The sequence below is a fragment of the Nycticebus coucang genome, chromosome 12 (genome assembly GCF_027406575.1).
Source record: "Nycticebus coucang isolate mNycCou1 chromosome 12, mNycCou1.pri, whole genome shotgun sequence".
Lineage (NCBI taxonomy): Eukaryota > Metazoa > Chordata > Mammalia > Primates > Lorisidae > Nycticebus > Nycticebus coucang.
The window spans coordinates 70830885-70896058 of record NC_069791.1 but is presented as its reverse complement, the minus strand read 5'-3'; the positions used below and the strand labels follow the sequence as shown (position 1 = coordinate 70896058).

The following is a 65174-nucleotide window of genomic DNA, read 5'->3' as shown; positions in this document are numbered from 1 at the left end:
CTATGAGCTGTGATGACACAGCACTCTACTGAAGGTGACAAAGTGAAACGCTGTCTCAAAAAAAAAAAAAAATCACCCCTTTATTATAGTTTTGCTGAGATCTTGGGAGGTAATAAAATTAGATGTTTGTATTCAATCCACCATTACTACCCAGAAATCCTCATCTGACCTCTGAGATGATTAGAATGGAAAATGGTGTATACTGGGGACTAGGAGGGAGCCTGAAGTGTGTCCTGTATAGTAAAGAGCCCTGGGCCAGGCATTAAGAGACTGTGACTATAGACCCAGCTTTGTAAAGATCTTTCTGAGTGGTCTTGGGCAAGTCATTCTTCCTCTCTGAGTTTTGTTTCCCTCAGCTTGTTCTGGCCTGTGGTCTTTAAAATTCTTTAGTTAACACATTTACGTCTATAATCCTAGCACTCAGGGAGGCCAAGGTGGGTGAATTGCTTGAGCTCAGGAGTTCCAGACCAGTCTAAGCAAGAGCAAGACCCCATCTCTACAAAAAATAGAAAAATTAGTAGGCATTGTGGTGCACACCTGTAGTCCCAGCTACTTAGGAGGTTGAGGTAGGAGGATTGCTCAACCCAAGAGTTGGAGGTTGCAGTGAGTTATGATGAGGCCAATGCGCTCTAGCAGGGCCAAAATAATAAGACCTTGTCTCAAAAAAAGAAAAAAGGTCTTTGCAGGTCAAGGGGCTTAACCTGTAGCCCCCAGTTCAAGTTACATGTACATATGTGCTTGTGTATGTGTATGAATGTGTGCATATGTGTGCGTGAGTATATGTGCGTCTGTGAGTGTGTGTGAGTGTATGTGAGAGTGTGCTGCATGTGTTCATGCACTCATAGGTCTGTGTCATTCCCATCCTGAATCCTCCTTTCCTTCACTTTCTCCCCAGTGGAACACACGGGCCAAGCGGGAGAAGCTGACAGAGCTGATGTTCGAGCAATACAACATTCCTGCCTTCTTCTTATGCAAGACTGCTGTGCTCACTGCGTATCCTCTAGACTGAGCTGCTCTGCCTGGGTGGAGGGCCAGGATGTGGTTTCATGTGCCATGCTGGGAGCTGGCCTTGATCTCTGGAGGTCTCTTGATCTCTGGATCAAGCATACTAAGGAGCAGATGCCTCCCACAGCCCCATTAGTGCAGGAAGCCCAGGAACCTGAGTGCCTCAGACTCTGGGGGCCAGACCAGCAACCCTTTCCCATTCTTTATATCAGGCTGAGCAGGATGAGGTAGACCAAGGAGACAGCAGGGGCTGGAGCTGCACAGAGGAGGAGGAGTATAGGACACAGAGGCAGTTCCTTTTCAAGGAGCCAATCAGCATTGACTTTTTGTAGTATTTGCCTTGCATTGAACCCTGTGCTAGGCTCTGGGGTATAGGGACCTTAATTTGGAGGAGTCCATAGGGCACAAAGCTAAGAATAAAGGGAGACTAGGGGTTGTTAGGGAAGAAGTGACTGGAATCTCAGAGTCTTTCTCCAGGAAGAATTTACAAACTGGGGATGGGCTGGACTCTGATGGAGCAGCGAGTGACCAGGCCAGACCTCCATGCCAGCCCCTCACTTGCTGTCTCCTTGACCTACCCATCCCACACCAGTTTTGCAAATGGGCGCTCCACGGGGCTTGTGCTGGACAGTGGGGCCACTCACACCACGGCCATTCCAGTGCATGATGGCTACGTCCTGCAGCAAGGTTGGGCCTTGGCAGAGTTCGGGGGGGCCTTGGGAGGACCAGTTCCTGATGGTGCCTCCCCTTCCAGGCATTGTCAAGTCACCCCTGGCAGGGGACTTCATCTCCATGCAGTGCCGGGAGCTCTTCCAGGAAATGGCCATTGACATCATCCCCCCCTACATGATCGCAGCAAAGGTAGGGCCTCTGGGGAGTCTGAACCATCCCTATAAAGCCCTGGGCACTTGCTCCATGACTGCCAGCCCCCTGACCCATGAGATATCAGAGCAGAGAGTAGCAAGGCCCCCAGAGGACCCTGGGTCTGGTTCCTCATTTTACAGTCAAGGCATCAGAGATCCAGATAGGCTGAGGGACATGGCTGAGGTCATGCAACCAGCTGGCAGCAGCATGTGTGAGGGCCAGTTAGATGGGTTCAAGAATTCAACGGACCCAGGTTCAAGTTCTTCTCTTGCCATGTAAGAGCTCCACTTTCCCTACTGTGAAGTGAAATCACAGCAGAAAAGGCTGCTGTGAGTGTTAAATGACACTGTAGGCACAGGTCTGCCCTGGGCCCTCACACAGAGCATGGCCCAGTAGGAAGTAGCTTTCCTTAGGTTCTGTCTCCCACTGTGTTCCTTGTGCCCTCAGTATTCCCTGACAGGCTCTTCCTGAATACAGAAACAGGCTTCCCCATTCTCACTCCTCTCTCAGGGAGAGTAAGAAACCCCTTTTCTGGGCGGCCCCTGTGGCTCAGTCGGTAAGGCGCCGGCCCCATATACCGAGGGTGGCGGGTTCAAACCCTGCCCCGGCTGAACTGCAACCAAAAAATAGCCAGGCGTTGTGGCGGGAGCCTGTAGTCCCAGTTACTCGGGAGGCTGAGGCAAGAGAATCGCTTAAGCCCAGGAGTTGGAGGTTGCTGTGAGCTGTGTGAGGCCACGACACACTACCGAGGGCCACAAAATGAGACTCTATCTCTACAAAAAAAAAAAAAAAAAAACCCTTTTCTGGGAAGCAGAGCCCCAGCCACTTAGCCATAGAGCCAATGAGTGCCAGGAAGGCAGATGTGGCCAGGGCAGGATGAGGAAGGGTGCTCACAGGCTGTGCACCCACAGGAACCTGTACGAGAGGGAGCCCCCCCAAACTGGAAGAAGAAAGAGAAGCTACCCCAGGTCTCCAAGTCCTGGCATAACTACATGTGCAATGTGAGGCACTGTCGAGGGTCTCCCAAAGCCTCCCTCCCCAGCTCTTAGTCCCCTGCCATGAATAGGGGGTGGGACAGAGGCCTTGCTGATGGGGTGCGGTTGGGGGTGCTCAGAAGGAAGGCAGGCCCTCACTCCTCCCTGGGTTCTCAGGAGGTGATTCAGGACTTCCAGGCCTCGGTACTGCAGGTCTCAGACTCCCCCTACGATGAGCAGTGAGTGGGGTGGGTTGGGGGAAGAGGGCAGAAGTGGGGCTGGGGGGACCTCTGGCACTACCTGCCCTCCCCTGGTCCTTCTCAAGTGCCCCAGGTAGAGTCTTGCTCTCTCCTGGGCAGGGTGGCAGCACAGATGCCCACAGTGCATTATGAGATGCCCAATGGCTACAACACAGATTATGGTGCTGAGCGGCTCCGCATCCCAGAGGGCCTGTTTGATCCCTCCAATGTCAAGGTTTGTCCAGGTGGCTGGCACTGGGGTGGGTGCTGGTGGAGGTCTGTAATCCTGATGTGTGACTGTAGATGGCCCACAGCCCCAGTCACCTCTCTCCACAGGGCCTGTCGGGGAATACCATGTTAGGCGTGGGCCACGTGGTGACTACCAGTATTGGCATGTGTGACATTGACATTCGCCCGGTGAGGCCTGAGGCTGGGCAGTGGGGCTCCGAAGTGTGGGGAGACGGTCTGGGGTGGGGTTTGGGAGGATATCCCTGCTGGCTCACTCCTCCTCACTGCTCTCAGGGACTCTATGGCAGTGTCATTGTCACTGGTGGAAATACACTGCTGCAGGGCTTCACTGACAGGCTCAATCGAGAGCTTTCACAGAAGACTCCACCGGTAGGAGCCCAGTCCACCCAGGGCCCTGGACTCTAGTCCTGTCTCAGCCCTTCAGAAGCAAGTCCCACCTCCTTCCCACGCCAAAGTGTTCTGGCCCCCAGAGCAGGTCCCCTGTCCTTGTGGCTTCCCAGCCTTCCCCTGGCCCTCTCAGGCCCTGTCCCTCCCCAGAACTCGGTGTCTGCTTCCCCCAGCCCCTTTTTACCCACAGAGCATGAGACTGAAGCTCATCGCCAGCAACAGCACCATGGAGCGCAAGTTCAGCCCCTGGATTGGGGGCTCCATCTTGGCCTCACTGGTAAGAGGGAAGGGCCTGGTCTAGCACTGAATGTGGGGCAGGGGAGCCCCAGACAGCCCCCACCACTTTGCCTGCCTCCTCATTTGCTCATTCATTTATTAACAAACATTTATTTCAGAGAAAATGTGGTCCAGGAGTGTTCCCAGAGGATGAATGCTCCATGAGGACATAAGTTGGGGGACAGAGGGACAGGAAGCTGGAGAGATTGGTTGGGATGAGGTTGTAGTGAGTGGCTGTCCATGCTCAGCTGGCAGAGGGCAGACCCTGTAGGTTTGGGGCAAGGGAGTGATATCATGATCACAGGCATAATTGGGAAGACTGTCAGGCATGAGTCTTTGGAATGGGGTGAGAGCCAGGGTCACAGGGATCTTGCAAGGAAACTCTGTTGTCCTGGAGTCATAGTGTGGGTGGCAGTGGGGATGGGCTGAAAGTGAGGGGCAACTAGAAATGGAGGCAGGCAGGTGGGTCCTGGGGTAGTCAGTGGCCAACCTCAGTCTGGACCTGCTGCTAGGGCAGAGACAAGATGTTGAGCAGGGAGCTGAAAGTGCAAACCATATCTGGAAGGTGCCAGCCACACAGAGGGGAACAGTGGGGCTGAGACAGACAAGGAGGACATTCATTAGAAGGGGAGCCCTTCAAGGAGACAGAAACAAGGGTCAGAAAGGTGGAGGCTGGTAGTCTGAACTTAGTTTGGGTCTGGTGCTGGCCAGCCACACAGTTATTGTAGGCTTGCTTCTTCTGTGCTTGAAGTAGACAGTGGACAAGCCTGACCCTGTCCCCCTCTTCATGAGCAGGGACAGTCTAAGCTGAAGCAATTAAACAGGAAGTCATTATAAATTAAGAGGGTATTCCTTTGAGAGACAGCTTGATGTAATAGGGGGTCTTGAGGGCCCTTCAAAGAGTATTTATTATTTATTTATTTATTTATTTAGAGACAGAGTCTCAGTCAGTCAGCCTGGGTAGGCATCTCAGGGCATGAGGACAGCCAGGTAAGGCCTAACAGCCAAGGGCAGATGTAGGAGGATCTGGCTTTTAGGGAGCCTCCTTGGGCTGCAAGGAGGAGAGTGGATCGAAGGGCCCAGACAGAAGGCAGGGAGAGGGCTACTGTGTGGTCTCCACTCCTGCTGGGGTGGGGCAGAGGAGTGGGTCTCAGTAGGTGGCTGGCAGAATGTGGACATTGTTTTCAAACAAGAGGTAAGAAGAGACAGAGTCAAGGATGAGGCCTGGGATGCCAGCTACAGTAGGGGCTAGTGCAGCTGTCCAACAGGAACGTTATGTGAGCCACATATGTAATTTTAAATTTTCTAGTAGCCATATTTAAAAGAGTACAAAAGGCTGAGCACAGTGGCTCACATTTGTAATCATAGCACTCTGGGAGGCCGAGGTGGTTGGATATCTTGAGCTCAGGAGTTCGAGACCAGTCTGAGCAAGAGCGAGACCCTGTCTCTAAAAAAAAAAAAAAAATAGCTGGGCGTTGTGGCAGTTGCCTATAGTCCCAGCTACTTGGGAGGCTGAGCCAAGAGAATCTCTTGAGCCCAAGAGTTTGAGGTTGCTGTGAGCTGTGATGCTACGGCACTCTACTCCAGGGTAACTGAGTGAGACACTACCTAAAAAAAAAAAAAAAGAGAGAGAAGAGAAAGAAAAGAAAAGGAAAGGAAAAAACAAGAAAAGAAAAGAGGCAAGATTGCTTGAGCCCAAGAGTTGCAGGTTGCTGTGAACTATGATGACACCATGGCACTCCAACCCAGGGCGACAGCTTGAGACTGTCTCAAAAATAAATAAATAAATTAAGTATAAAAAATAAAAGAGTACAAAGAAACAGGCAAATTAAGTTTTTGTTTGTTTTTCTGAGAGAATCTCACTCTGTCACCCTGGGGAGAGTGCCATATTGTCATAGCTCACAGCAATCTCAAACTCTTGAGCTCAAGTGATCCTCTTGCCTCTGCATCCTGAGTACCTGGGACCACAAGCACTCACCACTATGCTGGGCTAGTTTTACTCTTTTTTTTGCAGTTTTTGGCTGGTGCTAGGTTAGAACCCACCACCTCCAGTGTATGGGACTGGCGCCCTATTCCTTTGAGCCACAGCTGCTGCCCGGCTAGTTTTACTCTCTTAGTAGAGACAGGGTCTCACTCTTGCTCAGGCTGGTCCTGAACTCCTGAGCTCAGATGATCCACCTGCCTCGGCCTCTCAGAGTGCTAAGCAAATTAAGATTTTTTTTTTTTTGGCAAATTAAGTTTTAATATATATTTATGGCTGAGCAAGGTGGCTCACACCTATAATCCTAACACTTTGGGAGGTCAAGGAGGGAAGATTGCTTGAGCTGAGCAGTTGAAGACCAGCCTGAGCAACACACTGAGGTCCTGTCTCTACAAAAAGATTTTTAAAATTATAGCCTGGTATTGTGGCATGTGGCTGTAGTCCCAGCTACTTGAGAGGCTAAGGCAAGAGGAATTGGGTCAGGAGTATGAGGTTGCAGTGAGCTGTGATGACACCACTGCCCTCTAGCCTGGGCAACAGGCTAGACCCACCTCAAGAAAAAAAGAAAAAGAATATATTTTGTTTAATCTGATATATCCAAAATTTTACCACTTCACTGTGTGATCAATAGAAAAAATTATTAGCTCCATGCCAATATTGGCTCAGTGGTTAGAGTACTAGCCATCTACACCAGGGCTGGCGGGTTCAAACCTAGCCCAGGCCTGCTAATCAATGACAACTGCAACAAAAAATAGCCAGGCGTTGTGGCAGGCACCTGTGGTCCCAGCTACTTAGGAGGCTGAGGCAAGAGAATCTCTGAAGCCCAGGAGTTTGAGGTTGCTGTGAGCTGTGACACCATGGTACTCTACCAAGGGCAACATAGTGAGACTGTCTCATAAAAAAAAAAAAAAGAAAGAGAGAAAGAAAGAAAAGAAAAAAGAAAGAAAAAATTATTAGTGAGCTATTTTGCCTTCTTTTTTTTCTGTATTTAGTCATCCAGATCTGGTGTATATTTTCCACTTAAAGCACATCTCAATTTGGACCAAAGACATTTTAAGTGCTCAAGAGCCGTAGGAGGCTAGTCCTTGCATTGGACCACACAAGTGTACAGGGTGAAAAAGCAAAGCAGCAGCAGGTTTGGGCAAGACTTTGGGGAAGACAGAGAACTCAATTGTGAACATGTTGACATGAGATCCTGAGGGACATTCAAGGGGAAGTGTCCAAAAGACAGTGGGTATTTAGGTCTAGAACAAGGTGCAGGGAGGCAGGAGGATGGGATGGCCTAGAAGGCTGTTCTCTGAACAGAGGAGAGGACAGAGAGAGAAGCCAGGTACACTCAGACTCTAACTTTCAGGTAGAGGCAGAACAACCATCAAAGATAAAGGACAAGGCCAGACGCAGTGGCTCATGCCTGTAATCCTAGCACTTTGGGAGACCAAGATAGGTGGATCACCTGAGGTCACAAGTTTGAGCCCAGCCTGAGCTACCAGACCCCATCTAAAATAGCCAGGCTTTGTGGTGGGACCTGTAGTCCCAGCTACTGGAGATCCTGAGGCAAGAGAATCTCTTGAGCCCAAGAGTTAGAGGTTACTGTGAGCTATGATGCCAGGGCACTCTACTAGGGGCAACAAAGGAAGACTCCATCACAAAACAAAAACAAAACAACGATAAGGGACAATCTGAACTGTCCAGGGCAGGAACCCTTAAGGGGCAAATTTTAACAGGGATGGGTAGGAGTGGGACACGACAGTATTGAAACAATGAGGATGGAGGAAAAGATTTTTCTTAGGAATGGGGGAGATGTGATGCGTTTGTAAGCCCTGATGACAGCTGTGGGAATGAATGTGTATAGGGAGTGTTGGGTGCCCCTTGGCTGGCTGGGGGCTCTAAGTGCCACCACTCAGCTCAGGAACAGCATTGGGCCCAGGGCAGACTGGTGCTCAATAAACACTGGCTGAATGAATGAATGAATTCTTGACTGAATGATACTAAGGGAGTCTTCTTCCTCCGCGTACGAAAGAGGAGGCGGCAGGTTGAGGTGGGGCTGTGCAAGGGATGCGGGCCAGAGGGTCCGCAGAAGCCAGTGGCGGAGGCAGGGCTCCGGAGGTGGTCGCCTTGACGCCCGATGTTGCTCCCTCCACCTAGGGCACTTTCCAGCAGATGTGGATCTCCAAGCAGGAATACGAGGAAGGCGGGAAGCAGTGCGTGGAGCGGAAGTGCCCCTGAGGCCACCCCCTCCCCACACACCGAGGTGTTTTACCCGCCGGGCCTCCACAGGCACAGTTCGAAGCCCCCAACCCCCAAGTCTACATCACCCCCTCCTCTTTCTCTCTCGTCTTCTTAAGTTGTGATGTTTCTGGATTGAAAGAAGTAAAAAGGTTTTAACAAAAACAAGTTTGGCTTCGTGAGCAGTGGGCGCAGGGATCTGGAGGGAAACAAGGGGAGGGCCACGCCTATACTCAACGCAGATCCCACGACAGACGCCAGGGAACAGCCATAGGAACCACAAATTCTGCAGGTTCCAGAGGGGCCGCGAACCAGGGAGGACCAAGCAGCGGAGAGTAGGCGGAGAGCCAAGTTAGGGTGGAAAGGGCTGCAGGAGGGACTGTGCTGTCTCTGGCCGGCTCCGAACGGGTGGAACCTGGAATAGGCGGGACCGGGCTCGAGATCGGCGGGTTCCGCACCAGTATCGGGCCTGGGGTGGGCGGGGTCTGAGCACCAGCCTCTGGTCTCAGGGGAGCAGCCGCATAAACTCCCTAGGACCTGCATCTCAGGTGAGCCGGGGCTGCTCTGTGCCTTCCTTCCCGGGACTCTTGGCGGTAACAAGCATGGGTGGGACACCGGGACACGAGCGCGCCCCAGCAGCTCAGACCTTCTCTCTGGTCTTGGGTAGGAGCTGAGGTTTCTCAGGGAAGACCCTGAAGGGGAAGGGTTAGAGGAACCCTTGAGTCCTACTATTCAGAATTTGTCCTGGGGTTCTAGGCGGGGCTTAAGATCCTGCGCCCCCTGCCTGAAATTGTAGGTAAAATGTAGTGGTTTGTGACTGCGATGTGTTGCTGGGGTGAGGTTACCTGGATTTTCATTAAACTCTCAGAGGGTCCCAGCCCCCAAAGAGGAAGAAACCGCATGATCCAAGTCCTTTGGCGACCAAAGAGGTTTCGATGTTCAGGGAGGACTCCACACCTTGACTGGAACTCTGTCCACCTCCTCCAGTATTACCCTGACTCACAGATCCCTGACTGCAGGAGCCCCACTCCTGGACATTCACTGGTCCTGCCTGACCACGTGCTCCCAGTCATGCCTGTCCCTCCCCAGCAACCAGCCAGGGTCTGAGACCAGCCTTTCTACCTGATTACAAAAAGACAGACATCCACCTGCCCAGACCAACCCCCCAAATCACACCACTGTGGCACCTCCAGCTTAGGATCCCACTGGGGCAGGCATTAAGACAGGGCGGTCAGTCAATGTGTTAAATCACCTGGGCACTGGGGACTTGAAGCCAGATAAGGAGGGGGCTGATGTCCATGTTGAACCCTCCACTCAGGTGTGGAGAGCTTTGGAAGGGTCTCCAAAGACACAGAGAGAGATGGAAGCAGTAAAGGGGAGGAGGCATCTATATCTCCACCCTCCCCCACAAACAAGCTCCCCTCCCCCACCCATGACGGGAACTAGGAGGCCAAAGTCTGCCCCAAGATCAAAAAATCAATGGTTTTGCAGGGAGGGGGACAGAAGTGGGGCTGTGGAAGGATTGGCGGAGGAGGGCACAGCCCCTCTTGCTCTGATCTGGGCTGAGGGGGCCATGTCTGGAAGGTTGGACTGAAGCCAGGCCTCTGTCCCCACCCTTTGTGGGGGGAGCAGCCTGCGATCAGGCTGCCTGCCAGGGTTGATAAGGGGCCCTCCTAGGGCTCCCACAAACGGTTTATCACCTGGGGGTGGGGGGACCGCCTGCAGAGTTCAGGAAGGGGCATGACCATGGAGCGGCTTTGGGGTCTACTCCAGAGAATGGTAAGATCAACGGGCTTTGGGGGACACCTTAGGCCTTTCTCCAAGTCCCTCAGCCCTCACCTAAGCCCCCTCAGGCTGGCCCCTCCTGGCTAGTGTCCTGGCCTCACCTCTTCCCACCTCTGTTCCTCCCTCTCGCCTGCCTTTCAGACTCCTCCCCACCCCACCCTGTACACCCCAAATGGCACTGATCCCATAATCGCCCTATTCCTCCCCATCTTCCAGGCCCCTTCCCCAACCTCATCCCCATCCTGCCCCTATAGCAACAGCTGTCTCCAGGACCCTCTCAAACCATCTACAAGCGTGTGGAAGGCACTCAGCAGGGGTACCTGGAGGAAGAGGAAGACAGGGAGGAGGGGGCCGAGCCACTGGCCCACTTCTTCCCCATGGAGCTGAGGGGCCCTGAGCCCTTGGGCTCTAGACTAGGGCAGCAAAACCTCATACCCTGGGCAGCAGCAGGACGAAGGGCTGCCCCCTACCTGGTCCTGACAGCCCTACTGATCTTTACTGGGGGTGAGTCATCCACCCTGGCAGTGAAAGGCTTGGGCTGGGGGAGATTTCTGGGGGTCCAGAGGGGGGCATAAGGAGAATCCCCATCTTGCCACCTGCCAGCCTTCCTTCTGGGATATGTGGCCTTCCGAGGGTCCTGCCAGGCATGCGGGGACTCCTTATTGGTGGTCAACGAGGACATCAACTATGAGCCGGGCCTAGACTCCCAACAGGGCACCTTGTACTGGAGTGACCTCCAGGCCATGTTCCTGCGGCTCCTAAAGGAAGGGCACCTGGAGGACACCATCAGGTAGGGATGAGCCTGCCCGCCTCCAAGCCCCAAGTGTCCTTCCTTCATGCACTCAGACTGGGCTTCCTTTTCTCCTTGCTGGGGATGCTGCTGTCTGGGTCCTCCTCTTGAGTCCTTCCACTTGTCTTCCTGTTCTCCCTGTTCAGCAGTCCTGGGAGGATGGCAGGCATGTGGGGCTGAAATTCCAGGGGACTCAGATTTTCAGGTGGCATATTTGGAAGACAAGGGAAATGACTGAGAACAGAGATGTCCAGCAGCCAACATGATGCAGGACAGACCCATAAAAGTCTTGAATGCTACTGGGCTTGGTGACTCACTCTTGTAATCCTAGCACTTTGGGAAGTGGAGGCATGCAGATCACCTGAGCTCAGGAGTCCGAGACTAGCCTGAGCAAGAGTGAGACCCCTTGTCTACTAAAAACAGAAAAAATAGCTGGTTGTGGTGGTAGGTGCTTGTAGTGCCAGGTACTGGGAAGGCTGAGACAGGAAGATCTCTTGAGCCCAAGAGTTTGAGGTTGCTGTGAGCTATGACAACATAGCACTCTACTCAAGGTGGCAGACTCTGACTCAAAAAAAAAGTCTTGAATGCTGTACTCAGAGACCTAGAGTTAGACTTGTGGCAGCAGGGAGTTCTGGGGTACTCTGAGAGGGGGCATTCTAGTCATTGTAAAAAATGAGCAAGCACATGCATTTGTGGGCACAGCTGCCCCCATTTACATCATGGGGGATGCCAGACACACTCTGTGTAGGCCAAGACACAGGACACTCTGACTGCTGTCCTTCATCCTGCTGCTGTCACCTTCCCCTTCTGGAGAGAAATTGCCCTGACAGTTCCAGAAGATAGGTCCACTCATAGCTCTCTTTCAGATCAGGAGTAGTTTTTCAGTGGATTTTCCTGGGTTTTCTAAGTAATCATTTAAGTTACAGAGAGTAGGAAATGCATATTCTCTTTTCCAATGCTTATACCTTTTATGTTTTTTTGATTTCTTACTGCATTTAAGAGGACATGAATTTAAGTAACAGTGACAGTAAGATATCTTTGCCTATTTCCTGACTTTAATAGGAATTTTTTAATAATAATTTGTCATCAAGTATTAACTTTGCTGCAAACTGCAAACAGGTGTTTGTTGTTATTTGTTTATTTTTGGAGAGATGGGGTCTTGCTCTTGGCTCAGGCTGGTCTCAAACTCCTGACCTCAAGCAGTCTGGCCTCCCAGAGCACTAGGATTACAGGAGTGAGCCACCATGCCTGGCCCCAGACAGAGTTTTTTTTTGAGACAGAGTCTCAAGCTGTCACCCTGGGTAGAGTGCTATGGCATCATAGATCATAGCAACCTCCAGCTCAGGCTCAAGCGATCCTCTTGCCTCACTTTTTCTATTTTTTAGTAGAGACAGGGTCTCGCTTTTGTTCAGGCTGGTCTCTAATTCATGAGCTCAAGCATTCCACCTGCCTTGGCCTCCCAGAGTGCTAGGATTATAGGCGTGAACCACCACGCTCGGCCCCCCGGAAAGATTTTTAAAGTTGAATTAAGGGAGTTTCTTTCTATTCCTAGCTTACTGAGCCTTTTTTTTTTTTTTTTTAATAATCAGGAAAGGGCTCGGCACCTATGGCTCAAGCGGCTAAGGCACCAGCCACATACATCTGAGCTGGCGGGTTCGAATCCAGCCCAGGCCCGCCAAACAACAATGACGGCTGCAACCGAAAAATAGCCATGTGTTGTGGCGGGTGCCTGTAGTCTCAGCTACCTGGGAGGCAGAGGCAGGAGAATTCCTTGAGCCCAGGAGTTGGAGGTTGCTGTGAGCTGTGATGCCACAGCACTCTACCCAGGGCGACAGCTTGAGGCTCTGTCTCAAAATAAATAAATAAATAATCAGGAAAGGAAGAACAGGTAGAGATTTTTAGATAATATTTTTCCAGAGTGTAGTGATATGTTCTTTAATGTTTATTTAGTAATTTGTATTAATAGATTTCCTTATCTTAATGAGCTCAAAACTGAACTTGATCAATGTGTGTTATGACTCTTTTGATACACTGGTAGGTCCACCTAATAAAAGACCTGAAATCTGTGAAATCAACAAGGTTCAGGGCATTTCTTTTTTTTTAAGCCTTTCTTTTCTTTTTAATTATTTATTTATTTATTTTGCAGTTTTTTTTTTGGCCAGAGCTGGGCTTAAACCCACCACCTCCAGCACATGGGGCCAGCGCCCCACCCCTTTGAGCCACAGGCACCGCCCCGGTTCAGGGCATTTTTAATTTCTTGAGCAGCACTTGGTCTTCTAGGTATGTGCTGAACAGATGGATGGTTTGATAGGTCTAAGGGCAGGGGCAGCATTATGGGTGCCATAACAGGGCAGGAAGGCAAGAGGGGACCAGTAGGGGGAGAGAGCAATGAACTGAAGCCCAGTTCTAAGTGGGATGAGGAGGGAAGAAAAACCAGGGAGGAGCTGATGGACTTGGAGATTGGGCCAGGTGTCATTCCAGCTACTTGCTGGGCTGAGGCAGGAGGATCACTTGAACCTAGGAAATCAAGGCTGCAGTGAGTTGTGATCATGCCTGTGAATAGCCACTGCAATGCAGCCTGGGCAATATAGAGGTGCCATCTCTAAAAATAATAAGTAAATAAATACATATTTTAAAAACAAATCAAGACTTGGAGATTGGACTTCTGCAGTGCTCAGGGGGTGAAGAACAGGTACAGTGAGGGCAAGGGGGCAAATTGTAACCTCACGAGGTCTACTCAGAGAATGGGATTCTGGAACCTTAAAAATTTATCTGATAAACTGTGTCCTATTTATCCTGGAGTCTTCAGCACTTGGCACTATAGTGCCAGATAAATATTCAGGGATGCAATTCTGGGGAACCATAAGATCCAGGGAAGTGGGCAATTCCATTGGAAGTGACATTAATGAGGTCATTCATTCATTTATCCAACAATATTTTGAACACCTACTCTGTGGCAGGTACTAAGCTGAGAGCAGGTGGTGGTGATATAGCAGCAAAACAGTCTGACCTTGCTTTTGTGGAGTTTACAATCCATTGGAGGAAATGAATATGTAATAATCACATGAATGACTATATAATTACTACTGGGATTACTGCTTTGAAAGAAAAGGATGTGAAGAATGATTATAACCAGAGGACCTGATTTAGATTGAGGAACTGACAAGCTGAGACCTGACAGATGAATAGTTTGTCAGGCAAAGAGAATGTGGAAAAGCATTTCAGGCCAGAAGACATCATGCCCAGAGGGTCTAACTGGGAAAATAATGGCCTATTGGAGGAAGTGAAAGGTAGTCCCTATGGCTGGTGAGGTGGACATAGCTCAGGCCCTATAGGGCCCTACTGGCGACTTTAATTGTTTTGGATTTCATTCTAAGAGAAAAGAGAGAGTAATGATGAGTTTCGCACAAAAGAGTATGATTAGATGGTGGAGGAGATTTCTTAAAGATCATGTGCAAAGAATGCAGTTAGTCATACTTCTGACACCATAGTACAGTGTCCTCACTGGTCTGTAAATGGACCTTCCTAGTTCATTTTCCCTGCTTCATCTCTGAGTACCCCTCACCCCTCCCCTTCCCCATAAGCACTTCATCTAATGTGTTTGATGTATTCTTTTAAATACACAGGGTTTTGACATAGATGTAATGTTGTTTTATATGTATATTCAGGTGTTTTTTTAAAAAGTAATATTTCTGTAAAATGATATATGTTCATTATTTTTAAATTTAAGGAACATGGAAAAATATAGAGAAGTAAAAAACATTGCTCCAGACTCATTATTTAGCTATAGCTATTGTTAGTGTTTTTTAATGTAGACAATTTTTTAAAACTTATAGTGAGGCACTCATAGCTCAGGGTGTAGGGCACCAGCCACATACACCAAGGCTGGAGGGTTCGAACCCGGCTGGGCCAAGTAACAATGACAACTGCAACAACAAAAATGTCAGGCATTGTGGCAGGCACCACAACAGTCCCAGCTACTTGGGAGGCTGAGGCAAGAGAATTGCTTAAGCCCAAGAGTCTAAGGTTGTTGTGAGTGACGCCACAGTACTCTACCCAGGGTGACAGCTTGATATGCTGTCTCAAAAAAAAAAAAAAAGCTTAGTATAGTGTGTTAAAGGTCTATCCATAATGTGGTTTGTACATCTAATTGATTGTTCCTGCTGCTGCAACAGGACTTCACAATGGGCATCAGCATATCTTATGTGAATTTGCAATTTCAAACAAACACTTGAGCTCCTGGGAGCTCTATGAGATTGGATAAGTGACTAATTGGTTAGATAATAACAACAGTGATGAGAGAGAGGGGGTAGGAGAGCTAGGTGGCCTGAGATTCAAAGGAAGAGAGTTTTAAGAGAGAATAAATGGTCAGAAATCAGAAAAGTAGAGCCAGGAGCCTCCACTCCAAGCTGGGGGATGAAAGCATGAGCCATCCTCTGTGAAGAATCCCACAGGAGACTTGGCCTCTCCAGCAAGGTTTCTGCCAAGGCAGGTCATAGAAGGGGTCTTCTGTGACCATGAGTGGGGAGGAGAGTTTGTTTGTTATGGAAAGGGAAAAGGTGGAGCCAGGTGGCAGGGAGGTCATGCGGAAACAGCCTGTGGAAGATGTGAGGTGGAAGATCAGGGAGAATTTGGGTGACAACCCTTGGTTAGGTGGTAACTATGGAAGAGGACGGGGAGAGGTCTCCAGAGAGACAAATGATTTCATGATTTCACCTAGAAGGTAAAGTGTCTCCAAGCCATCCAGGAGGGCTGAGGGAGATGGAAAATCTGCTACTTCTGCCCAGTTGGCCCTTTGGAAGAAAAATCGTTTTCACGCCTGGGGCAAAGCAGAGTGAAGGAGAGAGACAGAGACAGAGAACGAACGTGTGTGTGAGAGAGAGAGACAGAATTTGTGTGTGTGTGTAAGTGTAAGTAGACGGATTAGTCTGAGCCCAGAAGAAACTAAGGGATGATGAGCAGGATCTCTAGCTTTGGGCGGCTAAGGCTTGAAGCTGTAGGTGGTACTGGAGACCCTTGGGCTCTGTCCTGGTGGTTATGGGAGAGACCAGTGGACAGGGAGAACTTTTCCCTAAACTTGGGACCCGCTTGCAGCCTGTTTCCTGGGGTGACCTCACGTCTCTGGCAACCTTCCCTCCTCCCGCAACTTGTCCCCTCCCGGCGTCCATGAACCCCAGCGCCTCTCCCCTCTCGGGCCCCAATCCCACCTCTCCCCGCCCAGGCAAACCAGCCTTCGGGAACGCGTGGCCGGCTCAGCCGGGATGGCCGCCCTGACTCAGGACACCCGCATGGCGTTCTCCCACCAGAAGCTGGACCACGTGTGGACAGACACGCACTATGTAGGGCTGCAGTTCCCCGACCCGTGAGTGCGTGGGCGGCAGGGGCGTGGGGGGGTCGCGGCGCGTAAGGGGTGCGCTGACCACCACCCTTCCTCAGGGCTAACCCCAATACCCTGCACTGGGTCGATGCGGCTGGGAGGACCAGGGAGCAGCTGCCGCTGGAAGACCCCGACGCCTATTGTCCCTACAGCGCTACAGGCAACGCCACGGTGAGCGCCTCCAGCCCACGCCCAGGATGGGGGTGGCGCGCATCCTTTCCCCAGCCCTGGGACACGTTTCACAATCCTCCGGTCCTCAGGGAAAGCTGGTGTACGCCCACTACGGGCTGCCCGAGGACCTGCAGGACCTTCGGGCTAGGGGCGTGGAGCCGGCGGGCTGCCTCCTGCTGGTGCGTGTGGGGGTGATCAGCTTCGCCCAGAAGGTGAGGGACTGGAGCGCGCCGGCTGGGGAACCGGAGGTTTGGACTGCCAGTGGGAAGTGTCTAGGATATTTTGAGAAGGAGAAAGGGAAAGTGGGCAGTAAGAAAATGTTGGCTGGGTCTCGGCGCCTGTAGCTCAGCGTCAGGGCTGGCGGGTTCGAATCCGGCCTGGGCTGCCAAAGAACAACTGCAACAAAAAATAGCCGGGCGTTGGGGCGGGCTCCTGTAGTCCCAGCTACTGGGGAGGCTAAGGCAAGAGAATCTTTTAAGCCCAAGAGTTTGAGATTGCTATGAGCTGTGAACGCCAAGGGGGACATAGTGAGACTCTGTCTCAGAAAAAGAAAAAAGAAAGAAAATGTTGACTGGGAACAAAATCAGGTTAGTAGCAATCAAATGGGGTAGGGAACAGGAACACGGCGCGGGGAAATTGGGGTTGCCAAGGCACTGCTTAGGGTGGCCCTCTGGCTGGCACAACTTTGTGGGACAGGCTCAGCGCCCATAGCACAGTGGTTATGGCACCAGCCACATATACCAAAGTTGGTGGGTTTGAACCCTGTCCAGGCCAGCTAACCAACCATGACAATTGCAACATTAAAAAAAAAAAAAAAATCTGGGCGTTGTGGCAGGAGCCTGTAGTCCCAGCTACTTGGGAGGCTGAGGCAAGAGAATCACCTAAGCCCAGGAGTTGGAGGTTGCTGTGAGCTGTGACGCCATAGCACTCTACTGAGGGCAACATAGTGAAACTGTCTCAAAAAAAAAAACAACAAAAAAAACCCTTTTCTAAGGGATGGGACAGTGGAAGATCAAAGGCCTTGCCACTTCACTTTTTGGGGCTTCTCCTGTCCTTACAAATCATTCTTTTCTAGAAGGAGCCCTATATTCACCTCCCTCCCCCAGGTGGCCAGTGCCCAGGACTTTGGGGCCCGGGGAGTGCTCATATATCCTGACCCAGAAGACTTCTCTCAGGGCCCACACAAGCCAGGCCTGTCCAGCCACCAAGCTGTGTATGGACATGTGAGTCTGGAGGAAGACAGCAGTGCCTTCCTGGGGGTCCAGGCCACAGCTCCTTGTTGGGAGTAGGGTGGCATATTATTCCTGGAAGCCCACAGCTTCACTGTGGGCACCTCTTTCCCTACAGGTGCACCTGGGAACTGGGGACCCCTACACACCTGGCTTTCCTTCCTTCAATCAAACCCAGTTCCCTCCAGTTGAATCCTCTGGGCTCCCCAGCATCCCAGCCCAGCCCATCAGTGCAGATATTGCTTCCCACCTGTTGAGGTGGGAGGAACATAGGGACCAAGGAAGAGGAGGTGGCAGAGGGGGAGGAGGCTACACCTAGCCCATAGGATGCTTTGGGGTAAACTAGAAAAAGGTGAGTGGGCACAGCTTCTTGCCAGGGCTCATTGTTCAGAGTTCCTGGGCACCCTGGAGCAGCACACCACCTGCACAACTATCCAAGGCAGCCCTGGCAGCAGTGCCCCTGAGGCAGGGTTCAGTAGAGATTTGATGCCAAAGGAGTGCTTTGGAACTCTCTGCCACTTTTAATCTTTTCTGCCTTACTCCTCTCCAGGAAGCTCAAAGGCCCTGTAGCCCCCCAGAAATGGCAGGGGCGCCTCCCAGACACCCCTTATCACCTGGGCCCAGGGCCAAGCCTGCAGCTAAGGGTCAACAACCATAAGGCCTCCACCCCCATCAGCAACATCTTTGGCTGCATTGAGGGCCTCTCAGAGCCAGGTATGTTTGCTGCCCAGTTTGGGAGGAGAGCCTCTGTTCACAACCATGGCCAGAGAAGGGGACAGGAGTGATGCCCAGAGGAAGGAGGCTGGGAGTTGAGGCTAAGTGGGGACTGATGGGGTGGTGTGAGGAGACCTGGACAGGCTGGAATGTGCAGTGTTGCACGGTAGTGAGTTCCTCGCTGGAGAGTAGGGCATGAAAGCACTATTATTGATTCCAATAAGCCCCCAGATCAGCACCAAGGGACAGGGAGGCTTGTGGTGGGGCTCAGGTGAGGATGCTGGTGGTAGGAATAGTGGGTGGGAGAAGGGCTGGAGAGAGATTTAAAGGGGAAAACTTGTCAGGACCTGCTAACTAATGGGAGATGACAGAATGACTCCAGATACCCTGCTGAAGGAGCAGGCTACCCTGGGAGGGACAAGGGGAGAAGGAGCACTCTCTGTAGGGATAGCAGGGATTGTAGGGCTAGAATGCTAAGATGTGAGGGGCTGATGCACTTGCCTTCCCAGGATGCAGGGGAAGATTTTGGGTGCTGCCAGTGTAAAAGGTGGGCCCAAACATCCCCTCCCCAGATCACTATGTTGTCATCGGGGCCCAAAGGGATGCATGGGGCCCAGGGGCAGCCCAGTCTGCTGTGGGGACTGCCATATTGCTGGAGCTGGTCCGGACCTTTTCCGCCATGGTGAGCAATGGTAAGGTCATGGCCTGGACCAGGCAGAGCGTGGGCTGGGGCACAAGCCAGGACTGGAGTAGAGAAGCAGTTAGGAGCACAGACTGGCGGTGGTCACTTAGACCTGGGCTTCAAATGTGGCTCCTCCGCATCTTGGCTGTTGGGCCTCAAGCAAGTTACTTCACCTCTATTTCCTCATCTAAAACGGAAAGTAAAAATAGTCCATGGCTCTGAGTGAAGATTAAGCAGTAGATTCTTTATGGTCTCCATCACTATTACAGTTGAATCAGGGCAGACCCAGGGTGAGGCGGGATGGGGGAAGGAGAGACCCCAGGAACCAAGACAGAGGAGGACAGAAAGAAAGGTAGTCTTTGGTTGGCCTCCCACCCTCCCTCCCCTTCTGCCCTCAGGCTTCCGGCCTCGAAGGAGTCTTCTCTTTATCAGCTGGGATGGAGGCGACTTTGGGAGTGTGGGCTCCACAGAGTGGCTGGAGGTGATATGGGGTCCTGGGTAGGTGGTCAAGCAAGAGGGTGAGGTAGGGGGCCTATATGCCACACTCTTCAACCACCCACAGGGCTATCTCAGTGTGCTGCACCTCAAAGCTGTGGCCTACGTGAGCCTGGACAATGCAGTGCTGGGTGAGCCAGGGAAATGCCACTCCCTGAGCCCCTCAGGTCTCCTCTCGTCTTTGGGGCTAAGCCCTGAGCCTAGCACTCCCTCTTCCCCTCTCTCCAGGGGATGACAAATTCCATGCCAAGACCAGCCCCCTTCTGATCAGCCTCATTGAGAACCTCCTGAAGCAGGCAAGAACCCCACCAGGAGTGGGGGATGGAGGGAAGCCTGCAGGGGTTAGAGCCTGACCCATTGCCCCACCTGCCCCCAGGTGGACTCTCCTAACCACAGTGGGCAGACCCTCTATGAGCAGGTGGCATTCACTAATCCCAGCTGGGAGGCTGAGGTGTAAGTTTGGGTGATGGAGGAACTGGGTGGGACATACGGGAGCGTGAGCCCACAGACCCCCCCCCCCACTTGCCCACAGGATCCAGCCCCTGCCCATGGACAGCAGTGCCTACTCCTTCACGGCCTTTGTGGGGGTCCCTGCTGTTGAGTTCTCCTTCATGGAGGTGAGACTTCCTCACCCAGTCCCAGATAGAGTGCTAGTCTCCCAGCCTGCCTGCCGCTGCCCTAGCCCCATACTGTCCCTGCAGGAGGACCAGGCATACCCGTTCCTGCACACAAAGGAGGACACGTATGAGAACTTGCACCAGATACTTCGAGGCCGCCTACCCGCTGTGGCCCAGGCTGTGGCTCAGCTCACTGGGCAACTTCTCATCCGGCTCAGCCATGATCACTTGCTGCCCCTCGACTTCAGCCGCTATGGGGACGTGGTCCTCAGGCACATTGGCAGCCTCAATGAGTACTCTGGGGACCTCAAGGTCTAAGAGGCCAACCCCGCTCCCAACCCTGGGGGTGGGAGGCGCTATATCCCTTTGGAATGCGGCCCAGGCCAGGAAGGTCCGGGTCCTCCCTGCCATCCCAGAATCTAGTTCCCTTCTGGCAACCTGGCCCTGTTCCTCTGGCCTCCAGTCTCTTAAGTCCCCGGGACGCAGCTGGTATCCTCCCCAGCCTCCCCCAATAGCACAGGTACAGGGTCTTCTCTTCCTTCATTCTGCTCCCAGCACTCTGGACCCCCTGCCAGGCCTAGGGTCCCAGCTCCGTCCCCCAGTACCCTGACCCATCCTAGGCCGGAGTTCTGGACCTTGCCGCCGGCCCCAGCTCGTACCTCCACCTCCAGGCCCGCGGGCTGACTCTGCAGTGGGTGTACTCAGCGCGCGGGGACTACTTTCGGGCGGCGGAGAAGCTGCGGCAGGAGATCTACAGCTCCCAGCAGGGTGACGAGCGACTCATGCGCATGTACAACGTGCGCATAATGAGGGTGAGGCCCCGCCCCTGCCCAGCTCTCTCCCTGGCCCCGCCCCTGTCCAGCTCTCTCCCCTCCCCCGCCTCCTTTGGCTGACCGGATCCTGTCCTCTGGGCGCTGCCAGTCCTAAGTAATCAATGCTTAAAGTTCACAGCGATCCTTGAAGTAGGCCCTGCGAAGTGATGAAGTGGACAGGGAAGGGGGCCCATTGGTCAACACCTGGGTGAACTAGGACGGTCCCCCTTGGTTCCTCTCCCACAGCTCCTCTCCCACTGCCTCCCTCAGCCCTCTGGAGAGAAAAAGTATGTCCACAGTGGTCCACAGTACAAGAGGGATAAGGTTACAGCCTGAGAGATCCAAAAAGCTAAAGAAATTCAGTATGGAGAGTTCTCTTACTTCTGGTAATGAGACTGGTAAAATCCAGAAAGGCTGCCTGGAGGAAGTGAAGTGGGAAAGTTAAACAAGATCTTTTTCCCTCGCCAATTCTTCGTGCTTAGCTTTGAATACTTTGCAACCTGTCCTCCATCTCCAGTTCCAACTCCTCCTCCCCTGTTCCTTGAGAACTCAACTCCTCAACCCTTTGATCTTGGGCAATGTGTGGGTAAAGACGATGGGTGTGGGAAAAGACCTATGGCAAAATCATAAGCAAGGCTATCCTCAGCATGGGCTGAGCAGAGAACCCACAGTGTATATACGGAGCCACATGTGAACATGCACTCAAGGTTTTCAGAGAAAACATGTCTGGCCCTTGGAGGTTCATGCTTTTTCTTGTTGCTTTTTCCTGTTTGGGTCCTTCCCTGTCTCCCTTGGTATCACATTTTCCTTCTTTCTGTTTACAAATCTATTCCTCTTGCTCTTTCTTCCTGACTACTTTTTCTGGTCTCTCTCATTCTCCTCCTCTTCTCAATCTCCTTCTCTTCTTATCTCTCCTCTTTTCATTCTCCTCTTCCCTTTGCTCTCTCTACTGAGACACATGTGACCCTTGGGTGAGACAAGAGATTGGGCATAGTTTATTTCCATTCACTTATCTTGGTTTATCCTCTGCTGTGTCAGACTATGGAACACAAACAGATAACCATCTCTCCAAAGTTTCTCCCCACCCCAGGATAAAAGGCACCTGTGTATAAGATACAGGCTCAGGCTCAGGGCTAGACAGGAAAGGACTCAGGACTTCAGAGCAACACAGGACTAGGCCAAACCCAGGGAATATTATAGCGCTAGACCAGTGCCAGCAGGCCAAATTCAGCCAGTTCTTTGTTTTGGTAAATTTGTATTGCAACACAGCCATGCTCATTGGTATCATCTATGGATGCTTTTGTGTTACAATGGCAATGTTGAGTAGTTGCAATAGAAGAAGTATGGCCTGTGGAGACTAAAATATTTACTGTCTGGTTTTTTGCAGAAAAAGTTTGCTGATCTCTGTTTTAGACTGTGTCTTGGATCTTGACGAACAGACAGAACTTGGGGTGGTGCAAAGAAAAGGGAACATTTCAGGGTGGAGAGCCCCAGTATAAGGGTGTGGCAGTGAAATAGGCTTGGTTTTACTTGGAAGCTGGGTGTGGACCAGTGGAGCCAGAATAGAGGCCCCATGAAGAGACAGAGGGAAGGGAATCCCCAAATTGTGGGTTAGGCATCAACTGTCAGGAGCCTTGAACACCAGGATAAGAATGGATTTTTAGGGCCTTGGCATCATAGAAATTAGGGAGGTTTTTGAGCAGGAAGGAGATGTGGGAGAACTTTGGCACAGAGTGGAAATGACCTGAAAAGGGAGTGAAGTTAAGGAAGACTTGAGTTCTGGGTGAGGTGACTGATGGCAGCAAACGCCCATAGGTAGGGACAGGACTGATGTGAGGCATTTAGAAAGACAAATGGACAGACTGGGTGTTGAGGGAAGAGTAGGAGAATAATAACTGGAGCTGCCATTTATAAAGGGCTACACATGCTAGGGGCTTTACGTCATTTTCTTCCATAGGACTCCTCAAATCCCTGTGAGGTTGCTAGTATTGTATGTACAAACTGAGGCTCAGGGAGGCTAAGTAATTTACCCAAGCTTACACAGTAAGTGGGAGAGTCGAAATTAGAGACCTGGCAGTCTACCCCAAAGCCTATGCTCACTCCATTCTCATATACCCTTGATATTGAGTGCCTGGTCTTCCACCTGAGGAAGGCCATGGTACTCATGAGTGCGAGCCCAAAGCACAGGTTTTAGGACAGGGCGGTGCTGATATGTGTGAGGCTATATACAGGTGCTCCCTAACCAGATGGGGAGGTCAAGAGGCTGGAGGGCAGGATCCCAGAGGATGATTGAGTGAGGAGATTCGGTAGCTGTCTCCCCAGAGGTTCTGGTTGAAGCCAGGGGCTTGGCTGAGGTCTATGAGTGGACAGATGGAGGCCTTAGAATGTATGAGTGTCTGAGACCACCCCCAGATGTACCCAGAAAAATCTTCCCTGAGTGATTCTAATATGCAGTCAGGGTTAAGAACCACTGGACTATAGGTATGAGGAAGAGCAGAGGAAAGTGGAACCTGAGATCTGCCCACAAGTCAAGCAGAAGGAACCAGTGAGGCTGGCAGAAGGGTAGGAGGAGACTTTGCCAGAAGTGAGGCCATCTCAGGAAAGAGAACAGCATCTGGGTCAGATTCTGATGAAGAATAAGGCACTTGGTTAGAACTAGGCCGTCCCCTTGACCTTTGACTCTGGGGCTGTGGACTCTGGAAGAGCTGGCAAAATGACTTGGGTGTGGAAAGGTGTGGTATTAAGAAGTAGAAGACACTCACATCTGTAGTCCTAGCGCTCTGGGAGGCCCAGGCAGGAGGATAGCTTGAGCTCAGAAGTTTGAGACCAGACTGAGCAAGAGCAAGACCCGTCTCTACTAAAAATAGAAAAATTAGCTGGGCTTTCTGGTGCCCACCTATAGTCCCAGCTTGAGACAGGAGGTTTGCTTGAACTCAAAAGAGTTTGAGGTTGCTGTGAGCTAGGCTGATGACTTGGCTCTCTAGCTTGGATGACAGAGAATCTGTTTCAAAGAAAAGGAACAGAAGGATGATAGATTTTCCTTTGAGGCTTTGGACACAGAAGTGAATGGGCAAGGAAGAAAGACTGGGTAGACCTAGATGCCGACTTGGGGGGCTCTAGAGATAGAAGAGGCTAGAATCCAAAACTCAGGCTGACACATCCTACCCAGCTACTGGTGACGTCATAGTATGGCGATTTCTTATTGGACAGCCAAAGGGAGTCAGGACTTAAGCTGCTCAATAGTGTTTACGGAGCAAGTTAAGAGGTCCCAGGTTAGGAAAGGCTGGCAGGCGGCAGGAGTTACTCTGGCCTTTGCTCTCGGGGCAGAGCCCTCATCCCGATGAGATCCTCTTCTCGGCGCAGGTGGAATTCTACTTTCTGTCCCAGTACGTGTCGCCGGCAGACTCCCCGTTCCGCCACATCTTCTTGGGTCGTGGAGACCACACTCTGGGCGCCCTGCTCAACCACCTGCAACTGCTGCGCACCAACGGCACCGAGGCGCCTAGGGCCACCTCTTCTGGGGTGGTGCCTGACCTGGGTTTCCAGGAGAGCCTCTTTCGTCGCCAGCTAGCCCTGCTCACCTGGACGCTGCAAGGGGCAGCCAACGCGCTTAGCGGGGACGTCTGGAACATTGATAACAACTTTTGAGGCCTCCCTGCCCACCCCTGCTTCCCTGCCAGGAATTCCTTTGCTCTCAGCTTGACCGAGTCAGGGCGAAGGAGGTGGCCCAGTGGCCTGTCATTGCTAACTAATCTTATTAGCCTTTTTCATCTCTCTTTGGGGGCCCAAACCCAGCGCAGACACCCACACACCCCTGGCCCTGCAGTGTGGGTGAGCAGTTTTTCGTAATGTGATGGTCAGGTTATTGGTTAATCAGAGAGCAGCATCCCTTCAATTACAGCTCCTTCCCTTTTCAGGAGCAGGGTCTTCCATACGTGGAGACCACTTTGGAAGGTTTGCTAAGCCCTGGGACCTTGCCAACTCTCCTTGTGGGAGAGGTTGCAGGTGCAGGCACCATAGCCTTATGGCCAACAGGTGGTCTGGGATGGGAGTGGTGTGGGATATGGACGTCAATAAACCACCTGGTGACATTGGTTGTTCATAAGCGCCTCGTGCTTCTTCCACACCCTCACTCCATCCCGTCATCCTTCCTCTGAGACCCAGGAAAGGGACCAGAGAGGATATGTGTGAGAATGCTGTTTTCATGGGAAAACTGAGCTGGTCCTGTTACCTAAGGAAACCAGTAAGGGAATACTGAAGGCTTTGTTTTCTAAAGACCATTGTGAGTCTTATGTGGCCGTTGTGAGGGGTCCTGGCTCTGTTCCTCCTTCTGCCACCAGAAATGGATACATAAGGCTGCACAATTTGCAAGTGCTGGTGCAGAAAGTAAAGGCAGGTCCCTTATTCAAAAAGCAGGAACAGGCTTGGCACCTGTAGCTCAGTGAGTAGGATGCCGGCCACATACACCGAAGCTGTTGGGATCAAGCCCGGCTGGAGCCTACCAAGCAACAATGACAACTGCAACCAAAAAATAGCCAGGCATTGTGGCAGCGCCTGTAGTCCCAGCTACTCAGGAGGCTGAGGCAAGAGAATCGCTTAAGCCCAAGAGTTTGAGGTCGCTGTGAGCTGTGATGCCACGGCACTCTATCAAGGGTAACATAGTGAGGCTCTGTCTCAAAAAAAAAAGCAAGATCGAAGTGTTTTTCCTTTTTTCATGATCTCTCAACCTTTCATGATGTTCTATTTGCTATTTAATGTTCCTCAGGCATGGAGACACACTTCCAAAACATAAATTCAAAGATAAAATTATTAAGAATTTCAAGATGATGGCTGCAGAGCATTAAACCCCAAACACAAGCCTCACTTCTGAGCACGAGGACCATAAAACTGCAAAGTTGTGATTTATTAGGTTGGTCCTGCTAGGGACATCTACTCCCAGGATCTCCTTTGGCCCATCTTTGTCAAGGGAGCGTGGAGACTTTGAGGTAAAAGATACAGGAGGGCAAGGAATTCTAAGTGCTGCTGGCGCTTTTTATCTAGGTTTTTTGTTTGTTTGTTTGTTTTGTTTTGTTTTGAGACAGAGACTGATTCTCTAGCCTTGGCTTGAGTGCAGTGACATCATCATAGCTCACTGCAACCTCAAATTCCCAGGTTCAAGTGATCCTCCTACCTCAGCCTCCTGAGTAGCTGGGTGGGGCTACAGGCACCTGCCATCATGCCTAGCTAATTTTCCATTTTTTGTACAGATGCTTCAAGTGATGCTCCTTCCTTGGCCTCCCAGAGTATTAGGATTACAGGTGTGACCCCTGCACTCAGCCTCATTTACCTTTACTCACAGCTTCAAGAGCTTTAAGTGATCCTCCTTCCTTGGCCTCCCAGAGTACTAGAATTACAGGTGTGACCACTGCACTCAGCCTCATTTACCTTGAATCACAGCTTCACACCCAGAGCAGTCACATAAATTCTAGGGTCCACCTACTGTGTTCTTTCTTGTTCCCAGAATAGTGTGAGAGGTCTCATCCAGCTCCTCAGGACACTGGGAAGTAAAGGCCTCTTAGTCTAGGACTTGGTAAATGCCAGCCCCTGGGTTTCAGAATGCAACTGTTTCATTTTACTCCCCTGAGCCTTAATTGGTGGGTTCTCAGGACCCTGAACTGGGTCAGAAACCTCCTTGACTATTTGCTTCTATGACACAATCCAGAACAAATTTCCTGAAGCAGCTTCTCAGCCCTTCTTTACCTTGTCCATTTGCTTCAGGTGGTAGACAGAATAATAGTCCGGACAAAGATGTCCATGTCCTAATCCCTGAAACCTATGAATGAACATTACCTAATAAGACTAAATGGATTTTGCAGCCTGGATGAGGTGGCTCAAGCCTGTAATCCTAGCACTCTGGGAGGATTGCTTGAGCTCACGAGTTCAAGACCAACCTGAGCAAAAGTGAGACCTCTTCTCCACTAAAAATAGAAAAAACTGAGGCAAGTTCCTGGGAACTGTGATGCCATGGCATTTTACCCAGGGCTTGAGACTCTGTCTCAAAAAATAAATGATAATAAAAAAAATAAATGGACTTTGCTAATGTTACCTTGAGATGAATAAGTTAAGTTTCTTGAGATGAAGAGTGTGGTGGGCTGCCCCCTCAAGCTGATATGCTGAAGCCCTAACCCCATTACTTCAGAAAGTGGCTGTGCTTAGAGATAGAACCTTTAAGGAGGTGATGAAGTTACAATGAGGCTGTGAAGTTAAAATGGGTCCTAATCTTGGGCGGCACCTGTGACTCAGTGAGTAGGGTGCTGGCCCCATATGTCAAGGGTGGTGGGTTCAAACCTGGCCCTTGCCAAACTGCAATAAAAAATAGCTGGGCATTGTGGCGGGCACCTATAGTCCCAGCTACTCGGGAGTCTGAGACAAGGGAACCGCCTAAACTCAAGAGCTGGAGGTTGCTGTGAGCTGAGACACCATGGCACTCTACTGAGGGCAACAAAGCGAGACTCTGTCTCTAAAATAAATAAATAGGTCCTAATCCAATCTGACTGGTATTCTTATAAAAAGAGAAAAATTAGACACAGAGAGATACCAGGGATGTGCATGTACAGAGGAAAGACCATGTGAGGACACAGTAGGTGGCCACCTGCAAGCCAAGAGAGGCCACAGAAGAAACCAAATCTGCTGACACTTCAATCTTGGACTTCTAACCTCCAGAACTGTGAGAAAATAAATTTCTGTTGTTTAAACTACTTGGTTTGTGGCATTGTTAGGCAGCCCTAGCAAACTAACACAGGGTGATTACCTGGATTGAGGTGGGGATGTAATCACAAGAGACCTTAAAAGTAGACAAGAAGGTCAGCGATAGAAAAGAGATAGTGAGAAAGGAAAGGCAAAGGGTCAAAGAGATTTGAAGATGCTATACTCCTGGCATTAAAGATTAAGGAAAAGGCCACAAAACAAGGAATGCAGATGGCCTCTAGAAGCTGGAAAAGACAAGGAAATTAAGATTCTCCCTCAATGCCTCCCAAAGGAATGCAGCCCTTGAATTTAGTGTCAGAAGAATCATTCTGGATTTCTAATCCCATAACTGTAAGAGAATAAATTTGTGTTGTTTTAAACCACTAAGTTTGTGGTAATTTGTTGTAGCAGCCATAGGAAACTAGTATATTCCCACTCCAATTGCTATAAGTTCAGTATTGTTTTTTAAAATATCTACTTAAAAAAAAAGTCTGTGTCCCAAGTCCCTCCCATCTGCATACCACCCCTTCACAACTGTGTCTCAGAAAGCCTTCTTGACCAAGCCAGCAACAAGGCCTTTTCATAGCAAATACTATCAGGATCACCAACCTGTGTGGTACCTCAAATGCATTTTGGGGACATGGCGACAGCCAGTTCAGTGTGAATGGTTTGCTGGGCCATAGCACTAGCCCTCCCCGGATTCCCAGACACAGACTGCAGACCTATTTTCTGCACACTATTGTAGCCACGCCCCACTGGGGTCAGCTCTGGGTGTGGCAGGGACAAGACTCCCAGGGTAGTAGGGCAGGTTCCAAGCCCTCAAAGTAAAGCTGGAATAACTGATAACCTTCCAGTGGTTTAACAGACTGGATCTGTCTTAACAACCTTACCTTGCTCTTTGTCCCCCGTTAGCAATCGGCCCAGTGTCACTGGCTTTCTGCCTGGGAAGGCAAGTGGGCTGACAGCCTGTCTTTTCTTTCTTTTGAGACAGTCTCATTTTGTCACCCTTAGTGTAGTGCCGTGGAGTCACAGGTCATAGCAACCTCAAACTCCTGGGCTTAAGTGATTCTCTTGCCTCAGCCTCCCAAGTAGGTGGGACTACAGGAGCCCATGATAACACTCGGCTATTTTTAGAGACAGGGTCTCATTCTCAGTCATGCTGGTCTCAAACTTGTGGGCTCAGGCAATCCACCTGCCTTGGCCTTCCACAGTGCTGGGATTACAGCCATGAGCCACCACGCCTGGCCTAGCCTGCCTTTGATGATTCTATTCTTTTCCTGTGCCTTAGTCTCTCCAGCCTGGTTAAGGTGGGCTTATATTTGGCAAAGCCATTTCCCCACATCTTGGTAGGGACTTTGACAAAAACAAATAATGCGTCAAAAAGGCAGAAGAGGATTCTAGGGATTATAAACATGTAGGCAACCCTGGCAGGAAGCTCTGTTGGTTCCAGATGGTGGGACTTGAGTTCTATAGCAGGGGCATGATCAAGTGGTATTTTTGTTTGTCTCTTTTTAGGTTAGGTACATTGGCTTAAAGGCAGGATTCTCTTCTAGGGTTAAAGCTGATCTTAAGAATCAACTTGCCCAGTGGTGCCTGTAGCTCAGTGCGTAGGGTGCTGGCCATACACCGAGGCTAGTGGGTTCGAACCCAGCGTGGGCCAGCTAAGCAACAATGGTAACTGCAACAAAAAAATAGCCAGGCGTTGTGGTAGGCACCTGTAAGTCCCAGCTACTTGGGAGGGTGAGACAAGAAAATCGCTTATGCCCAAGAGTTTGAGGTTGCTGTGAGCTGTGATGCCACAGCACTCTACCAAGGGCAATATAGTGAGACTCTGTCTCAAAAAAAAAAAATAAAAAGATAGGCTCAGTGCCCATAGCTCAGCGGTTAGGGTGCCCATCACACCGAGGCTGGCAGGTTCGAACCCAGACCAAGCTGCCAAACAATGAAAACTACAACAAAAAAAATAGCCAGGCGTTGTGGTGGGCGCCTGTAGTCCCAGTTACTTGGGAGGCTGAGGCAAGTCAATCACTTAAGCCCAAGAGTTTGAGGCTGCTGTGAGCTGTGACACCGTGACACTCTACCGAGGGTGACATAGTGAAGCTCTGTCTCAAAAAAAAAAAAACAATAAATAAAAGAATCAACCTGCCCATTGCTCTCATTTTAGAAGTAGAAGAAAAAGACTTGCTCAAGGTCACACAGTTTTTCTGATGCAGCACCAGGGGTAAACCAGGTCTTCTAGCTCCTTACTAGGCCTCTCTACTGTCTGGGTACCAAAAAAGACAGAGGCAAGTACCCTACATTTCTCATTTTCATTTTAAAAATGCATTTTATTGAACTTGGAAAATGAGTACAAATCCCTGGGTATTTTTTTGGAGGGTGGGGTAGGCAGGAAGGTGAAGAAAGGAGTTGAGGCAAGGTAAGGGCATCACAGTGGCTGTTTCAAGTCCCTGCCCAGGTCAGGGGTAGGGGGGCAGTTTGAGCAGGGGGCTCAGGTCCGGAGAAACACCATGGTTAGGAGGCCTGGAGAAGGGACAAAGAAACAGCAGAGTGAATGAGCAGCCAAAGGATTCTGTTAGCTCTCCCTCTAGCCCATGAACCCCTTTCTCTGGGGCCTGGATCCCCATCTACAACCATGCTCACCTAACACGTAGGCTGCCACCAACTTCTGTCCCAGGGAGACGTGCAGGACTCGAGGCAGTTGGCTGCCAAGTTCATCATGAAGTGGAAGCAGTAGGAAGGCCACAGAGATGATCCCCGTCAGCAAGAACAGGAGGAAGGAGCTAGTGGCCAGTTGCTGGTGGGAGTCTGTGAAATAAGACTCATCAGAAGCTGCAGTGCCCACTGTTGCCCAGCCCAATGGCTTAGAAAGGAGGCTGAACATGGAAGGCATATCTACTTTTTATGCCCTTCTAGGGGCATGCTGTGTCTTCCCTGGAGCCTTTGTCCCTACAACCACACGAAACTGTGTCTCTTCTGGTTCCTCACCATTCACTCTGTCTTCACAACTATCTTCTGTGCACCTATCTTGACAGACAGAGACCATTCTCCAACTCCCATACCCAGCACACAACTTGGTACAACATTAATTATCAATACAGATTTCCTATTGAACTGAAATAAACTAGCACATGATAGGAAATACTGCAGTTAGAGCTAAGGAAGAACACTTCCTCTAAGTAGAACGCAAAAACAGAGAAATTATAACATCATTTTCCCCCCTTAATTGATACAAAATCTCAACACCTAGTAACTTCTCCACTAAAAGGCAAAAGACTGACCAGGAGACCTCTTCAAATTCAACATAACTTATCTCTAGGGTGGTACTAGTTCCTGCCTCTCTATAGAACTCAAGAATCCCCATCTCCCAACTCACTCTCCTGGAAGTGTCTGGCTGTGGGTGGTGCTGTCCCAGCAGGAGGCCCTGGGTGGGGTGTTGGATCCAGATGTCCTTGAAGCTCAAGGGGGGATGCTGGGGCTCTCAGAACTGAGGTGATGTCTTTTCGTCCCACCACTCGGGCCTCAGCGCCCTCCTCAGACAGCTCAATGCGGAAGCGGTCCTGGACATCATAGTGGCTGGGAATGGGAGCCACATGGCGAATCACACTGGTTCCAAGGTAGGAGAGAGGCCCATTGAGGGGAAGTGAGTGAGAGGCAGTAAAACAAGTAAATCCAGGCCTCCCCCCAACAGAAGCCTTTCCCTTAGGGAGAAGATAAGGTGAGGAAAACATGTTAAAGACAAGTTCTCAGACCTAAGACAACAGGTGGCAGTGACCCTTGGCTTCTCAGCCTCCCCACCCTCTCAACTCACTCACATGTCAATGCAGGATTGAGGCTTCACATATCCTTCTGCGTCAAACACCCTGTATTTGGCAGGTGCTGTGCACAGAACTGAGGGATAAAGACACGATAAGAGACCCTCGGCAAGCCCTGCCCAAGGTGGGTCGCTGGAGTTCCCTCTGCCTTATACTCCAAGCTGGACATGACTCTCCCAGTTCACCAAGGCTGGACGTTTGACCCTACCCTTCTGATTCCTCCATCCCATTTAGACCCCCAATGTCCTGCACCTAGTTCACAGATCCTTTGCATGAGGAGACCGTCCCTTTACCTCGGAAACGAAGTGCAGTTCCTGTGGGGTTATAGAGAGTCAACAGCTGCCGGGGACCGCTCCGCTGGTCTGCCCTAAATACTAGATCCGGGGGAAAGACAAGGACCGGGACAATGGTTCCCAAAGAAGAAGGGGCGCCCCGGGACCCCCGGCCAGGGGCCCTTGGGCCCACCAGCTCTTGGTCCTGGGGCGCCCCACGGCGCATGCAGGCTCTGGGCGGTCGGACATCCGAGGGCAGAGCTCAGGGGACAGGGCCTGAGTGTAGACCTGGTGATGTTAGGGGCGAAAGGGGACAAGATGAACTCGGGGGGCAGGACATGAATTGCTGCCACCGAACCCTGCTGAATGGGTCTACCGCAGACCCGGCCCCCGGTCTCCCAAACTCTTCCCTCTTTCAGCTCTGCCCCAGGTTCCTTTAGATTCGCCCCTAAACCCCACCTGGATCGCCACGCCCATCCCGTTAAACCTGGCCCCTCTCTGCTTCCAACCCGGGCCTTTACTGGAGGTCCAGTTCGCGGTCCTCTTAAACCCCGCCCCGCTTCGAGTCCCACCCATTCCCCTCTCCCAGTCTTCGCCCGCTGTTGCGGCCTCTTTTCCGGGAGACCTTATCTGCGTCTCAGATCCCTCCCTTGAGCTCTGGCCCCGGCCCTGTCCAGCTTCCGCCTCCGAACGGTCGCCTGTGGTGTGACACTCACCTTGTGGTCAAAGCGTCTGCCAATCAGCTTGCGGCTAGACCAAGGATGGCAGGTTCACGAGAGTCTCTTCTGCACTTCCGCCGTACGACCTTTGTCATTGGCCAGGGATGCCTCGTTTCCGCCGTAAGTACACGTCGATTGGTACGCTTAAAGACCACACAGACGCCCCTTCCTCCAGCCCCAGCGATTGGCTTGATCCCAGGTGCGTAAGAATTTCACTGACGTCTCTGGCTTGAACTCCAGCTCAGAATAACTCCGAGAGACGGGGGCGGAGTTTTGAGCAGGGCTTTGTTCTTTCCTCCCGGCTCTGTGTCCGTCCGAATTGCCAGATTTCCCATAAGGAATCCCTTTTCCTCAATTCCTGGCTCTCCTAGAATCCTCTGCAGAAACTAAAGCCTGTTTTCCGTGGTACTAGTTGGAGGTTTCTCCCGGCTGGGACTCTGATCTCAGCCCAGCCAGGGCTTGTCTCCTGCCCGGCTCCTTCCTGTAAGCATATCACTCACATTTGCACAGGAAATTAAGATTTGCCAAACCCTGCCGCTTCGAATCTTCGACACCTTTTACAGACGAGGAAACAGACTGGGTAAGGTGAAGAAATTTCACCTTAAGCCACATAGTTACCAAAAACATAGTTGATCTTATCTGAAAGCCTTCTCTTAGCCCCATCATTCCCCTTTGTTCTCTCATGCCCCTTTGTTCCCCTATCATGTCTGTGTTTTATTTATAGCACTTATAGTGCTACTTGACTTCTTACTGTTTCTCCTCTGGGAAAATGTTCTCTCCTGGTAGAGCAGGGACTTTGTTTTCTGTTGTATTTTCAGCACTTAAAACAGTGTCTGCCTTTTGGAATGAACAAATGAAAGATTGACTAGGATGAGCTTTGAGCAGAGATCTGACTGGACGTAGGAAGAGAATTCTGGATAGAGAAAACAGCAAAGACCCAAGCCAGATGTGTACTAGACATGAGAAAGGAAGTGTCCAACATGACTGGAACTAACGGGTGCAAGGGAGACAATAATAAGAGATGAAGAGTAGGGAGAATGCAGATTATCTAGAACCTTGAACCCACAATAAGACTTTGAATTTTATTCCTAGACCAATGGGAAACTACGGGGGGGGGGGGTTGAGCAAAGGAGTAACAAGATGTGACTCAATTCTTAAACAATTCTGTATAGTAAATTGTGCTGAGTAAATGAATGAAAGCAGGAAAAGAAATTCCCAAGATGGGCCCCTAAACTACAGAAATGGAGACCTGACACCTTCCTCAATTAAGAAACATTTATTTGGATAAGAAAGGGAGGCTTGGCACAGTGGTTACAGCGCCAGCCACATACACCAAAGTTGGCAGGTTTGAACCCAGCCCAGGCCAGCTAAAACAACAGTGACAACTGCAACAAAAAATAGCTGGGTGTTGTGGTGGGCGCCTGCGGTCCCGGCTACTTGGGAGGCTGAGGCAAGAGAATGGCTTGAGCCCAAGAGTTTGAGGTTGCTGTGAGCTGTGACACTACAGCACTCTACTGAGGGCAACATAGTGAGACTCTGTCTAAAAAAAAAAAAAAATACAAAAAAAAAAAAAAAAAGAAAGAAAGGGAGGCTTAGGAATAGGGCTGAAGCTGGCCCGGATTTCAGAACTGGGACTCAGAAGCTGGTGCTGGTTGGGAGGGGCACTTCCTCTTGCTTAGGTTGGTGAGGATTTGGTCTTGATTGGGCCGATAGAGAACCACGAAACTTTCTGGAGGAAGGACGGGACCTCTGTTCTCTTCCACCTGGCCCATTAGCAGATAACTGGCTCCTGGAGAGAGGGAGGAATTGTGAGTTCCTGTCATTGACCACACATCATGCAATGCATCCCCTCACATTGTACACCTGTCATCTTAGTGTAGTAAGTTCCCTCCTCCTCATTTCCCCACATCTTTGTTACCTTTCTTCATGGAGGGGCACTGCTTGCAAGGCAGGTAAAACTTCAGGGAGGTTTCAGTGGGTGGAGAGGGCAGGTCTAGTCCTCCGGTTTTGTAAACGCCAATGAGACTGACAGTGACAGTGAGGCCCTCCCCTGGGCCCCGGACCATGGACTTCACTGTGGCAGTGACCACTGTGGGAGAATGGGGGTAAGAGATGAGACAGGAGGCCAGGACAGGACTGGAACTAGGAGTGGAGGTGGTTAGAGGAGCTGGCAGCAGGTGTGGGGACTTCTTACCTAGGTTGCTGGCACAGAAGTTGCTCTGCAAGGTGCCTGTCCGCCGGCACTGCTTTGGGCAGGAGACACTGAGTGTATCTAGGAAGAAGCAGGGGTAGGTAGAGGGTGACCTATTTAGCAGGTAGGAAGGACCACTTTCCCTGTAACAACCTCATTGATTTGAACTCCTTTAGAGCTCCCTCCAGCTTTGGGTCCTAACACCCAGTACGGGCCATTGGCATGGAGGCACAGTGAGTGTTGGAATTGATGAATAAATGAGCCAAGAAGGAACTTTTTGTTTTTTGGGTTTTTTTTTTTTTTAATAGAGACAGAGTCTCACTTTATTGCCCTCAGTAGAGTGCCATAGCATCACAGCTCACAGCAATCTCCAGCTCCTGGGCTTAGGCGATTCTCTTTCCTCAGCCTCCCAAGTAGCTGGGACTACAGGCTACTGCCACAAAGCCCGACTATTTTTTTTTTTTTTTTTGGGCAGGGGCTGGGTTTGAACCCACCACCTCCGGCATATGGGACCGGCGCCCTACTCCTTAAGCCACAGGCGCCGCCCGCGACTATTTTTTGTTGTTGTTGCAGTTTGAATGGGGCGGGTTTAAACCCGCCATCCTTGGTATATGGGGCTGGCACCCTACCCACCCAGCCACAGGTGCTGCCCAAGAAGGAACTTTTTGAGACACCTCCCTTTAGTCCGAGTCCCCCTTTTCCCTCTTCCTATACTCACCAGAGCCTACTGGAGTTGCCTCTGATTTCTCTGCAGGTGGGAGTCGGGGCTTGGTGGGTGTCTTGACTTTGGGCCCAGTTTCTGGTTTAGTGCTAGGGCCAAGGAGTGGGGCTTCCTCTCCTGGGTTCCGGGCTGTCCCTTCGGCAGAGCCCAGCGGTAGGATCCTGTAGGAGGCTGAGAAGCCGTCGGCGGTAACGCTGAGATCGGAGACGAACTGCACGAGGAGTTCGTTTCCTTCGGAGGAGATGGGGCTGCAGGTGGGGGGGTATTGAGGGAGGTTTCAAGGTGGGCTGTACACCCCCGCTTCCTCCCCAGTCAGGTGGTCTTTTAAATTCCACTTTCCAGTCAGCTGCACTGACTTTGCAGACAACCTCCTCTTTGCCTGGCTATCTGCTCTGCCCATTTGGAGCCTAGAATCCAGAACCCGACCTTTCCGCTGAGCCCCACCTTTCAAAGCAGCCGTTTGGTCCCTCTACACTCTCGCCTGGGAAGAGGGGAACCCAGGACCCACCATCCGCCCAGGTCCCGCCCCCTCACCCTGGGACCGCGTCGCCGCAGAACTTTCCCAGCCTCTTGGCATCATCGCTCACAGCTCCATTGAATACGCTGACTGAGTCGTAGCGGCAGTAGGTGTCGGGCTCCAGGTCAAATTTCTCGAAAGTTAGTGCGATGACCTGGCGGCGAGCCAAGGCACAGCTGTGTGGCAGGACCCCAGCGCCCGTACTTCTCATCACCCACCCGGCTGCCACCTGGGCACAGGCAGCCCCCCGCCGCCTCCTGCATGGACCTTGGAGGATCCCACACATCCACGGGACCCTCCAGGGATGTCCGTCACTGTCCTTGGCTAAGTCGAGTTCTTGGCTCACTCTCAGAGGACAAACTTCCACCACCACGCCTCTCCCCAAGCACTAGTTTATATCTGTACCTTGTACCTCGCTCTCCTAAGACTCGTCACTTTCGTAATTTTTTTTTTGAGACAGAGCCTCAAGCTAACGCCCAGGGTAGAGTGCTGTAACATCACAGCTCACAGCAACCTCCAACTCCTGGGCTCAAGCGATTCGCCTGCCTCCGCCTGACTACAGGCGCCCCCCACAACGCCCAGCTATTTTTTTGGTTGCAGCATTGTTTGGCGGGCCCGGACCGGATTCGAACCTGCCAGCTCAGGTGTATGTGGTTGGCACCTTAAGCCGCTTGAGCCACAGGCACTCTTGTAATTTTACATTTTTTGTTTGCATGCAAGTAGGATCTGGCTGGTTTTGGTGCCCAACAGCTCAAGCTCAGTGCTTGGGACATAAAAGTTGTTCAATAAATCTTTGCTAACTGGATGCTAGAGGGTACCGTTTGGGTCCCCAAGGGCAACACGGGCAGGGGGTTGGTACCTGGTCTGGGGGTGCGATGATGTGCCAGGAACAGCTGATGCCCGGGGGGTAATCGGACTCGGGCCAGTTGGGCGTGGTCAGGGTTCCCTGGGCCTTCTCCAGCCGCCCCCCGCAAAATTGGTGCTCTGGGGAGGGGAGAAAGGAGCGGGGGTGGGGGGCGGTGGAGACCCGAAGTCAGCTTGAGGAGAGCTCTAGGCTGGGAACCCGGGCAGGATGTCTGAGTCTCAGGATGATGGGACCAGAAGGGGAGGAAAGCAGGGGTAGGTTAGCAGAGGGGGAGCCAAAAAGAGTGTGGCTCAGAGATGTCTCAACGCCGGCGCCCAGGTGGCAGAGGAAGGGGGAGAAGAAATTGAACGCGCTCCCTTCTCGTCCCTCCCAGACCCGCGGCCACACCGCGCCTCTTCCCCTGGGAGATCCCATCTCCCCGGCCTGGCAGAAGAGTTTCCTTTGCAGGCTGGAAGGCCTACGCTGTGAGGATGCCCTGGATTTGGGGCACAGTCCCCAAGGCCCCTTTGGGGAAAGTCCCTGCCTGAAACATTTCAAGGAAGACTTCTGCCGCCAGGAGGGGTTGATGGGACCGCAATCGGAAGCCCAAGGCTGGGTGCAGGGGGCTCCGGGTCGGGGGAACCTAGACAGTCCCCCAGTCCTGGGGAACCTCCTCGCGCCAGTCAGAGGGAGCCCGATTGCGGACGGGGGCGGGCAGTTACTCACCGTCCCAGTAACCCCAGGCCGCCCATTCCACCCGCGGGTCGGTGACCCATTTTCGCCTCGCGCCTGGGGGGGGGCCTGGAAGAGGGGGTGGTGGGTGCGGGAGGGGGAGAGAAGACGGGGAGGAGGGACTGAAGGGGCAGTTAGTGAGGAACATGGGTAAGGGAGGTATTGGGGGCCCTAGGCTCTTGGGCGCGGGGCGTGGGGGTATGTGTGAATGTTAGGGCTGGGGGCTGGGCCATTCCGGGGCAGGGCCAGGAGAGAGGGAGGCGGAGGTGAGGGAGGTCTCACCAGTGCCTGAGGTGGCCCGCCCGCTGTACCAGAGCAGGAAGCCCCGTCCTCCAGTGCCCTCGTCCGACGTCATCCTCAGAGTCACTTGGTTGCCAGGAGCAACTAAGGGCGCTGGCCGGAAGGTCCCGCAGAAGCGTCCGAGCCGCTGGCCTGAGGTTCCAGACCCAGCAAAGACTTCTAGAGCATCGTAACGGCAGGCGGGGTGCAGCTCCAGGTCGAAGACTCGAAAGGAGAGGGACACAGTTTGGCCCTCAGGGACCTGATGGTAGGGACTCACAAAGTCAGGCCAGACACAGTCCAGGCAGAAGGGATCTCCTCTTCTCCATTCGGGGCAAAGGGAGGGCCTGGTCTCTGCAGCCCAGCTCATGCCTTGTGCAAGGGACAAGAGGTGAGGTATTTGGAGAGATTAGAAAGGGACTGAAGGCTGAGGGTAGGGTTAAGAGCTAAGGTGTGAGGGACTTGTTACTGTGGGACTGGTCCCTCAGTGACCGAAGGGGAGAGCACATGGACAAACCATAGGTTCAGAAGGTGGTGCTGGTAGGTGTGGGTTAGCAGTCAGGCTTTTGCCTCAAGAGACTTTAATAATGGGTAATAACCAGAGGGGCCTTCTCACCGTCACTGTCCAGATGCACTCCTTGTTGGGGGGGTAGAGGTTGGGGAAACTCTCACTTGCCACGTAACCTGACTCCCCAGTCACATCCCCTCCGCACAGGAACACGGGTCTGAAGGACAGAAGAGGAGTAGGGGAAGAATGGAGAGATGGGAATGGGGTAATGGGGACAGAGACCAGGGGATGAAAGCCAGGGAAGGAAAAAGGCTGTCAGGACCCTGGGGAGCCTCAGGCAGCCAGGATGGAATTGGGGTGGGAAAAGACTCCAGCAGAAGATAAGACCAGCAACTCCAACCCCCCCTCCCCACCCCCAACCCAACAGGAATTCCCGGAATCCTCCTTGGCCCCCCTCCCTCACTCTCCCCCCTCACACTGCCTGGCAGTCAGGGACAGGAGCCGCCTAACTACTTCCAGATGTGGACACAGCCACGAGGCAGTGTGGGAGGGGGCAATGAGGGAGCAGCAGCAGGGACTAAGGCCTTCAAGTTGAACCTGGAGGCCAGGTCCTTGTGCTTCCACCCTTCACCCTGTCCTGTTCTAGCTGAGTATCTGACTCCCAAGTCTCCACTCACTGCCCCCACCCCCCACCACCAACAACATCTAATTCCTTCCTGGAACCCAAATGTCTAGCTGCCAGGCAAGCTCAGTCTTGGCTCTCTCAGGGTCCAGGAGGGCCAAGGGGTCAGGGTGGATGGGGAGACTTAGGCCAGAAGATGAAGGGTGGAAGGATAAGAGCAGAGGTGACATGTAGGGGACCATGGTCTTGGCAGCAAATGAGGACAACTATGGGGCCAGAGAAGTGTGGTGTGGTGGGAAATCTGGGGGTTGTGTGTCAGCAAAGGAACCATTAAGATCCATAGGCATAACCCCCCAGGAATCAGGGTTTTGAAGCTCACTCTAGCTATCTGGAAGATGCCAAGAGACCTACCTGGTGTAGTTGGGGGTCTGGCCCTGAGCGAAAGGGAGCAGGGCCCATGCAGTGAGAAGGGGCCCCAAGAGGGAGGCTGTGGTAGCAGGCAGCATGGCCGGGGGGCAGGCGCTGGGGTCCTCTAGACAGAGGCAGCAGCTGAGTTTAGCAGCGGCAGCAGCAGCAGCAGGATAATCAGTGCCAGATGAGGGAGCCTTGGGTGTGTGGGCGTGGGGACTGGCCAGTGGGGCGGGCGGCAGGGAAGGCGGGACAGGGACTGCTCTAGGTCTAGGACACATAAATATTAACCTAAGTAGGAGGTGGAATAAGGAGGAGCAGAGGCCATAATCTAGTTATCAAGTGCTGTCATCTGCAACACTACTCTGTCCAGTGCCCCAAGCATCCTGCAAATATAACCTCTGGGCCTCCCTGAGGACTCCCCAAGTGTCAGAACTTCCCCACTCCCTGCTTCCTAGGCACCAGAGGAAGTGCTTCTTTACACTCTCAACCCCTAATCACTCACCCCCTTCCCAGCCACCCACCCTAGCTCTACTGCCTTCTCTCCACACCTGGGCTGGGCTAGGCCAAGGAGAAAGAATTCTACTCACTTTTTTTCTCTCAAATATTTGAAAGTTTAGGAGAGGGGTACAGAGGCATAGTATAGGAGGTGTCCTATAACTGAAGAACAGGCAGAAAGAGTAAGGAGAAAAGGGAAAATGAGACCAGATCCAGGAGGTAAGCGCAGGAAGATTGGGGGGGGGGGCTGCCATCACAAGAATGAGGGAAAGAGGCAGGATACTTTCTATGGTCAGAAGTAAGTGGCCATCTCACAATGGGGATGATCCAAGTGTGGGACAAGTAAGCTGACCCAGTTGTTTCAGGTGGGGCCAGGACTTCCAAGTCAAAAAGGCTGAGTGGCTTTTCGTAAGTAGAGAGACAACATGCTGGAGGATTCAGGTGCAACAACTGAGAACTTGAGCTGCTAGTGCTCTGCCCTCCCTCCCATACCTGCCCCTATCCCACATGCCTCCCAGGTCCCAGGCTTCCAAACTGGGCCTTGCTTCAGCCTTTTATTCTATTTGTCCATCAAATCTCTTGTCCATGATAGTCAGGTAGGGGGCCCCACCTGGGCAGCCCCCGAACATTTTACAAAACAGTTTCCTGCCCTGCCCTGGCAAGTCTGGCAGTTCCCACCACCCTGCAATCCCACCCCATGCACACACAGTGTTCATTGCTGCCACTCCAGCTCTCTTTAGCCCCTGGCCCAGGGCCAGATTCCCTCCAGGGGTAAGGCTGAGGCGGGGGAGGTCAGCTCTCAGGGGTTGGGGGGCCTGAGCCACCCCCTCCAGCAGCCTTCTGCAGCATGTCCAGGGCCTCCCAGAAGAAATCCTTCTGTGCAGCCATCAAGGGCATCCAGCCCACAATCTCCTTCATCTTCTCCATGCGGTCCTGCAACGTGGGGCAACTGTGGATCTGGCTGAGGTACTCCTCGCAGGCCCGGGCTGCCCCCCCAGGGTCCTGGGGTGCTCCAGCCCCCAGGCTGGGCTCTGGAGTCCCCACCACCCTGTTGGCTGGGAGGTCCCGATAGGAGGGGTGGTGCTCGATGTCATGGCTAGACAGCATGTAGAGGCACTCTCGAGTGGAGCAGAGGGAGCAGGCACACAAAGGGACCTTGGAGGAGAGAAGGGGGCATAACTACATGGGGCTTTTATTGGGGGAAGGTGTCCCAGGGAGCCTGGGCTAATCCACCTGTTGTGTTCTTCCTCTCAGACCAGCCCTGAACCAGCAAGTGAGCTATAACTGGCTAAGTCCCAGGGTCATGTGAGGTCAGTAGAGGCCAACAGGGTCTGCTAAGGGAGGGAGTCTGCCACATGGTGGCAAAAAAGGGAGGTGGGATGGTGCTGGGGTAATGGGACCCCTGGGTCTCTGCAGGAGTCCCAGCTAGAGTCCTGTGGGCTACCTGGCTTTATTGCTCCTGCCCTCCCTGGTTGCCCACTTGCCTAACCCTGCTCTAACCTTGACATGGAGCTTGACAAAGGAGGCACTTCCCTTAGGCCAGCCAGGAAGGCGGCCCCCAGCCCCACAGCCGCAGCCCAGCAGCTCCTTGCTGAAGTCCGAGCTCTGGCTCAGCACCAGGGAGTGGTTGAGGCCGCACCACAGGGCAATGGGGCGTTGCAGATAATGTACCTGAGGATATATGGCCAGGGTTCCTTAGTGGGGGACACCAAGGGACTGGGGGGGTCCAGCCCAGTGAACGTTGCCTGGAAGGCTCTGAAAGAATGTAAACTAGGGAGGGAAGAAATGGGAACCAGAACCCCCTTCCCTCAAGGTCTGCTGACCCCTGCAGCCCCAAAAGTCTGACCTAGTGGGGTTTTGTATTTCTGTTGGTCCCTCATCTTTGCTCCTCCCAAAATAAGCTCCTTGTCTGAGATTAGGGCCTGCTATCTACCCCTTCTTAGCCTGAGGGTCTACACCAGTCTTCTCATCCTGTCTTCCAGCCTCAGGGAAGGACTAGCCTTCCTCTTCCCCAGGGTTAAGACCTCTCTCCCTCCCTGTGCAATTCCAGGTTAGCTCCCTGAGAAAAGACCTTCCTTCTCTAGCATTTTTTTTTTTTTTTTTTTGCAGTTTTTGGCCAGGGCCAGGTTTGAATATACCGCCACCTCTGGGGCTGGCACCCTACTCCTTTGAGAGACAGGCGCCACCCCCTTCTCTAGCATTTTTAATTTGTCACCTCATTCTTTCCCAAAATGGCCATCCTATTTTGAGAAAACATTTCCATTTGATGCCAGTTACCTCCTGTCTCTCTCTTTTAAGCATCATGGTTGGCTACATGAATGCTTTGAGGCTGACCACATTCTTGTTCCTTACCACAGCCAGTTTTTCCTGAAACATCTTATGAGCTAGCTTCTCTCCCTACTATTTTACTGACACGATCTCCAAAGGCACTTGGACCTCCCAGCTGCTAAATCTCAGGGCCTCTCCTACATGCTCATTTTCCTGATACTGTTAGTGCCTTGCTTTAAGTTGGAAGACAGAGATAAGTAATTTATGGTCCTTAGAGAAAAATTACAAAATATTGGCAAGCAAAATTTAATTAAAAGTCACTGGAAATCCCACTACCCACTATTAACATCTTGCTAGGTATTCTTCACTGTTGCCTAAGCAAATGCACATAAATTGTATTTATAAACAAAAAATAGGGCATACTTTGTGAATCATTTCATAATTTTTTTTTTTTTTTTTTGAGACAAGAGTCTCACTCTGTTGCCCTGGGTAGAGTGCTGTGATGTCCTAACTCATTGCAACTTCAAACTCGTGGGCTCAAGTGATCCTCTTGCCTCAGCCTCCTGAGTAGCTGGGACTATAGGCACCCACCACAATACTCAGCTATATTTTTCTATTTTTAGTAGAGATAGGGTCCCACTCTGGCACAGGCCGGTCTCCAACTCCTGAGCTCAAGCAATCCACCCAGCTCAGCCTCCCAGAGTGCTAGGATTGCAGGCCTGAGTTGCCATACCTGGGGTCATAAGTATTTTTTGACGTAAAAATATCATATGACCATCTTTCCATATCAGTAAATGTACACCTGCATTGTCACACTATCACCATTAACCACCCTGTCTGAAACTTCTTACTTCCATGCTTCTGGGATATGATGTTAGAGGGGTATGCCTCCAAACTCAGAAGCATCTCTTTGTCATCTCCTGCCTCCGGGGGGGGGGGCGGGGGGGGAGGAACGGGACTCTGAGTTGCTCTTCTATCTCTATTTCTTTTTCTTTCTACCTTATTCCAATTTCCAATTTAGTGTTTTAGTCTCACTGCAAGAAGTCCAAATTTACTCCTTCTTTCCCCTCAAACCAGTATCCCTTTCCAAATCTCACATTTATTAGTGATACAATCTTTGTTCAGGAGCCAGCTTTGCCTGATATCCTTCTTCTTACATCTAATCAATTTTGAGGGTCTGGTCATTTTCTTCAAAAACACCTCCTATATCTGTTCCTTTCTATTCGTGCTGCTACTGTACTAATCTCAGACCCTTGTTTCAAGTGCTGCCATCACTCAACAGCCTCCTAGTGGGCTTCCCACTCTCATCTCCTGTGCACTGAGGCCAGCTGACATGTTCTCAGACATCCCTTGGGGAATGCCTTCTCCTGTTTTAGAACTTGCAGTAACTCTTCCCCAAGTCTATACCTTTCTGGACTTGTGCCCATCTATACCACCCCATATCTCACCGATTCCTAATACTCCCTCTGTGCTTTGGTCAGGCCGATCTTGTCAATGTCCCAGGTATATACAAGCTTTGTCCCTGACCCCATTCCCATGGAATGCCTTTCCCTACTCCACCTGAATCCTATCTAACCCATGAGGCCATGCTCACACCTCACCTCTCCTAGTTATTCTAGCCCATCCAGGGCCCCCACCTTTCACTAAATTCCCATTGCACTTAACAGGGTGCACTGCACAGAAACCTGACGTCTCAGTGCCAACCCTGGGTGAAACCTGCAACAGTCCCATAGTCATTACATACTGACTGGGTTAACTCTCCTGGGGAGTAGAAAGTGGATTCTATGGAAATTAGAGAAGTAGACAGATCCAGTTTAGGAAATTGGAGGAAAGGGGTCTGGATGAGAGTTGCTGGGAAGTAGTCTCACCTGTGTGGGTTCCCCTCGGTCCATTTTGTCCCCTGTTCCCAGCTGCCCATATCTGTTATTTCCTTGCATGAATATTCGGCCAAATTCATCCACCAGGCCAAGGTGATTATAGCCAAGAGCACAGAAAAGGATCTAAGAGGTTAAGATAGAAAAGGGAGGTAGGGGGGGTGGCGCCTGTGGTTCAAAGGAGTAGGTCACCGGCCCCATATGCCTCAAAATAGTAGGGCACTGGCCCCATATGCCGGAGGTGACAGGTTCAAACCTAGCCCTGGCCAAAAACTGCAAAAAAAAAAAAAAAAAGAAAGAAAGAAAAAGGAAAGAAAAGGGAGGTAGGCATTCAGTTAGCTCTGGAATCTCCCAACCACTAAGCTGCCATCCCCAGCTAACCTCTTTTGGCCTTGCCCTCTATGTTCACCCCCTCCCTGAGTCCCCTGTCCCTCCTGATCAATCATTTGATTCCTGCCATATTTCAAACCCTCAGTACTTTCCAAACCCTGAAGCCTCAGAACTCTGGTCTGCCCCATCCCTCCAGTATCCTACCTTGGCAGGCAGTGAGAGAGCAAGTGGCATCTGCTGGTCCAGGGGGTCAAAGGCTTGAAGGGTCCCAAAGAGATCACGATACACCCCTGGGGTATGCACCTCAAAATATACTCCCCCCTGGTCTGGGGGGTCAGGAGCCCTCAGCTTAGCAGCTTTGGGCACCCATTTCCTAAGGATAAAGCCCCACCCGGGATGAAAACTGCAAGATCCAGGGAGTCTCACGCCCATTAGAAATGCATCAGTTATGATGCCTGGGAACCTAAACACATTTTTTCACTAGGATGCCCTAAAGTGTTCACCAAAGAGCTTGCATAAGGGTGAGGGATGTCAGCATTTGGAGGGTCTGTCTGAGGCTGGGGTCTTGAGAGGAAGGCAGGTGTTTCTTACCCGTGATGTAGAGGGTACTGCTCTGGTTGGAAGCCATGCAGGCCACACGCAGATGAGGTAGGCAACGGGAAACCTTCCTTAGGGCCAGCTGAACTGTATAGGAACGGGGCTGGTCCAGTTGGGTCTCATTCACTACCAAAGAGTAGATCTTTCCTTCCTCTGGGGGTCAGGAGGAGAGACAGACAATTATGTTGGGAAGGGGACTCTCCAATATCCATGATAGTGTTCCAGCAGACTCCCTAAGCTATTTGAGATGAAACATTTATTGTCCTAGAGTAAGGAGGAAAGAAAAAGAGTAGAAATGAAATAAGGGAAGAGTCTCCCAGAGAGGGAGAGAAAACTTAGCATTTAGATTTGGCAGAATTCAATTTGACTGACAGATCTAGGAATTTAGGGCCCTTCTTAGCATTCATAAATCCAGAGGGTCTCAGGCTTGGGGATGTGGGCAAGTACAGGACACACCGAGAAGTAGTTTTCAGTATAAAGTGAGTGCCTGGCGTGGAAGTTGGGGAGATAAGAATTTAAAAAATCAGGCATTCACTAGAGCAGTGGTTTCCAAACAATTTTTTTGGCAGCAAGGCCCTTTATTCACATGAAACATGCATAACTGGGTGTTGTGGTGGGCGCCTATAGTCCCAGATACTTGGGAGGCTGACGCAAGAGAATCTCTTTTAAGTCCGAGAGTTTGATGTTGCTGTGAGCTGTGATGCCACAGCACTCTACCAAGGGTAACACAGTGAGACTCTGTCTCAAAAAAAAAAAAAAAAAACCAAAAGAAAAAAGAAACATCATCCAGAATCCTAGACTGCTAGACAGACAAAAACACAGTTATCTCGACTGAGACCAGGATGAGGTGGGATGCAGAACCCTATCTAAGAGGCTTCCCCCTGCACTTCTTCCCCCACTCCATGACAGGTCCTGAAGAATCTGTGGGCAGCAATTTGCAAACCACTGCTTTAGGCCACACCTGTGAGAAGCAGCAGAGCCCGCTGGGTCTCTTGACCAACGAGTACAATCTGTTTGAAGCTCATGGAGTGGTGAAATGTCATCTTGAAGACCCGCTGCCCACTGGACTGCAGATAGACCTCAACACAATCACACACGCGGCTGCCGGTTGTGCCTACCACTCCGGGCTGCTCCCGAGTGGCTAGGACATAGAGGTATTTACGGTAAACTGTGTCACATCTTGGGTCTGAGGCAAACTGTGGGAAAAGAAAGGACATGAGGCTGGGGCAACTGGGTCCTGGGGTGGGAGATGAGACACTTAGGTCCTGGATTGGGAAATGAGGACTTGTTTTCAGGTTCCTGGTATGGGAGGGCAGATGTCCTGAGGAAGACATCTCAGGCCTGGGTCCCTAGAGGAGGGCTGGGTTCTAAGCTGCCAGGGTTCTACCACTCACATCCTTGGCTCCACGACACAATACAACATAGCGGCAGGCCCGCTTCCACTGGATCTGGCCAAGGGTGGAGGAGACCAGGGCGTTTTTGAGAAAAAAGAGGGTTCCCACGTAGTCAAGAATGAAGACATGGTCCTTTGTGGGCAAGAAGCGGTGGTAGCCATGGGCTAGCAGCGGGGCCACACTCTTGCTGAGACATCGGCGGCGACCTCCAAAAGCCTGGAAATACAGGCCCTTTGTGTCTGGAGGAGGAAGGAGATGGAAGATTCAAGGGATGGGATGACATGAGGGAGAGGAGTCAGAGCTTGGGCAAACTAGATTTCTTAGGCACCTTGGTATTTAACTCCTTCCTATGTCCAGGACTGAGTTATAGACCCCTTCCAAAGTAGATGTAGAAAGAAAATCTGGATTACACCCCACGTATGAACTATAGTCTCTGTCCCACCTCAGCCCAGGGTCATCTATGTGCTTCTTAGTGAGCAATTCCTTGGTCCAACCACTTCTTTGGTCTTCCCTCAGAGACATCAAGGAAAATAAAATGACACAAAAGCAGCAGCAAGAGGAGGGGAAAGGAATGACTGAGGAAGGCTAGTCACCCTGTCACCCCCAGCTCTAGATCTGCTTTCTGGATCCCTCTTATCTCACTGAAGAGGGGAGAGATTTAGAGCATGGTTCTCAAGTTGTGGGTGATTTTATCCCTCAGGAGACACTGGGTGTCACAACTAGGGGAACTGCTATTGGTATCTAATGGGTAGAGGCCAGAAATATTGCTAAACACTTGGCAGCACATAGGACAGCCCCCTATAGCAAAGAATTATTTTACCCAAAGTATCAATAGTGACACAGTTGAGAAACCCTTGTTTAGAGGAGGGATAACTCCATGTTTGGGAAGTGGGCCCTGCACAGGGTAAGATTGGTTAAGGGTTTGAATATAGAGGGCGGCTTGGCAGGGATGCTAACGGGGGCTGTGGGTGGGGCATCTTTTGGAGGATGATTCCAGAGGCTTGGAAGAAGTACTCCACAGAGTATGTTTGAATTGGAGACATTACTTCAGAGAAAAGGGCCCTAGATGGCTGGCTGGGAGTGCAGAGGTCATCAAGCAACTTTATAGAGCACAGAGTATAGGTAGGACAGAGGCCAGGAGAAATGGAGGCTCTGGGGAAGGTGTACAGTTAAGAATGGCCGCTCTCTTCCAGGGCCGGACCCCAGAACCCTGCTCTCGGAGTCGTGGACTGAGCCTGCGACAGATGCGTCTCCATACGCCCTCAGCATCACACACTTCGTGGAAGTAGTGGCAGGTCTGGCCTAGGGCGACTACATCTCTGACTGAGAGGAATGAAATGATGTGCTCCACCTGGTAACAGGAGGGAGGAAGTGGGGGTCATCAGTAGCCCTTCAGTGGTAGGGCTCCCAGTCCTATTGTTCTCAACACCCCCCAGGACTCACCAGCTCAGGGGGGAACAACTGGAAAGAAATTGGGTTCCCTCTCCCCTTCTCTTCACCCCCAGGCTCTGGGCCACAAGAAGGGCAGCTCCGCTTCACCTACCCAAGGAGAAAGGGGAGCATAGGGGCTCTGTGAGGGCCCACCTTTTCTTCCTTTTCTTAGCCTGTCTTTCATTGACTCCTATCTTGGGGCTCATCTGACTCCAGCTTGATGCTGTCAAATCCTCCCATCTCTCTTTCCAGGTTCATGGGCCATCCCTCCCTGTCTGCCTTGTTCCTTGACCCAGCTTCTCTAAATAACCCCTCCCAAATCTCTTGTGGCCACCTCCCTCACCCTGAGCCCCTCCTCCCGTCCGCACAGCCCGGTGGTGAATTTTGGCAGCTTCTGTCTCCGGCTTCTCCTCACCATCCTGACTGCCCCCTCCCTGCTCCTGCTCTCATCTCTCCAGGCCCCTTGGCCCCCCAGTACTCGGCTCCCTGGCCCCTGTCCCTGCTGCCTTTCCCACACCATGTCCCCTGCCTGGGCTTGGGAGACCTCGAGGTCCCTGTGCCTAGGCCCCTCCCCCATGGAGTCTGGGGCAAACAAACCTCTCTGTGACCTCACTGTCCAGCCACTGTGACCTATTCCCAACCTTGCCCAGGATGTTATCTCTTAGATAGCTTCTGGGTTCTAACTCATCTCTAGCCTTTCCATGGCTCCAGGGACATGCATTCTATTGGAGAAATAAAGTGTGAACTACTGGTCAATGAGGCCTTTTCTTTCAGAGTAGTAAGAAGTTTTCCCACTTGAGGCCTTGAGGCCCTTTTATCACTAATTCTGTAGAGAAACACTGGTGAATTCTTCACATCTTAGCAGGCTGGGGTCTCCAGAGATTTGTAGCTCAAGAGTATAAACTCAGTTTGACAGTTGAGAGGGAAAGGTACTAAAGACCACTTAGCTCACAAAAGCATGCACCAGGTGACAGTGGGGACAATTCAGTACAAACTTTACAGGCTTTTGAAAAACATATCCAAAAGCAGACTGCTTTCCTGAGGGACAGCAATATCATTGAATATATGAAGGGTAACTTATTAGGGTAGGAGAAGTATAGATTTGCTCTGAAAGTTTAGGATCTCTTCCAGAGTCTTTGCTAGTAGCTTCTGTCTTATGGGTGATGACACTTATGACGAGAAACAGCAAGAGTTGGGGTTGAGTCTGTCCACTTCCAAGCAGAAGATCTGCATCAACAAATCTAAGGACTAGCAGGCTCTTAAAGGAGCTAAGAGGAACTTGGTCCTGCTGGACAACTAGCCCTCCCTATAGGTATTACAGATCTGTCATTCATTGCGCTAACAGACTGGCTCTCCAATCAAACTCCTTTATGTATGGTGACTGGTAAAGAGCAAGTTTGGGATACCCTAAGATGCAATTTTAGTAATTCAGTAACTGTTTAGGAATATCAACATCTAAGGTATGACTTAGGAAAGTTCTTGTGGCTGGACAACTACCAACATACTAAGGGGACTGTGGGACTTAACGCCACTTCGAAGACCTCCAAGTAGACAGAAAAAGCATTTCCGCTTCCTCTTGCATTTGAGCCCCCTTTATCTATTTCACCCCAGGAGGCAAACAAGAGGTGGTGAGTAGAAAAAAGTCCCCTGTGAAAGCTGAGGAAGCGTGGAAGGGCTCCATGTGAAGGAATGAGACCTGCCTTCTAGGGCCAGCCGTGAGGGAACTTGCTGTTTGATTTTGCTTAACTCATGGACTTCCCTCTGCCTCAGTTTCTACATTCGACAGGCTTGTTCTAAGTGATTGGTCCCCACGTGTGGCCATCTCAATCCTGCCCAAGGGAGCTCCTCTGGTGAGGATGCAGGTCAGGCAACACTCTACCTACTTCCTCCCTACGCGAACTGGGAGTTTCCAGGCTCTGGAAGGCCGCCCGCCCTCCCCCAGCCCGGGGGTCCCGAGAGCCTCAGCAGCCGGAAGTGGCCTGCGCGACCCCTTAGGCGGCGACAACCGCCTGCGCACTGGCTTTGGACAGTCACCCGGCTCCCTTCAAGCTCTTTCACGCCCTCGATGCTGGCTAGCTCACTAACACGTCCGGCTTGCTACTCCAGCCCCATCTGAATTCCCAGCCAGCCCAGCTCGCCGTGCTCTCATTCTTTACCTCAGCCTCAAAGTTCTAGCTCACCCGCCTCCTCCTTAGCGAAGGGACCTCCTTCTCGCCCATGTTATTGGTAGGTAGAGCCGTCCCTCACAGAAGAGGCCGGGCCAGGTTCCCTCTGGACGACTTAATTGGTCTTCTTGACAGTCACTTCCCTGTATCTTGCTTGCGATTGGTCTTCCTTGGAAGAGGGCTAGGCGCTCCCTGCCTGCGTTCTTTCGGCTTCTAGCCCTTCTAGTTGAGCGCCGGCACCCCCGCCTCCTGGTTGATTGGCTCCATCTCCAGCCCTAAGCATTGTGATTGGATGCGGCTGCGCGGGGCGGGCCGACCTGGAGCGACGGCCGTTGGCGAGCGCTCCAGTCTAGACCCCCTCCCTTCTCTCGCCAGACTCCTGTGCCGGAGGCCCCACCCCCCGGCGGATTCTGATTAGCCGCTTCTGACGCGCCTCGGGACCACGATTGGTCCGCTCGGTCCCTGACCCCACTTCCTCCCCCTTGAGGCGACTACGGCGGCTCCAAGGAGGGGGAGGGGGAGAGGGAAGGAGGGACGGCCGGTCCCGTCAGTCAAGCGGCAGGAGCCGCCGGGAGCGGATGGCGGCGGCAGTAGCGGCTCCTCTTGCTGCGGGTGGTGAGGAAGCGGCGGCCACGACCTCCGTGCCAGGGTCTCCGGGTCTGCCCGGGAGCCGCAGTGCAGAGCGGGCCCTAGAGGAGGCCGTGGCCACCGGAACCCTGAACCTGTCTAACCGACGCTTGAAGCACTTCCCCCGGGGCGCGGCCCGCAGTTACGACCTGTCAGACATCACCCAGGCTGGTAAGTGCGCACGGGCCCAGGGCCCGACCGGGACCCTCATTTGCATAGCTCCGCCCCCGCTTGTTCCCCGCCCAGCTGTCGTGTTGGCCCGCCCACTCACCTGGCCATCGACTCCTCCTGATAGGCATAAGCCTGCGACCACCTCTTCCCTGCTTTAAAAACTCCTAGGCCGTGAACGCACTTCTAGTTTGCGCAAAACGCCCAGCGTCTCTGGCCCAGCGTTGTGAGAGATTACCCCCCTCTTCTTTTTATTTGCATATCTGCGCACCTGTAGAATGGGCTGGCCTCTCACCCGCTTGCCTCATTTGCATGACCTCTTCAACCTCATCTCTGATGGACCCATAAAACATCCCCGGGGAGCTCCTCTAACCACTTATTTCTCTCCCTCCTCCTCGTCTCCAACTCCTTCCCCCGTTCCACTAAGATCCGAGCAGCCTGGGGCACCCCTTTCCTATGGATTGCCCCTCACACCTGATGTTTCTGCTTACTTTACTGTAGACCACACCCTAAGGTCATTGGCCCTCTCACTTTTCACAGAGCCAGCTTATGGGAAAGAAGCAAGCATACCTCCCCTAACGCTTTTCTCCCTGGGTTCTTCCGCCTATTATCTCTGAACCGCCTTCCCCCTTATCTGAGACGACTCTTCTTTCCTGCTGTGTGAGGTCACCTTAGAAACTGTGACCTCATGGGGACCCTAGAATTCCCATTTCAGTTTCTTTCCTCAGGGGAGATACTGGAGGCAGTTGCAGAAAGGAAGGAAATCTTAATCTTCTAGGTGGGAGTGCTGCTCAGCCAGCAAATATGCTTCCACTCCCTCACTAGCAGGATCCCTCTAATCATGTTTCTTCCATATTTGTGTCTGGGGATGGGTGTAGGGGGGTGTCTCAAGAGGCAACCTAAGACCTTGCCCGGCAGCTGGGGGGTGAGGATCAGGAGAGGGGAGGAGGAGCACATTCCCCATTCCTACCCCAGCCCAGGCTGGGAGGTGAGGAGGCCTCCTCCTCTCATCCTGGGGTGGAGGGGCATGAGGCTGGATGCAGGAGTGCGTTTCACCTCAAGCAGGTGCCTGCTCACCTGCACACTCAGGCAGGCACAGACATTTTCTCTCCTTTGCTGTTCTGGGGAGGGCCTGTTTAATCCTTTCCACTTGTCTTTTCTAGTACTTGATGAGTGAGTTCAGGGAATGGGTGAGCCCTAGGAGCTATTCCCATCCGTCTTAGTCCCTCCACCCCCCAACCCCTAGCTCCAGATTGACCTTGGCAGCTGTGTGACACTGGCTGTCTGTTCCCTTGCCCCTCCCCCTTGCTTGTTTTTTGACAAAGACCAAATGTTATTCTTTACTTCCCTGGGGCTCTATCTCAGTGAGTGGACTCTTGGGGAAAACTACCCAGAACTCCCCAGCCCCTCCCAGGTCCTACCCCTCCTGCTGTCCTTCCCAGCACATTCCGGCTTAGGGTGCAGCCAGTGCTCCTGTGAGTTTGCTTGTGTGATAGACTGGGCAGATCCCAGCTTCCTGAGATCCTTCTCTGCCCTGCTGTCCACACAGGAATCCTCAGTCCCTTCCAGGCCCAGGTTCTAGCCCAGGTGGGGTCTGTCTTGCCCAGAATTCTTTCCTCTGTCTCCTCTCCCAAAGAAGGTTGCTCCTACCCTGGGGCAGAAAAGGGAAGTGACAAGAACATAAGAGTTGCCCATACCCTGCTCTCCACATCTCCTTGCCCTCCAAAGCAGACTGAAAGCTTCAGCACTCTGGTGCCCGAATCAGTATGAACCTTTCCTCTTGCTCTCTGAGCTCTTTCTGAGTGTCTTCCCTGCATGTTCCCTATGACTCAAGTAGCTGATACCCCTTGGATTTCATTCCCAGGAGGCTGATAGGAAGAATTCTGAGGTGGGGGAGGGGCTGCTCTAGCAAAGGAGAAGTGTGGTTCATTCTCTCACAGACCACATCCTGTGCCCCCATGCCCTGCCTTCTCCAGCCTGGGTCCCTTCCGCTCTTAGCTTTTGCCCCCACCACCTGCTTACCCCATTAGAACTTGGTCTCCACCTCTTTGGTCCACACACATATACATACGCACAGAGAAAGCTGGCAGGTGGAGGGCAAGGGTGGGAGGACCATATGCAATCCTCCCACCACCACTGGAACTGACATCTCCTGTGCCAGGGCTTCTGTCTGTGTGCAGCAGAGTTGGGCAGAGAAGAAAAGAAAGTGATTCCTGGAGCACCATGCTGTGATCTACCCTGGTAAACACAGGGTCTACCAGAGACAGAACCTGACAGATTGTTTCTCCTTCATTTCCTGTCACAAGACTCATTTCCTTGGGGGATATATCCCAGCTTCCCTTCCTGTCAAATTTTGCTTACCTCTCCCTCTGGAAAGCCTTTGAAAAAGCTCACCCAAGGTCTATGGGACTTTCCCAGCAGGCCGTGGGCCCCTCTCAGTAAAGGCTGAGCTGAGGAAACTGCAACACAGGCTTCTGGAGGTCCAAGCAGTCGGTGTCTCCAGACTGGGGGGAAACATGAGGTTTGTCTGCTGGCTTTGGGATAGCCAGTCATTGCTGGAGATAAGGGGATAGAAATAAACTCTGCCCTCCTCTCCATCCTTTCCTTTCTCCAAAGGTGCTGATCTCTTGAAGTTTGGGTCAGTAAGAGGGGAAGTAGAGGAAGGCTAATGGGGTTGGAAGAAGGTGGGGAGGAGGCCAGTTCTGGCACAGGGAAACCAAGATGGGAAGGACCTGAGGATACCAGCTCCCATCTCCAACTTGGTTTTTCTGCCTTTCCCTCCCAGTTTTTGGAGATCTTTAACTTCATAGTTCCTTGCACCTAGATTGCTATTCATAGGGGCTGGTTTCTCTCTTATGTTGATAGGTTAAGGTAGGGCCCTTAAGGAGGCATGGGCTTTCCCAATGGTCTTCATCGAGGGGTTTTCCACATATTCTCTCCTGGAGACTCCCAGCCTATCACCTTGCTATTTTCTTATGGGTGCTGACCATCTCCTATGACTATTTGCCTTCCATCTCTCCTGGCATCTTAGAACACAGGGACTGTAAGAATTTACAAGAGTTATAGAATCTAGCCACTCTTCTAGGATAGCTCTTTATTTGTATGTTTGAAGGTAGCATTCATGACTCCCTTACACCCAAATCTGGGCTTCACCAGCTCAGTAACTCTATGGCCTTTGTCTTCCCTTTGCCATTCTGGTCTTGCTTAGAATGTGCTCCAATCTGCAGAAGTCCTTTTTATCTTTCCTAGGAACCCAGGTTTATAGTCCTGATTCTTTAGATCTGCTGGAGTAGGGAGCCAGGCAGCTAGCTCAAGGGAATTCAAGGTCTTTCTTTCTAGAGGCCTTTCCCCAACTCTCCTCTGACACTTGTTTCCCCTAGACCTGTCCAGGAACCGGTTTCCCGAGGTGCCTGAGGCAGCATGCCAACTGGTGTCCCTGGAGGGCCTGAGCCTCTACCACAACTGCCTGCGATGCCTGAATCCGGCCTTGGGGAATCTCACAGCCCTCACCTACCTCAACCTCAGGTAGGGAGGCAGAGCCAGGGAGAGAGGGGAGCTTGAGTTTCTTAGCCTCAATTACCAATCTACAGTACCCAGCAGTTCTGAGAAGAGAGCAGTGCTGGGATGCCATGCCTAGAGTAGCCAACCCACTCCCTTTCTCCCTTCCACAGCCGAAACCAGCTGTCGTCACTGCCACCCTACATCTGCCAGCTGCCCCTGCGGGTACTCATTGTCAGCAACAACAAGCTGGGAGCCCTGCCTCCTGACATCGGTGCCTTGGGAAGCCTGAGACAGCTTGTGAGGATGGGAAATGGGACGAGAAAAGGGGGTATTGAGTCAGGCACCAGGGACCTTTTGGGGGGAGGCTGGGGAAAGGCTCGGACTAAAAGCAGGTGGCCAGAGATGGGGGCAGTTTCTGACGACCTGAAGACCTGGTTTCCCAATTTTAGGATGTGAGCAGCAATGAGTTACAGATCCTCCCCACAGAGCTGTGTAGCTTGTCCTCCCTGCGAGATCTCAATGTTCGGAGGAACCAGCTCAGCACCTTGCCTGATGGTGAGAAAAGTGAAGAACTGGAGGGGAGGTGTATGTGTATTGTCTTAGCTCAGGCAGCTATAGCAAAATACCATAGATTGAGTGGCTTATAAACAACAGGAATTTATTTCTCTCAGTTCTGATGGCTGGAAGTCCAAGATCGGGATGCTGCTATGGCTGGGTTCTCTTCTGAGTTTCAGAATGCTGACTTCTCATCATATTCTCACATGGTAGAGAGCAGGGACAGTCTCTGGCTTCTCTTTTATAAGGGCACTGATCTCATTCAAGAGGGTTTACTCTCATGACCTAAATTACCTCCCAAAGGCTCTGCTTCCTAATACGATCACTTGGGGGTTAGGATTTCAACATGAATTTTGGGGGGACATAAACATTCACTTGATAACAATGTATCTTCTTTATTTTTATTTCTGTCATGAGACAGAGTCTTATTTGTTATCCTTGGTATAGTGCAGTGGCGTTAAAGCTCAAGAGTAACCTCAAACTCCTGGGCTTAAGCAATTCTCTTGCCTCAGCCTTCCAAGTAGCTGGGACTGCTGGTACCCGCCACAACACCTGGCTGTTTTTAGAGACAAGGTCTCATTCTGGCCCAGGGTGGTCACGAACTCATGAACTCAGGGAATCCACTTGCATTGGCCTCCCAGTACTGAGTTTATAGGCATGAGCCACTGGGTCCAGACCTACAATGTATCTCCTTGAGAGTCACAGGCAAGGAATCTTCAAAGAAGAATCCTGCTCTAGTTGCCCAGAGTTTTGCAGTATATAAAACAAACTATAAATGATCGTATTTGATCTTTTTTTTGAGGCAGAGTCTCACTCTGTCACCCTGAGTACAGCATCATAGCTCACAGCAACCTCAAACTCTTAGGGTTCATGTGATTTCCTTGCTTCAATCTCCCAAGTTGCTGGGACTACAGGTGCCCGCCCATCATATTTGGTCTTCACTATAACAATCCCCTGAAGCTGGCAAGGCATGGATTTTTAGCTCTATTTGAGAAACAGAACTGGCACAAAAAGGGGAATAGGTAAGTGCATCAGCTCCAGGGAGAATCTCAAGGTTGAAAGGGACTTCATAGTCACCAAGATCACCTCTCACCCCAGCAGGAACCCTGAAACACCTGAGTCAGGTGATGCCCTTCAACTCCTCACCAGAGATTCTGGGGTCACAGGCTGGAGCTGAAGCAGCCCTATTTAAGAATCTAATTGATATGCACCAACATTTGATAGCCTCTGCTCCAAAGCAGGCACATCTTTTATTTAGCCAGCATTGTTTTCCTGTGTATGTGCCTCCTGTATTTTAGTTTTTGTGTTTGTGCTTCCTGTGTTTTAGGTGGCCACTAGGTAGATGTAAGTAGTGTGACTAAGATCTAGGGCTGTCTCTTAAGGATTTAATGGCTTAATGGGGAAGAGAAAGACATTTAGAGGGAAGTGCTAGGGTGGGATATTTAAGGAGCCCTGACAGCTGGAGGGGAGGCAGCACTGGCTGTGCCTGGGGAACATAGAGAAAACTATACCTGGAGGTGCGGGTGCAGGTGCAGCAGGACCCAGCCTTTGAAGGAGATGTTTCCAGCCTTCCACATCCAGACAGAGGAGCCACCATGTGAGCAGTGTGGAGGTGGGAGAGAACACGGTCCAGCAGGAATGTGGCTAGAAAGGCAGGCCAGGGCTAGTTGGGAAGGACCTGTGTGCCCCAATTCCAAACTTCACAGAACAAATCCCTTTGTTAAAAGGATTTGTTCTGTAAAATTTGAATTTAGTCAAAAGGCCACACTCAAGAATCCAGACGGCTACATATGGCCCCAAGGCCATAGGTTCCCCACCCCAGGAAGAGAATGATTTTGTAGGCCAGGCATGGTTGCTCATGTCTATAATCCCACTACTTTGGGAGCCCAAGCTAGGAACATTACTTTGAGGCCAGGAGTTTGAGACCAGCCTGGGCAACATAGCAAGACCTGTCCCTACAAAAATAAATTAGCTAGGCATGGTGGCGCACCCTTGGTCCCAGCTACTTGGAAGGGTGAGGCAGAAGGATCCTTTAAGCCTGGGAGTTGGAGGTTGCAGTGAGCTGTGATGACATCTCAAAAGAAAAAGGGGTGGCTGGGCATGGAGGTCATGCCTGTAATACTAGCACTCTGGGAGGCCAAGGTGGATGGATTGCCTGAGTTCACAGGTTCGAGACCAGCCTGAGCAAGAGCAAGACTCCGTCTCTGAAAATAGTTGGGCGTTGTTGTGGGCGCCTGTAGTCTCAGCTACTCAGGAAGCTGAGGTAAGAGAATTGTTTGAGCCCATGACTTGGAGGTTGCTGTGAGTTTTGACACTACGGCACTCTACCAAGGGTGACAAAGCAAGACTCTGTCTCAAAAAGAAAAAAGGTGGTGCCTGTGGCTCAATGGAGTAGAGCACCAGCCGCATATGCCAGAGGTGGAAGGTTCAAACCCAGACCCAGCCAAAAACTGCAAAAAAAAAAAAAAAAAGGAAGAAAGAAAAAGGGGTGAACTTGGTTTGAAGAACAAGAGAGAAGTTAGGTGGTCATTGTTTTTTCTGCCTGTCTCCCACCCCTTCCTGTTTCAGTCCTCTTCCTTCCAAGTCAAGAGGAGTACAAATGGCCAGGTGTGATGACTCACCTAGCACTCTGGGAGGCTGAGGCTGGTGGACTGCTTCAATTCAGGGAAAGCTAAAGCAAGAGGGAGACCTCATCTCTACTAAAAATAGAAGAAACTAGCTGGGCATAGTGGCAGGCGCCTGTAGTCCCAGCTACTCAGAGGCTGAGGCAAGAGGATCTCTTGAGCCTGAGTTTGACGTTGCTTGAGCTAGGCTGATGCCACAGCACTCTATCTAGGGCGATAGAGACTGTCTCAGAAAAAGAAGGAGGCTGGGGGTTTAAATAAGCATTTTTTTTTTTTTTTTGGAAAGGCCCAGAAGCTGAGGGACTGGAGGGGTGAGCAGTAAGGTGGGAAAACATGAGTGCAGCCAGGTTATCAAAACCTTGACCACACTGGGCTAGGGAACTGTGACTTTTATGGTGTCTAAGGTCACCACAAATCTATTTTGTGCCTTTTTGAGAACTGGCAAAAGGTGTCCTTCATTGTAGGCAGGCAGAGCCTTGCCCAGGATGCAGCGCAGGGTTAGTGCAGGGCAGGTGGGCCTGGGTGCTTCTGAGCTGGGCACATCCCACCCAACGTTAGCAGTCAGGAAGGTCATGGGAGGTGTTTGAGCAGTGAGTGTCACAGTTTGGTTTATGTCGTGTGCTGTCATTTGAAAAGGAAGGATTGGCTGAAGTGTGTAGTGGGCAGGTGAGGAGATAGGAGGGATGTGTGTGTGCCAAGCAGGAGCTGAAGTCTAGGGGGCCTTCTCAGGGGGCACAGCTCAGAAGGTAGCCTGTGTCTGAGTGGAGAGAGAGGGAATGACCTGAGGCACCCAGAGGAGAGACTGTGATGGGCCCAGGGGTGAGCAGTTGACCAGAGCAGAGGGTGAGGAGGTCAGCAAAAGTACCTCCTTGGGCACACTCTTGACTCTTTCCTCACCCAACCCCCAGAGCTAGGGGACCTTCCTCTTGTCCGTCTGGATTTCTCGTGTAACCGTGTCTCCTGCATCCCGGTCTCCTTCTGCCGCCTCAGGCACCTGCAGATCATTCTGTTGGACAGCAACCCCCTGCAAAGCCCACCTGCCCAGGTGAGGCGTGGGCCTAGGTAGACCACAGGGACAGGGATGAGGCTGGGCAGGAGTGAGGGTGGGTCCCTTTGGTAGCCAAGCAGGATCTGGGGAGCCACCCTCTTTCTCCTCACTCCCTGGTGTGTCCCTCCTCACACACAGATCTGTCTGAAGGGGAAACTTCATATCTTCAAATACTTGTCAACAGAGTCTGGGCAGCGTGAGTCTGCACTGGGGGACCTAGCCCCTTCCCGGCCCCCAAGTTTTAGTCCCTGGTAAGTCCTTGGTGTGATGGAAAGAAGCACCTGCATACTTAATTCTCCTTCCTGGCACCAGGGACCCTGGTTTCTCAGGGGAGGATGAGGGGACTTGCTGCCCAGTATAGAACTGACCAGATCTCCTTGGCTGGCCCCAGCCCTGCTGAGGATCTATTTCCGGGACGTCGATATGATGGTGGGCTGGACTCAGGCTTCCATAGTGTTGACAGTGGCAGCAAGAGGTGGTCTGGAAATGAGGTAAGGAATTCCATTCCAAGAGATTGGGGTATCACTCCTGGGAGAGGAGCTCTGAATTAGGGACCCTTTGCCTGTTACCTCTGAATCCCAGAGTGTCAAATGGTGGCTGGAGCTGCCCTCTTCCTACCTTCTTCCCAGTGTCCTGGGGAAGGGCTGGTTTAGCCACAGACCCCAATCTCAGTCCCACACAGGACTCTGTAGACCCTGAAATCCTGCAAGCTCCAGCCCTGCAGAGAGGCCGTCTCCCATGTCAGCATCTCTGCTCTTACAGTCAACAGATGAGTTTTCTGAGTTGTCATTTCGGATCTCAGAGCTGGCCCGGGAGCCTAGGGGCCCCAGAGAAAGGAGGGAGGATGGTGCTGGTGAGTATAGGAGTCAGTCAGGGAGGGGAGTGGTGGATGAAGTCCTGATGCCCCCTGCTTGCTGACATGCCCTGGCCTTTCTAGCTGATGGAGACCCTGAGCAGATTGACTTCATTGACAGCCATATCCCTGGAGAGGATGAAGAGCGAGCTGCTGCTGAGGTGAGGATGCTGCTGTGTTTCTGCCAGGAGGGAGGGAGTTTGAGGGAGGAAATGCGCAGGGGTGAGGGCACAGGCCTTCCCTTAGTCTCTCTGCTGTTCTCTCTTCAGGAGCAGCGGCCACCTGAATTAAGCCCTGTGGCAGGGGATGGGGAGAGGGCACCAAGCAGCAGGTATCCCGGAACCCCCTGAACCGACTCCATTACGCTGCCTCTGCCCCTGCTGGACCTCTTCTTCCTCTGACCCTGGGGTCTACCTCTCTCCTGTCTTGATTCACAGGCGAGAGGAGCCAGCAGGGGAGGAACGGCGGCGCCCAGACACCTTGCAGCTGTGGCAGGAGCGGGAGCGGCGACAGCAGCTGCAGAGCGGAGCGTGGGGTACACCCAGGAAGGACAGGTGTGGGCACAGTCTGGGTGGGGCTGTTGCTAGATGGTGGGCCCAGGAAATACATGGAAACGGGCCCTTCCTGAGTTGTTTTGCCCTAGGGTTGGTGGCCCTGCAGGGCACGCTGACTCCATTTTTCCTTCCTGTTGCAGTTTTCTGAAGCTGGGGACTAGGGCTACTGGAGGAGGAGCTGCAGCCTTGTCTACTCAAGCCACATACAAGTAGGTTTCCTGTCCAAGTTGTCTCCTTATACCCCCTTCCCTGATTACCCTCTGTAATTCTCTCCTGTTTCTTCTCAGTGGTATGCCAAAGTCCAGTGGCACCCAACTGGGAGCTGCAGGGGGACAGGGAGCCCCTACTCCTGCCTCCACCTCCCAGGAACCCCTTCCTGTAGCTGGACCAGGTGCGACAGGGCTTTGGGAAGAGGATGGGAGTCTGTGTGTAGGTGAGGGGCCGGTTGGGACCTCGTGGCTTGGGGAAAGAGTGGGATGCTGAATGGATATCTCTCTCACTTGCCTTGTACCTGGCTCTGTACCCCAGCAATAGCACCTGCTCCCCGGCCGCTCGGCTCCATTCAGAGACCAAACAGCTTCCTCTTCCGTTCCGCCTCTCAGAGTGGTTCAGGTGCGTCTCTCCACCCTTCCAGCACTGACTCAGTACTAGCCAGGACTAACCGCTGGGTTGTGTCACCCTTTTTCCCAGGATCTCTCTGGGTCTGTTGTCCCTTTGTGTTGAAAATCCCATAAGCAGAAAGGCAGGAGGTGTGGGTGTCAGACCATGGATACCCAGCCACAAAGTCCATGGAGTCCATAGAGATACTCCTGTTCTCCCCTTTCCTCCTAGGCCCTTCCTCACCAGACTCTGTCTTGAGGACTCGGCGATCCCCCCAGGTTCCGGATGAGAAAGAATTAATGGCTCAGTTGCGCCAAGTAAGCAGAGGTGGGATCTGTGTGGATGGAGGCCTGGGATCTGCCTGGCACCTCTGGGTTTCCTTTCTCAGGATTCAGGCCTCCCTCAACGTCCTCTTTGCTCCCTAGTACTTCCCATGAGGATGGAAAGGAGCAGGCCCAAGTTCCCTGCCATCCCTGACTTGCCTCTTCCTCTCCCCTGCCTCTCAGATCCTTGAGTCACAGCTGCAGCGGCCCCTGCCTGAGGACCTGGCTGAGGCTCTGGCCAATGGGGTTATCCTCTGTCAGCTGGCCAACCAGCTACGACCCCGCTCTGTGCCCTTCATTCATGTGCCTTCACCCGCTGTGGTCAGTACGGGGCAAGGCAGAAAGTAGGGAAACAGGGGTTGCCTGTGGCCTTTCCTCTTATCTTCTTTTCTTACCCACCCCCAGCCAAAACTCAGTGCCCTCAAGTCTCGGAAGAATGTGGAGAGTTTCTTAGAAGCTTGTCGAAAAATGGGGGTGCCTGAGGTATGGGGACTGTTCTCTAAAGAGTGGTAGCATCCTGGGCTCAGCTGAGCACTCTGCATGGATGGTGGGGTTCCTTTCATGGGATCTGCTCCCAGGAATATGCATGTCAGCATGCCCCTGTCCTGCATGCACCCTGCCCTGCATACCCCCTGCCCTCCATGCCCCCTCACATGGCCCCTGCCCTGCATGCCTGCATGTTGGTGTGGGTCTGGCCCTGGCATATGAGGACAGGGGTTGGGAAAGATTGTCTTGCTGCTGCTGCTGCTGACGTCTGTCCTTTGTCCTTGTCCATCTACCCTACTCTCCCTCCCCAGGCTGACCTGTGCTCGCCCTCAGATCTCCTCCAGGGTACTGCCCAGGGGCTGCAGACTGCACTGGAGGTCGTGAAGCGGGTGGGAGGCAAGGCCCCCCCAACCCTCTGGCCCCCCTCTGGTCTGAGTGGCTTCATCATCTTCTACGTGGTCCTCATGCTGCTGCTCTATGTCACCTACACTCGGCTCCTGGGTTCCTAGGACCTGAAGTCACCCCTCCCCCCATCCTCTCCCCTCCTATTTCTATTTATAAGACTCCTGCTCAACTTCACCCCCACCAGTGGTGCCTTCAGCCCCTACCAAAGACACTAGTGTACCCCCTTCACAGACACTGATGTCAGAGGCCCCACTCTGGTACCCCCAGACCCTGGGCCCCCAGCCTCTGGCCTCCCTCCTCCAGCTCCCAGCAGCCCCCATCCTTGTAGTGCTGATTCATGCCGTTGATCTCTGCACTTGCTGTTCCAGAGGGGTGTCAGGAGCTTGACTCTCTCCCTTCCTGTTGTGCCCGCCACCTTCACCTCCCCCCACACTGCCCCAGGGGGCTAAATTATCTCTGTTTTGTAGAGATAACTCTATATTTGTAGGGATGCAGGGCCCAGGCTGGGTGGGTCCCTGTCTCTGTGTATAAATTGTACAGACTGTGGCAGCCTGTGTGTGTGTTGTTTGTGTCTGCTCCTGCTGTTGCTGGCCCCAGTAGTGACCCTGACAGGGGTCTGTGTGCCAGCCTGCCTGCTCCAGCATCTCCCTCTGGGAATGACAGGCTCCTGAGACTGGACCCCTGTGTCATCTCCCTACTGTTAAATCCTCTGGCAGCTTCCTTGCATCTCATTGTCCCCAAGTCCTGGGTGCACAGTGTCTACCCAGGATGCGCCTGATCTTTACCTCCTACACCTTGCTAGGGCAGGGAAACCGAGTGAAGGGGCTGACAAGGGGGTACTTAACCTGGGCCCCTCCCCCCAGGAGTCCCTGTGTCAGCCCCACCACATCCTGGAAGAGGAAGGGGCCCCAGGAAGGGGCCTCCCCCACATCGCTGCTGTTATCCACACACTCCTGGAACGGCCTTAGGGGTAGCGGTAGGCCACAGGGCCCCACCGCCCAGGCTCCGTGAATGGAAGATGTGCCTGGGCTCTGACGAGGACTTGGTGAGGGTGCCCTCCGGCCTAGCCCTGAGCCCAGGGCCCCAGCAGCCTGCTGTGCTGGCCCTCCCTGGGCAGCTGAGGGTCTGGGTGGAAGGCCTGGCATATGTAGGGTCAAGCATAATAAAGACAGCCAGCTGCCCTCTAGGTGGCCCTCAGGTGTGAGTGTATCTGTGAGTGGGCGGGGGTGTTGTGGGAGCATCTCAGATTGGTTTGCACCCAGTCCTGTTGTGCCTTGCACAGGCCTCCAGGCTGAAGACAGCCAGATGTGCAGACCTCTCCGCCCTGCTGCCAGGGGGCGCCCGCGGTATCCCAGTGGGGGTGGGGGTGGGGGTGGGGGCGCGTGCCACGTGGCGGGCGAGACGTGAAGCAGTCTAGTGATGGCGTCTTCACGAGGCCCTTGAAGGTGGGCTCACGCCAGGGACAGGGCAGTGCCACTGTGGGTTACGGAACGTGGGAAGGGCACGACCACACCACCCATACTCGGTGACGCCACGGCATGTTGCCCTGGCCGCCTCCGCGGTGGGGCGCGGTTGAAGAGGAGGTGCCTGCGGTGCCAGGCCCCTTGGAGGGCAGTGACCAGGGCGAGGCCTGGAGCTCTGGAGAGGAAGCTCTGGGGGAGCCAGGAACACCCCCACAGGACAGGTGAGGGGCTTGGCTGGCACTGCTGGGGGACATCCGATTTGGGGGGTCCTCTGTGCCGTGGCCTGGCCCCTTACAGGAGGTGGAGCAGCCTCCATTGTCCTTATGGAAGGATATGTGGGCAGTCTCCCTCAAACCAGGCACCCTTGGCCTTACCCCTGGGCTTCAGGAAATCCTTGAATGGGGACGGGCAGTGTGGATGCCTGACTGGAGCATCTCAGTGCCTCCCACTCCAGCCCGCAGCCCCAGGCCCTCACATCATCCTGGACCCAGAGAGGGCAGCTACAGACAGAGGAGCTACCACCCTGCCACCACCTGGGTCTGATCCCTGACGCTGAGCATTCCCTGAGATCCTCAGGTAGGACCGGGCCTGCTGCCTCTAATCCCCACCAAGACCTCACTGCCCCTGAGCCTATTTTAACCCCTTCGAGTGTCCCCCCAGTTCCCCTTTCCCCCCAGATGATCCGGGAGGTGGCTCCCTCAAGGATGAGTCTGCTAGCGCCCTGGGACCCCAACTACCAGGCCAAATCAGGACCCCAGCTGGTGTGGGTGAGTTGGGGGAACTCTGGCTCACATGGCAGGGACCTCTTGGGAAGGGCTAAACCTCACTGTCCTGTCCTGCTCCTCCTCAGGGGGCTAGCTATGGGTCAGGTGCCTCCTTCACAGGCCGCACACTGTGTCATCCTTCCTTCTGGCCACTGTATGAGGCAGCCTCCAGCAGGGGTATCAGGCCTCGGACCTTCATGAGCCCTGGAACAGGGCCTCAAAATGGAGAGTGGGCAGTGCAGGATACAGGTACTCACCCTGGTGCCCTCAGGCTGGGAGCCACACTGAACAAACTCCTAGGGGACCAGGGTTGGCAGGTGGGGGTGGGGGAAGAAGCCCCAGCCCAACCCTAGAAGTCTCTTCTCCCAGGGCTCCCGGTGATGTGCCGAGAAGATGTCTTTCTGTGCGACCCTTTGCTGCCCTGTGGGCAGCGTGTTCCCCTGTACCTGTCTGAGGCCCCACAGCAGGTGAGAGCTCTTTCTTCTGCTGGTCTCACCCCAGCCTCCTTCCTGGAGGTCTGGCAGGAACGCTTCCCTCCTCTCTCCTCAGGTGATGGGTTCCCTGAAGTTGCTGCTCCCACCCCCTGTTATGTCCCCCTGGGTTCTCCCCAGCCGTTCCCAGAGCTGCTCCACTGCCTGGCTCAGTGGGCCAGAGCTGATCGCCCTCACTGGCCTGCTGCAGATGAGCCAGGGGGAGCCGAGACCCAACTCTTCATCAGCTCCTGCAGCCCCAGCTGTCCCCCCAGACCCTCCAGGCAGCAGTGGTGGCCCCAGCTGTTCTCACTGCACTGACCCCTCTCTCCCACAGACCCCAGACACCCATTGTCCGTAGCTCTCCTGGGGCAGAGTGGACCCCTCCTCTCCCTGCTCCAGGCAGGTTCTGTTGACAATAAAACAGTGTTTGCAAAACAGGCTCTGGTGGCTGGTGGCAGAGTGGGGCATGGGGGCAGGGATGGGGTTCTCTTCCTCTTTCATTGCATAGGCTGGGCTCTGGCAAATTCAAGTCCCTCACTGGCCACCCCCTGCTGTGCACTGGGGGAAATCATGGCGTTTTCGGCCAGACCCGGTAGAGCTCCTTTAATGAGTGAGTGGATGGGTGGTCCACAGTACTATGAGGGACTGAACCTATAAGGAAGCAAGAAGCCATTAACTCAGCTAGGCCAGGAGAAGGGAGAATTGCCTGAACACGGGGCTGGCCCTGGAAGAAGCAAATTAGGCAGGGGAACACATCACTTTTGGGAGGTACTAGTGATAAGATGCTTGGTGCCCCCATTTTTCTAGTGCTGGGACTGCAGGAGACCAGCTCTGGGGCTAGATGGGGCTAGTTCCTTAATTCAGAGGAGACACAAAGAAGACGCTTGAAGGGGGGGGCAGGTCCACACAAATGTCATTGATTACAAGATGGCACCGCCAAAGCTGATTG

At 52.4% G+C, this 65174-nt stretch overlaps 7 protein-coding genes across 22 annotated transcripts in view; 4 read left to right on the top strand and 3 right to left on the bottom strand.

Annotated features, from left to right (window-relative positions):
- The window catches only part of ACTL6B (actin like 6B), a 13671-nt gene extending 5311 nt beyond the window's left edge, over nt 1-8360 (top strand). For 3 of the 5 annotated variants that reach the window (XM_053557618.1, XM_053557621.1, XM_053557620.1), the window contains 10 exons: nt 896-993; nt 1598-1692; nt 1760-1866; nt 2781-2870; nt 3021-3082; nt 3203-3317; nt 3419-3499; nt 3605-3700; nt 3909-3995; nt 8121-8360. In XM_053557618.1, coding sequence (XP_053413593.1) covers nt 896-993; nt 1598-1692; nt 1760-1866; nt 2781-2870; nt 3021-3082; nt 3203-3317; nt 3419-3499; nt 3605-3700; nt 3909-3995; nt 8121-8201 — 912 coding nt within the window. In that variant the 3' untranslated portion in view covers nt 8202-8360. Of the gene's footprint in view, nt 1-895; nt 994-1597; nt 1693-1759; nt 1867-2780; nt 2871-3020; nt 3083-3202; nt 3318-3418; nt 3500-3604; nt 3701-3891; nt 3996-8120 lie in introns of all 5 variants that reach the window. The other 2 variants (XR_008373459.1, XM_053557619.1) reach the window with 2 other exon arrangements.
- Nucleotides 8361-8677: 317 nt separating this feature from the next.
- Nucleotides 8678-24978, top strand: TFR2 (transferrin receptor 2). Of its 3 annotated transcripts, XM_053558038.1 has the most exons (19): nt 8678-8749; nt 9927-9980; nt 10241-10490; nt 10590-10776; nt 15998-16138; nt 16213-16324; nt 16414-16536; nt 17431-17547; nt 17672-17811; nt 18104-18267; nt 18840-18959; nt 19348-19430; nt 19512-19575; nt 19673-19740; nt 19821-19897; nt 19977-20061; nt 20146-20373; nt 20733-20873; nt 24237-24978. In XM_053558038.1, the coding sequence occupies exons 2-19, from the start codon at nt 9942-9944 to the stop codon at nt 24519-24521; spliced, it is 2424 nt and encodes an 807-aa protein (XP_053414013.1). In that variant the 5' UTR covers nt 8678-8749; nt 9927-9941; the 3' UTR covers nt 24522-24978. The 3 variants fall into 3 exon arrangements, with proteins under 3 accessions (XP_053414013.1, XP_053414015.1, XP_053414014.1); XM_053558040.1 differs by lacking the exon at nt 8678-8749 and having other exon boundaries at nt 9070-9980; nt 10203-10490; XM_053558039.1 differs by lacking the exons at nt 8678-8749; nt 16414-16536 and having other exon boundaries at nt 9070-9980.
- A 4927-nt stretch (nt 24979-29905) lies between these two features.
- MOSPD3 (motile sperm domain containing 3) lies at nt 29906-32369 on the bottom strand. Of its 2 annotated transcripts, none has more exons than XM_053558057.1 (5): nt 31705-32369; nt 31412-31487; nt 30973-31172; nt 30240-30404; nt 29906-30119 (listed from the first exon to the last, which is right to left on the bottom strand). In XM_053558057.1, the coding sequence occupies exons 1-5, from the start codon at nt 31907-31909 to the stop codon at nt 30088-30090; spliced, it is 678 nt and encodes a 225-aa protein (XP_053414032.1). In that variant the 5' UTR covers nt 31910-32369; the 3' UTR covers nt 29906-30087. The 2 variants fall into 2 exon arrangements, with proteins under 2 accessions (XP_053414032.1, XP_053414031.1); XM_053558056.1 differs by having other exon boundaries at nt 30973-31202; nt 31705-32367.
- A 1242-nt stretch (nt 32370-33611) lies between these two features.
- Nucleotides 33612-39456, bottom strand: PCOLCE (procollagen C-endopeptidase enhancer). Its single transcript, XM_053558050.1, has 9 exons — nt 39228-39456; nt 38303-38411; nt 37690-37948; nt 36691-36815; nt 35849-35985; nt 35312-35562; nt 34597-34674; nt 34321-34491; nt 33612-34191 (listed from the first exon to the last, which is right to left on the bottom strand). Exons 1-9 carry the CDS (start codon nt 39320-39322, stop codon nt 34025-34027), a joined length of 1392 nt encoding a protein of 463 aa, XP_053414025.1. The 5' UTR covers nt 39323-39456; the 3' UTR covers nt 33612-34024.
- An 806-nt stretch (nt 39457-40262) lies between these two features.
- Nucleotides 40263-50008, bottom strand: FBXO24 (F-box protein 24). 4 transcript variants are annotated; one of them, XM_053558045.1, is made up of 10 exons: nt 49797-50008; nt 47629-47724; nt 47353-47536; nt 46186-46424; nt 45753-45987; nt 44786-44944; nt 44399-44520; nt 43859-43990; nt 41223-41393; nt 40263-40877 (listed from the first exon to the last, which is right to left on the bottom strand). In XM_053558045.1, exons 1-10 carry the CDS (start codon nt 49833-49835, stop codon nt 40515-40517), a joined length of 1740 nt encoding a protein of 579 aa, XP_053414020.1. In that variant the 5' UTR covers nt 49836-50008; the 3' UTR covers nt 40263-40514. The 4 variants fall into 4 exon arrangements, with proteins under 4 accessions (XP_053414020.1, XP_053414024.1, XP_053414022.1 ...); XM_053558049.1 differs by lacking the exon at nt 49797-50008 and adding an exon at nt 47960-48193; XM_053558047.1 differs by lacking the exon at nt 41223-41393 and having other exon boundaries at nt 49797-49930.
- A 289-nt stretch (nt 50009-50297) lies between these two features.
- On the top strand, nt 50298-62624 carry LRCH4 (leucine rich repeats and calponin homology domain containing 4). 4 transcript variants are annotated; one of them, XM_053558043.1, is made up of 18 exons: nt 50298-50579; nt 53957-54101; nt 54248-54374; nt 54527-54632; nt 58165-58301; nt 58443-58500; nt 58617-58795; nt 59067-59157; nt 59242-59318; nt 59427-59488; nt 59595-59711; nt 59852-59920; nt 59999-60102; nt 60240-60323; nt 60543-60628; nt 60818-60955; nt 61040-61117; nt 62389-62624. In XM_053558043.1, exons 1-18 carry the CDS (start codon nt 50360-50362, stop codon nt 62491-62493), a joined length of 1983 nt encoding a protein of 660 aa, XP_053414018.1. In that variant the 5' UTR covers nt 50298-50359; the 3' UTR covers nt 62494-62624. The 4 variants fall into 4 exon arrangements, with proteins under 4 accessions (XP_053414018.1, XP_053414019.1, XP_053414016.1 ...); XM_053558044.1 differs by having other exon boundaries at nt 58443-58555; nt 58696-58795; XM_053558041.1 differs by lacking the exon at nt 62389-62624 and adding an exon at nt 61432-62071.
- A 287-nt stretch (nt 62625-62911) lies between these two features.
- SAP25 (Sin3A associated protein 25) lies at nt 62912-64656 on the top strand. Of its 3 annotated transcripts, XM_053558054.1 has the most exons (6): nt 62914-63209; nt 63443-63564; nt 63649-63755; nt 63839-64001; nt 64122-64219; nt 64302-64656. In XM_053558054.1, the coding sequence occupies exons 1-6, from the start codon at nt 63064-63066 to the stop codon at nt 64581-64583; spliced, it is 918 nt and encodes a 305-aa protein (XP_053414029.1). In that variant the 5' UTR covers nt 62914-63063; the 3' UTR covers nt 64584-64656. The 3 variants fall into 3 exon arrangements, with proteins under 3 accessions (XP_053414028.1, XP_053414029.1, XP_053414030.1); XM_053558053.1 differs by having other exon boundaries at nt 62912-63209; nt 63443-63755; XM_053558055.1 differs by having other exon boundaries at nt 63067-63564; nt 63666-63755.
- The last annotated feature ends 518 nt before the right edge of the window (nt 64657-65174 follow it).

Coding starts and splice junctions, on each gene's coding strand:
- TFR2 (XM_053558038.1), top strand. CDS start 9,942: ATGACCATGGAGCGGCTTTGGGGTCTACTCCAGAGAATG. Junction 19,741..19,820: donor TTGAGAACCTCCTGAAGCAG/GCAAGAACCCCA, acceptor ACCTGCCCCCAG/GTGGACTCTCCTAACCACAG. Junction 20,062..20,145: donor TTGAGTTCTCCTTCATGGAG/GTGAGACTTCCT, acceptor CTGTCCCTGCAG/GAGGACCAGGCATACCCGTT.
- MOSPD3 (XM_053558056.1), bottom strand. CDS start 31,909: ATGCGCCGTGGGGCGCCCCAGGACCAAGAGCTGGTGGGCCCAAGGGCC. Junction 31,488..31,704: donor AACTGCACTTCGTTTCCGAG/GTAAAGGGACGG, acceptor TTTATCCCTCAG/TTCTGTGCACAGCACCTGCC. Junction 30,120..30,239: donor GGTGGCAGCCTACGTGTTAG/GTGAGCATGGTT, acceptor TCCCTTCTCCAG/GCCTCCTAACCATGGTGTTT.
- LRCH4 (XM_053558041.1), top strand. CDS start 50,360: ATGGCGGCGGCAGTAGCGGCTCCTCTTGCTGCGGGTGGTGAGGAAGCG. Junction 54,102..54,247: donor CTCACCTACCTCAACCTCAG/GTAGGGAGGCAG, acceptor TCCCTTCCACAG/CCGAAACCAGCTGTCGTCAC. Junction 60,956..61,039: donor ATGTGCCTTCACCCGCTGTG/GTCAGTACGGGG, acceptor ACCCACCCCCAG/CCAAAACTCAGTGCCCTCAA.
- SAP25 (XM_053558053.1), top strand. CDS start 63,064: ATGTTGCCCTGGCCGCCTCCGCGGTGGGGCGCGGTTGAAGAGGAGGTG. Junction 63,756..63,838: donor CAGGACCCCAGCTGGTGTGG/GTGAGTTGGGGG, acceptor GCTCCTCCTCAG/GGGGCTAGCTATGGGTCAGG. Junction 64,002..64,121: donor GTGGGCAGTGCAGGATACAG/GTACTCACCCTG, acceptor CTCTTCTCCCAG/GGCTCCCGGTGATGTGCCGA.
- PCOLCE (XM_053558050.1), bottom strand. CDS start 39,322: ATGCTGCCTGCTACCACAGCCTCCCTCTTGGGGCCCCTTCTCACTGCA. Junction 38,412..39,227: donor CAGACCCCCAACTACACCAG/GTAGGTCTCTTG, acceptor TCTGTCCTTCAG/ACCCGTGTTCCTGTGCGGAG. Junction 36,816..37,689: donor GCGGGCCACCTCAGGCACTG/GTGAGACCTCCC, acceptor TCCCCTCCCCAG/AGCACCAATTTTGCGGGGGG.
- FBXO24 (XM_053558049.1), bottom strand. CDS start 48,193: ATGGGGGAGGGGCCTAGGCACAGGGACCTCGAGGTCTCCCAAGCCCAG. Junction 46,425..47,352: donor GAGAGCGGCCATTCTTAACT/GTACACCTTCCC, acceptor TTCCTCCTCCAG/ACACAAAGGGCCTGTATTTC. Junction 44,945..45,752: donor GGCTCTGCTGCTTCTCACAG/GTGTGGCCTAAA, acceptor CCTGACCCCCAG/AGGAAGGAAAGATCTACTCT.